General features: G+C 40.1%; 1 protein-coding gene across 4 annotated transcripts; it reads right to left on the bottom strand.

Moving 5' to 3' along the window:
- Nucleotides 1–11,938: 11,938 nt before the first annotated feature.
- Nucleotides 11,939–63,154, bottom strand: Mtdh (metadherin). 4 transcript variants are annotated; one of them, XM_051202609.1, is made up of 13 exons: nt 62,780–63,154; nt 46,165–46,266; nt 36,680–36,764; nt 35,774–35,950; nt 34,309–34,374; nt 32,894–33,130; nt 30,034–30,123; nt 27,638–27,736; nt 20,885–21,009; nt 18,933–19,040; nt 16,116–16,256; nt 14,148–14,304; nt 11,939–13,611 (listed from the first exon to the last, which is right to left on the bottom strand). In XM_051202609.1, the coding sequence occupies exons 1-13, from the start codon at nt 63,152–63,154 to the stop codon at nt 13,541–13,543; spliced, it is 1,833 nt and encodes a 610-aa protein (XP_051058566.1). In that variant the 3' UTR covers nt 11,939–13,540. The 4 variants fall into 4 exon arrangements, with proteins under 4 accessions (XP_051058566.1, XP_051058567.1, XP_051058568.1 ...); XM_051202610.1 differs by lacking the exon at nt 30,034–30,123; XM_051202611.1 differs by lacking the exon at nt 35,774–35,950.
- Between the last annotated feature and the right edge of the window lie 6,935 nt (nt 63,155–70,089).

Below are 70,089 nucleotides of genomic sequence, written 5' to 3'. Positions count from 1 at the left end.
CAAGGCCAGCCTGGTCTACAAATCAAGTTCCAGGACAGCTAGGGCTGTCACACAGAGAAACCCTGTCTCAAAAAACCAAAACAGAGAAAGTATTTTATGATCCACCTATGTGGAGTATAAGTGACAGCTCAGAGACACTACCAAACCAGAGAGAAATATTTACTTATTATTTATTTTGGATCAAACGGCCACAGTCATGGTCATCTCTCAGAGTTGGGGTGGGGGTTGGGAAGAAAAAGAGCAAAATGGAGGAAAAGCACACATTTTATTTGACAGCTAGCAGTGTGGGGAATCTGAGTTGACACTGGCTGCCTGATTGGCCCAGAACTAGGCACCATTAACCTAGGTGTTCTGGCGGAGACTTCGCCGAAGCCCCTGGCATCCACATACCTAAAGGGTCTGGAATGTTCTGGTGTGAGTTCCACCCAAGCCCCCTCCTCCATCTTCCTCCAAATCCTGCCTCATCTCAGCCTGACCAAATGATGGCCCCTCTCCCAGAGATGCTCAAGACCACTCCCTCGGGGTATTTAAACTGTCCCTCAGAAAACAGATTTGTTTTTGTTTTTGTTTTTTTTCCCATTTCTCTTTTCCATCTCATCTCTAGAGAGCCAAAAATCATCCAGGAGTGTTTTGTCCATTAAACGTGGGCTTTTTTTAATTCGGGTTGATTCGGTCTAATTTGGATTGCTGCATCGGTAGAGAGGCTTATCAGGGTGCAGAAACTTTTCACTAGGTAGTTGAATTTAGGGGGGGAAGATTAATGGAGGTTTCTGGAAGATTAAGGTAGCTAATCCAGGAGGCACCTGCCCACTTTAGATCTGCTGTTCTACCAAACAGAGATATTTACGTTACCGAGTAACAACCTTTCTATTCACCAGGCCAAAGCCCTTCTGTTTAGGACAATGTCACCAGCACTACCATTTTGTGTGTATTGGAAGGTGGAAAGTGTTGGACTTAACAAGTACAGAAGCAGGAAGTAGCTGGTCCCAGAGCCAGAGCCTGGAGGGAGGAGCCAGTAGGAAGGATGGAGGGGGTTGGGGGGAAATCATCCCTAGACACAGGGTTCCTGTTTAGAGTGATGTAACTTCAAGTGGATAGTTGAATATGATTGTACAAGTATGTGATTATACTTAATGCCGTTGACTTGTGTATTTAAAATGGCAGAAAGTTCAAAGATGGTGAAACGTAATGTGTGCTCTTGGTTGGGTTTTGGCTGATTTTGGAGACAGGGTCTCACCATGTAACTCAGGCTGGGCTGAAATTTACTACTGTGGGCCGAGCTTGCCTTGAACTCTAGCAGTCCACCTGCTTCGGGTCTCCCTATGAGGGCAGGTTGAGTCACCATGCCCAGCTGTTTTGTGCATTTTTTTTTTACTACGTTGTCACACACCCAAAAGCTGGGAGAGGGAGAAGAGCGGGTCTGGCCACTGTAATGTTACCAGGTGTTGTGGGATACCCACCAAGAAGACTCCTCCACACAGGTTTAAGCAAATAGAAATTCTTTATTAGGCCATCACAGCTATACTGGGTGTTCGGGATCCCAGTGTAGCACGGAACCTTCCTCAGGGTGAGCTTTTAAGCACAAAAACCCTGTTCCAAGTTGACATTCTTTAGTTAACAAGAACAGTTAGCCAGAAGCAGGATTCTAGAAAACAAGGTTAGGACATTTAGAGACTGTCCCAGAACTGTATGGACTTGGATGGATTGGGCCTTTGTTTTAGTTTTCGAAGGCGGTGCTGTCTACATGCAGAGTTTTATGGCCTGAATGGTACTTTGTGAGACCCAAACCAGAACAATATACCTTTCAGGTTAAAAGTTCTGTCTGCAGTGAAGATAGTTAAAAAGGAGTTCCTGTTTGTCCTGTATTAAGTCCTTGCAAAATAAGGGTTCTACTTGTAACTAAATAAGAGGTTCCTGTCTTTAATCCAAGCACCCGGTATAGTGGGGCATGCATTTAATCCCAGAATTTGGGAAGCAGAAGCAGGCCTATCTCTGTTAGTTCGAGGCCAGCCTGGTCTACAAAGGGAGTTCCAGGACAGCCAGGGATACACAGAGAAACCTTGTCTTGAAAAATAAAACAAAAACAAAGAAACAAAAACTAAACTAAAAAAAAAAAAATGTTAGCCAAATGTAGGTAACCTCTTTATAATATGTTCACACACACACACACTATACCATGGCATCTAACAGTGTTTGAAGCCAGGTGCTGCCTGCAGCCATGACCTCGACCACCTGGAGCTTTTGGGAAAGCAAGGAATTGAGGGCTCAGAAGGCTGTGCAGTCTGTACCACACGGTCTCCCTCCTGCTCTCTCAGATGCCCTCAGGAACAGGGACTGCTGTTTGGTTTGTTTTTGTCATCTGAAGCAGGTGCTGTCATTTAAATAGTAGACAGAAACAAAGAACCCATTTAAATCCTGCTTCCTTATTGAAACGGAAGTTTAGGTTTGATTATACTAACCTAAACAAATCCTTGGGAAGTTTTTACAAGGGAATTTTTGTCTAGTATGTCAACCATTTCAGATTGGTAACGCAATGCAATCCCTACGCCACGTCCCTAGCCACGAGGACTTAACACACTCCGGAGAAGAACTTTGACAGAATGACGTCATTTTGTTCATGATGTTTACTTTAGCATCCTTCCCAGTTTTAACCCATGGTTGGGGGTGGGGTAACAAATTGCTCTTTTAAAAACAAACTGTGTTAACATTTGGAGTCCGTTCTGATCTAAACAAATGACTGGAAAAAAATAAAATGAGGAGAAGAGGCAAATCCTCCATTCCAAAAAAAAAAAAAAAAAATCCAAATAGTTTCTGTAGCTTCTTTGCCTAGAGGAGATGGTGCACAATCCCCACACACTTAGCACTTACGTAGCTGCTTTGCCTGGAGGAGGTGGAGGAGGTGGAGGTGGTACACATTCCCACTCATTTCTGTAGATGCTTCTCCATCTTCACTCCCTTCCCTTCTTGACAACACTTTTTGTGAAAACCGAGCAAGCCAAAAGCAATCTCCAACTCTTCATTTAAACCCAATGTCTTTAGTCAGGTGTGGAGTCACACTCCTGTCACCCCAGAACTCACAGGGACAGGTGGATCTCTGCAAGCTCCAGGCATCATGTGCTACAAAGTAAGTTCCTAGTGTTGTGCCAGATTTGCAAAGCCCCAGGCCAACCCAAGGAGCCAGACAATTCCGATGCAAATGCAAAGGTTTCTCTTTATTGTTCAAGCTGGCCAGCTTGGATCTCACTCCATGGTGGGGGGAATGAGATGCCAACCAGCCATAAAGGGAAGCTTTTAAAGGGGAAGACCATGAGGGTGAAGGCCACAAATTCCAGAGTTTCCATGGCTACTTAAGGTCATACAAAGTACAGAGTAAAGCAGTAACTATATATTTTAAACAAGATACATTTGAGTAAGATAACACAAGGCACAGGGTTGCAGAGTTACAGGGTTACAGGGTCTGTCAGTTATCCCCTGGGCTGAGGGATCTTTACTACCATCAGGGGGCCTTTATGACCAGCAATTAGCAGACATGCAAAGATGTTGACATAAGTGGTGGCCAGTCACCTCCTCTTCTCTGAGAGGGGGCTTGGGCACCAGCCATGGCACTCCTAATTTAAGGAGTTAAATTTTCCTTTACCATTAGTGGTTCCCTTTGTATAGATTTAGGGCCCACATTTTTAAACTTTTATTAATTTTAATTTTTGGTCCATCCCTAGCCAGCCTGGGTGACCCAAAGGATTGGTGTCCTGAGTGTGGATAGCACGGCTTACTCTATAGAGATACACTTTATGATGGAACCAGTATCCATGCTATCATGTATTTAGCTACCCCCAAAATATGGTGCTGTAGCTGGGTGGTGGTGGTGCATGCCTTCAATACCAGCACTCCAGAGTCAGAGACAGATGGGTCTCTGTGAGTTCGAGGCCAGTCTGGTGTATAGAGTGAGTTCCATAGGGCTGTTATACACAGAAACCCTGTCTTGAAAAACCAAAATAATAATAATAAAAAGTATTCAATTTTCTAGCCCATTTGCTGATTGGATGATGGGGGTGATTAATTTTTTAAAGACATGTTTATTTTTATATATGTATATTTGTATGCGTATGTATTTGTCTGTCCCATGTAAGAGGACATTCAAGGAGGTCAGAAGAGGGTATTGGGTACCCCAGAGCTATAGTTATGGGTTGTTGGTTGGAAGTCACCTGAAAAGGGTGCAGGGAACTGAACTCTGGTCCTCTGGAAGAGCAGCCGCTCTTCAGTCCCCAATAACTTTTGTATTGCTCTTTACATTTATTTTTTTGTATGTGGATGTTTTTGCCTATATACATGTCTGTGCACCATTTGTTCCTGGTCCCCAGGGAGGTCTGAAGAGAGCACTGGATTCCTTTAATCTAGAGTCATAGGTGGTTGTAAGCTGTAGTGTGATGGGAACCAAACCTGGGTCCTCTAGAAGGAGCCATTGCTCCAGCCCCCAAATCTCTTTATAGAGTCGGGCGGGATTTCAATTCCCTGTAGAATTCTAGACTCCCTTAAGTGAAGCAGGAAGACCGGCTCCAAAGCGAGTGGTACTATATAGAGGCTAGGGTGCTGAACTGGGTAAAAAGGAGAAAACAAGCTGAGTGTCAGCGTGCCCCCCTCTGCCTCCAGACCAGCTGCCCCAAGCTCCTTCAGCCCTGTCTTGTCCATTGTGATGTGAGCCACAGCAAGCGCTTCCCTCCCTCCTTAAACTGCTTTTGTTAGATGTTCTTGTGAAAGCATAGAGACCAATGACGGCCAGGCTCTATCCTGTTCCGAAGAGCGTCTCTTCCTTCAGCTCTCTCTTTCATATAATCCCATCTGTCAGTTCTTGGGATTATTTCCTGCGGTGCTGGGAGTATATTGCTCATTCCTCCAGCGGATTGAGCATTTCAGCTTTTTACATTAAGGCCTTTGATCTTTCTGAGTTGATCTTTCTGCTTGTGAGATGCCAACCGGTCTTATATCTGTGAATATCCGGTTTGCCTAGCACTGTATGTTGAAGGGGCTGTTTCCTCCTGTCCTAGTTGGGGTTACTATTGATGAGATAAAAACACCATAACCAAGAGCAAGTTGGGAGGACAGGGTTCATTTGGCTTACTCTTCCTAAATCATCAATTATTGAAGGAATTCAAACAGGGCAGGAACCTGGAGGCAGGAGCTGATGCAGAGACCATGGAGGGGAGCGGGTTACTGCCTTGCTCCCCATGGCTTGCTCAGTCTGCTTTCTTATAGAACCCAGGACCAGCAGCCCAGGGATGGCCTCACCCACAATAGGCTGGGCCCTCCCCAGTCAATCACTAATTAAGAAAATGCCACACATGCTCACATACAGCCCAATCTTGTGGGGGCATTTTCTCAATTGAAGTTCCCGCCTTTCACAGACTCTATTGGTTCAAGTTGACAAAAAATTACCAGCACAGCCCCCTTCCTCAACATTGTATATAATTGTGATACTCTTGGAAAGGGTTAGTGACAATAATTGTATAAAATCTTTGTTTAACATTCTGTTCCATTCCATTGGTCTGTGTCTTAGAGTTTCAGTTGCTGTGAAGAGATACCCTTGACAGATTTCTGTAGCTTTCTCCACTGATGCAGTAAGCCAGATCAAGTCAAATTAAAAAGTAAAAGACCAGGTTTATTTAAGCAAAGCACTCCCTGGTGAACCTCCACCCCTAGAGATAGAGGCAGGGGAAAGAGGCAGGAGAGAAATTGCATGCCCATTCCAAAGGAGGGGACTTAAATACTCTATAGACACGGGGCGATGACTCATTCTCCACAACTGGGCTTGTGCCCAATTATAAGCTTTGGCGGGGTGGGGACTTGGGGAGCTGGCAGCCTCAGAGGGGGAGCTATGACCACCAGGATTTGTAACTCGACTTTTGGTGTTCTTTCTGAGAGGGTGGAGAGAGAAACTTAACGTTAATTAATTCCAACTTGTATGTCAGAAACTGACATCTAGTGGGACATGGGGAATCATTTAGTGTAATTAAGTGCTAAATGTGTGATGTGAAGGAAGCGTCTGGGACAACAGAGCAGAAGGAGGTTAATAAATGAAGAGATCTTACTGAGACACAATGGACTACACCTCGGAACTGTAAGCCAGCCCCAGTTAGATGCTTTTCTTTATGAGAATTGCTGTGGTCATGGTGTCTCTTCACAGCAACCGAACAACGAAGGTACCATACTGTTATCACCTTTGTTTCTTCTCTTAGGATAATATGTCATTGTCATACTGCACATCCGATATGCCTCGTAACGTGTTCTTTTGCAACAGCCAGTAATCAATTAAAACTGTTAAAGTGATGATACTAATTTTAAAATATAAAGTAAATGAAGAGAGAAGGGAAGTGGAGGAGGATGCCAGGGACGGGGAGCAAATGAGCAAGAGATCAGAAAAACTGAAAAAGAAATCAGGGAGGGAAGGAAAACCTGCTCAACCACAAAACCTGTACTCAAATACAAGAAGGGAAGCAAGCAAAACCATACAAGCCTTTTAAAAATCCAAAACGGTAAAGTCAAAATGCTACTCTTAAAGGCAGTGTGTGAGCTCCCGCACCCACTGGGAACCAGGATGCAGAGACATGCTGGTTTCTTCCTGTCTGAATTTCTTGCTCTGTTTTATTGAACTTTCCAATGTACTATTGCTTGTTTTTTATTTTTGATTTTCAAAGCTCTTTCTCCTTTTCTTTGGGTAAGAGGCTTATTTATTTTTATTTTATTTTATTTTACTCCACCCCCCCCTTATCATTCCTTCACTGCATTACACAGAGGTTCCTTACAGTCTGCCATCTTGCCTGGAAGTTCTCGGTCCTGAGTTATTCTATTGTGGATGTTTTATATTCCTCCTCTCTCTGCATCCCTTGCTGTCCTGTCTAGGGCACACCTTCCCCTGCCCTGCCCTGCCCTGTCCTCCCCAGCCTTACTGCTGGGATTACAGGCATGCCCCACCAAACCCAGCCAGACACAAGCTTTTACACAGAGCTGTGTTTAGAATTCCTGGCAGATCAGACTCTCCTGGGCGCACCTCCCTTTCTCCTTCAGAGCTGTCTGAATTCTGTTCACTTTACAGTAAGTATTCAATAAATCTCAACTGAGCTGCCCATGAAACATGGAGGGCAGAGCGGGAGCTTTTAAAAGTCCTCATTATCATTCCAATTTCCTCTTTTTAAAATGTCACTTGGTCACTCTTACCTTTTAAGTTTTATAGATCCAAAGAAATGAATAATGGAATCATACGCATTGAATATAATTTGAATTATCTTTCCGGGAACATAGCTTAGTTAACATTCTCTAGTATTTCCTTTGAATTTGGAGTAGTGTAGAAATGTATGCAGTAAGATCTTACTCTGTGTTCCAGAATGTGCTGTGTAGGCCAAGCTGGCTGAGAACTCAGTTGTTCTTTCTCTGTCTCTAAAGTGCATTTCAGCCATGAACCACCAAACCTGGCCAAAACACTTCTCTCTCTCTCTCTCTCTCTCTCTCTCTCTCTCTCTCTCTCTCTGTCTCTCTGAGGCAGAGTTCTCTACAGAGCTCTGGCTGTCTTGGAATTGACTATGTAGATCAGGTTAGCCTGGAATTGAATAGATCCACCTGTGTCTACCACTGCAGTGCTGAGATTAAAGATGTGTCCAGCCCAGCCCAATACTGATTTCCTCCCTCCCTCCCTGTTTTTTGTTTTTGTTTTTCCCCCAAGACAGGATTTTTCTGGGTAGCCTTGCTGTTCTTGAGCTTGATCTGTAGCTCAAGCTGACCTTGAACTCTCAAAGATCGTTCTGCCTGCCTCTGCCTCCCAAGTGCTGCTCCACCACCACCTGGTTCCAATACTGATTTCTTAGGATTTATTTTATTCTGTGCACGAGTGATTTGTCTGCATGTCCCTACATGCACTGTGTTCATACACAAAACTGGAGTTAAGGATGGTGGGCTGCCATGTGGCTGTGGACAACAGAACCCTGGTTCTTTTGTAAGAGCAAACAGTGTGCCCTTAATGGCCAAGCCATCTCCTCAGCCCCTTCAATACTGATTTTGATTGTATTGTTTGAAATAATTTAAGGTGTAAACTAAGAAAACTCAACAGCACTAACCATTTCACCAGGAAAAATACTGGTTGCTTTCAAAATAAAAAAGTATCCCAAATAATTGTGGTTGGTTACAGCCTGATGGCTTCCCACACTTTCATCAGCTAAAGATTCCAAAGGCAACGGCTGCTTCCAGACTGTTTCCGACGTGCTCAAGCTTCAGGTGGAACAAGTCCTCTGGCCCCAAGTAGAATCTAATGTTCTAGACCTTTCCTTAAGCATATTCATTTTAATAAAACACTTAATTTTCAATAGTAGTTAGATTTGTTTTCAAGTTGGTCTTATTTTAAGTATCCTGCTTATGCATGTATATATGTATGCATGCATACATGTATGTATGTGTGTATGTATGTATTTTTTGAGACACTGTCTGGTGTATTTATTTATTTATTTTTAAATAATGCATTTCTCACCTCTTCAAATGCAGTAAATAGCCAAGAATGACTTTGAACATATGACCCCACCACCACCTCCACTTCCCAGATGATAGTATTCCCAGATGCTGGGGACAGAGAGACAGCTGGTCATTTGAAAGTGCTTGCTGCTCTTCCAGAGGACCCAAGTTTGGGAAGGCTTCACGTGGGGTGACTGGAAGGTGCCTGTACCTCCAGGAGTTAAATCCTGTGACAGCAGGAGACCTGGTGTCCCCTTCTGGCCTCTGAGTGTACCCATCCAGCTGTGGCACACATGCATACGCATGCATAAAACACGAAGAACTATATTTTGAGTGGGTGTGATGGTTATCATCAGAGAGGGAAAAGAAGGAAGGAAGCTTAACACAAATGTGTGTGGGGGATGATGTCAGAAATTAAGCCAAGAGAAAAACGAAGGCCTATCGGTGGGCTTTAATGTACGCACAGAGCAACCAAAACCCACTTCAGACCACGAGGGGGAAGCTGTAACCAATGGCTCGGCAGGTCGCTTCTCTCTTCAGTCTCTCTCTGTCTGTCTGTCTGTCTGTCTCTGTCTCTCTTTCAGACAGGACCTTATATTGGCCTCCGATTCTCTGTTATGTCAAAGATGATCTTTAACTTATGATCCTGTTTGTAATTCACAAACAGGCTTGAGCCACCCACTCTGGCTTTCAGTTTTCTAAACGTTGTTTTTTAAATCCGGGGCTGCCGAGGTGGCTCCGTGGTTGAGAGCACTTGTTGCTCTGGTGGAGGATCAGGGTTCAGTTCCCAGCAGCTCACAACCTTTTGAAACTCCAGTTCCAGAGCATCTGATGTCCTCTTCTGACCAGGCATGCTCAAGATGGTACACATTCATGTTGCCAAACACTCACACACATAAATGTTTTTATGTGAAGCTACACACATCTTTATTTTCTATTTCGGTGTATGGATAAGCACATGCCATAGCTCCAAGGTAGATAGACATCAAAGAATGATTTTCAGAATGCCATGTGGATTTGGGGTTGGAGTTAAGGCTGTCAGGCTGATGGTGGCTATCTCTCTAGAGCTGTATTTTCCTGTTTTTGTTTTTAAATTTAGTTCACAGTGGATCTATGACCTACTTAAGAGTTTATTCTTTGCATGGGTTGAACAAGCGTTTGGTTTACTATGAACTGGGGCCTCATGAAATGAGCTGCTATAGGGCTGGAATAGACCAGGCTGGCCTCAAGGTCAGACATCTGCCTGCCCCTGCCTCCTGAGTGCTGGGATTAAAGACGTGCACTACTACCACCTGGCCAGCAGTAGTGTTTAATTTTTAATGCTTTTGCATGGCTAGACATTTGCGTGAGTGGTAACTGTTCAGCCTGTCTTGAGAGTTTCAGTCATTTAGTATGGTGGCATGCACACATGGTACAGGTGGGCCAGAGTGGAACATTGGATGTCCTGTTATTTCTTGCCACCTTATTCCCTTGAGACAACTAAGCTGCCTTCAGCAAGCCCCATGATCCTGTGGTATGTAAGTCACCCACAGTCTGGGGTTACAGTTATGTAGCCATGCCCAGCTTTTTTTTTTTTTTTTTTTTTTTTTTAACCAAGGTGCTTTGGACCAGTGCAGTACACTCTCACTTTAGCTAACCCTCTCAAATCTGTCACAGAGTGGCAGAAATTCTTCAGAACCTAAGTAGAAAATTGGGCTGGGTATAGCTGAACAAACAAAACTATTCCTTGTCAATATCATCCCATTCTGTGTGTCTGATGGGATCAAGCAACTTCTGTAAATCAATTCTCCAGTGTAATTCCGATGAACATTCTCCAGGAAATGCTTTTCTACATGTTGCTCAGGTGCCTAAAGAAATGTGCGGTGGAAGCTGCTGTCTCGACCAATTGGAAATAACACAGGTCCCCAACTGCTGTACTGTCACACTAACCCTGGGCTGCTTCCCAGACCCTTTGTGGTTAACACATATTTATGCTGGCACGTGCATGCACGTGTGTATGCCAGACATCAACAATGGGTGTGGCCTTTGATAATTCCATATACTTTTTAAGGCAGGGTCTCTCTAAATCTGGAACTCAACAATTCGGCCCCAATATGTAGCCCTGGCTGTCCTCAAACTCTCAGAGATCCACCTGCCTCTGCTTCCCGAGTGGCGGCTGTAACTACTCATCTCACTCCTTGGTAGCAAAGCCTGAAACCATGGTCTTAACAGAAAGGAAAAACAAAACCCATGAAGAAAAGGCCAGATTTCTTACTAGGCCACAAAATGACAAAGTCCCTTCCCACAGAGAATGTAACAAACAATTTAAACAAAACAAAAATGGTCTGTTTTATTTACAACACTCAGTGCATCTTACACATGACATGTTTTCATTCCCCAAATCTTTTGAAAGCAATTCCAATTCCAGTTTGTGCAATGAGTTTACAGGAAACCCTTAAGCCATTAGACACCTTAGAACCTAAATCCTAAATTTTGATATTTCACACTATATTAATAGAGGACTGTTTTTAATAAAGAAAACTAAACCCTGCAATTAATTACCACCCTCTGGGATCTTTAACTCAAATACAAACTGGATTAGCCTATGAAATAATACCATTAGATTTGGATAAATTATTCCAACCTCCCCATCCCAATAAAATACATGCACAAATTAAACACGGTAAAGTACATTAATGATATTTTATTTCAATACTTTCTTGTTGCACTCTCCCAACTGTTTGTTTCTAATTTAGGGTAGGGGGGGAGGATGCAGTTGGAGAACTCTGGCATCGGAGACCCTCACCCCAGCTAGCACAAAGCAACAGGGCCCTCTTTACTGCCACTAATCACTTAATCACCACTAGCTAGATTTCAGTGTTTTCTGAGTTGATGACAGAAACCAGTTCTTCTGTTCAGTGACAAGAAATCACATGAAGATCTATAAAGAGGTCATGAGCAATAGACACTTTAAATGGAACTCAAATAATTTTCGCTTGTATAGCTGCCTCCTTCTAAAAAACAAAATGGCCTGGCTCATAAGCCAGAGAGAGGGAAGGCACAGAGGCCATCTCCACACTGACCCACCCAGGGTACCACTGTGTTTTGTCTACTCCCATGACACATCTCTCCTCACAAAGACCGTATTGTTTCTACCTGGTGTAGGTGCCACTTCCTACAGGAAGTGACTGAATCCAGAGATACTCAAACAAGAAATAAAGTTTCATGTTTGACTAGCCCAAAGAATTATAAGAAAAAGGAATGGTGAGGTGAGGTAGAGTTGAGAGAGTTTGACTAAACTTCTGAGCACTGGCCTTTTGGCACACTCTGTAATTACAAATTCTCCCTGTGACACAATGTGGCAGAGCCCCTGAGGGTACATGAAGCTCACAGAGCCACCTGAAGGCTCCATTCCTGGCTTATCAGTTATTATTTACCCCAATAGTGAAGGCAAATAAAAACAATGCTATCCATTTCTGAATTTATTTAAACAAGTCAATTAATTTAGAAATGCCATTCAAACAAAACTGACGACATGTAAACACACTGCCATGTTCCTGAAACAGATGTTAACACCTGATAAAAAAGTTGTTAATCGCTGGCGAGGAAAGCTGTCCGTTATAAGGCCAGTCTTCAGCAGGACTAAACCATTTTACATCTTGTAGCTTTCCTAGCTGAAAATACTATTAAACTACAGTCAAATAGAAAGACAGTATTTGATGGATAGATCGGTACCATTGGTTATAGCTTTTAAACAGGTTCATTCCTGGCGCCACATGAAAACAAGCCACTCACATCAATGTCATGGCTTTTTTCTTTATCACAATTCACTAAGTGATGTTAATTATGGTCCTTGGTAAAGGCTATTTACAGGGTACATGGCCAAGCATGCACTATTGACAGATACAGAGCGGCCTGCCAGTTTCTTAGAGATCACACAGTGCCTGAAAATGGTGACAGTTCACACGTCATTTAAATCAACACAATTTCAAGCAGAAAATGTTCCTTTTTTGACCACAATTGCAATAATTACATGAAAATTCTTATAAAAAACATGAATCCCCTTCAAGAAATTGATGCATATTCTACGCACTACAGGTTAAGGCAGTAAAAAAATGTATTCCTGATAACTGGAGGTCTCGACAATGTCAATTAAAGCTGTCTTGACTACTTTTCCATTCTCCATCATATGCTCAAAAGTGGTGAGTTATTTCATTTTTAAAGTGAAAAAATTACTAGCAACTAAGAGTTGACACTGGAAAAAATTGCTAGGAAAAGGAAAAATATTAAGTTGGATTTTGCCTGAAAGTTTTCAAAATCATCAACAAGAGCATTATTTGTTAGTTTCAGTCTTAAACATACCAAACAAATAATATAGTTTACCTTTCTTAATTTAAAATATACTGTTATTTTGAATAATTCAAGTAATGTAAGACTATCAAAAATAACTTTGTAAGCCATACGTTTGTCAATTGCATTTTTCAATGTTTTAATTAAGAACTGTAAACTAAACCAAGACAGTTTAGTTAAACAAATGATAAATGACTTTTTATTTGCACTTGTGATTCTTTTAATACAAATTGCTACAACAAATATGTAAAGATATGGCAGATTACACATTTGATCAAAGCACTTTGATTTAAGCTTAAAACAGATCCAGCAGTCTAAGTTCGTGCATAAGATCCAAGGAGCTGCCCACTGGTTTCTAGGCGGCCTTCTTTCTTCTAATCAGAATCCACTATTCCTCAGCTGCAGATGAGACAGGGCACAATCTGTTGTAAACAGGGAACTGTTGTAAAACCAGGATAATATTCTTCAATTAAGATCATTCTTGTTCAATTGAAAAGACTCTCCCAAGTGTCTTCCAGCACTGTAGTATGTATTCTGTTGACCTCTTAATCTCATAAATTAACTTTCCTTTGATTCCATTTTATGGTGGTTGTGTTCAGTTTTGTTTTAAAAATTGGTTTAAATTTATATAAAACTCTGTACATGTTCACAAATTATTGCATAAACAGCATAATCTTCAAGACAGTGTTTGTAAACACATGTCCAATTCAGGAAAAAAAATTCACGTTTCCCGTCTGGCTTTTTTCTTCTTTTTTATTTGTTTTGGAGATTCCCAGTTAGATTCAGACTTGGCTAAAAGAAAAAAAGAAGGGAGGGTAAGGACAGAAAATTTTAAGGAGAATAGTCAGTATGGATCAATAATATGCTCAAATTTTATGTTTTAAGTTTTCCAGTTTTGGACATTTTCAAGTTAGCTATTATCTTTTCCAAGCTAAGGTATTGACTGTAACTGTTTACACTCAGAGTGTCAACCCACAGAAACTGTTTCTTTTCTTTCTTCTCCTCACTCCCACCTCTCCTTGAGATGGGGCAGTATTATGTTGCCTGACAGCTGGAGAAGAGGGAAAGAGAGTAGCAGGCAGCCCCAGGAATATGTGCAAAGAAAAAGGGCAAGGAGCCAAGAGAGCAGACATGCCAAGCCAGGTTCTCATTATCTCCACTGCTCATGGTATCTTAGGAGCCTGGGCCTCACAACTCAGTTCTGGGAGGTTTCAAGGAACCACCAATTTTCAGAAGGCAGGCTTTGCTCTACTATCCTACCAGACACCTAAGATCAGAACCTTTGCATGACATAAGAAAAAGTGCAGGAAGACAAACAAGGCACTTACTCTGCGAGGGAGGCACACTGTTTTGCTTAGCATTTGACTTGGGTTTGTCTGTGTCTTGTAACATCGGTGGCACTTGGGAAGAGCTCTTGTCAGAGTCACCTTTTGATAAGGTAACAGATGGCTCGGTAGAGACAGCAGGTGGAAGAGTCTTGACAGGCTATTTTGGAATAAAATCACCTCAGAATCTTGTATAAATTCCACACAATATTAAGTATTATAGCAATATCCAGAGACTAGCAGCAAGCAAAATTAAAACGGTTTCGAATTAGTTTCTAGGTAGCACTTTAACTCATTTCTGCCATCTAGTGGCACAAGTAAACAAGGCATCATCTACAACAACTATGAATCTAGTGGCACAAGTAAACAAGGCATCATCTACAACAACTATGAATATACTGAAACAAAACAGATAAATATATACAAGTTAAAATTACCAAGAGCTGATTTTTTTTTTTTGGGGGGGAAGCTTTTAAAAATAACCATTACCAACTTGGGCTACCTGACAGAATGGGTAACAGAATGGAGTATTACTGTCTTGGCTACATGCAGGTGGGGGGCGGGGGTGGAAGAGTTTCTGGCATTGGAGGTGCACACCTTTAATCACAACATTTGGAAGGCAGAGGCAGGCAAATCTCTGTGAGTTTCAGGCCAGCTTAGTCTACAGAGAGTTCCAGAAATAGAGAAATCCTGTCTCAAAAAAACAAAACAAAAAACAAACAAACAAACAAAAAAAAAACAAAAACAACAACAAAACCCAACAAAAGTTAAAATACCTAATGACTCTGTTTCTTTATTAACAGCACTTTAGAAAGTTTAATCAATTTCCACTAACTCTGAACTCATAAAAACTGTTGAAAGATAAAAACAGTGAATTGTTTTTATTTTTTTTTTTTTATCTTTTTTTTTTTTTTTTTTGAGACTCCTAGTCTATTAGCCCAGACTGGCCTAGGCTGATTTGAACATGGACGTCCTTCTTGCTGGTCTGCTCGAATCTCCTTCCTAACAAGCAGATACTGCAAACAACAGCAGCTTGTGTGTTCCACAAGTAGACTGTGGGAAGAAAGGGTCCTACTGATTCAATCTTCACTCTTTAGTAATGAGATTACTCCTTTCATAAACTAGTGTCTTCTGACTCACCAATATCTCCATAAAAAGCAATGTCAGTTACAGAGGCACACACCTAAAACCCCAGCACTTGAAATGTGGAGGCAGGAGGATCAGGAATTTATACCAGTTTGAGGCCAGCCAGAGCTATATGAAACCTTATCTAAAACAGTAACGAAGCAAAACAATAATAACAAAACTTCAAAAAAAATTATACCAAATTTTAAAACAAATGTTGGGAAACGAACTGGTCACACTTTGTATAAATGCAGCTGGTAAAAGCACTTTCTCTTAGATCTAGACTTTCAGAAGGAAAAGCACAGCAATTGGGGGACTCTGATACATTGCTTTCTTCTTTTCAATACCCTGTGTACCTCAGGGATCTCAGCACTCCCCCTGCCACCAACCCCCAACCAGGCTTTCTCTGTGTAGCCCTGACTGCCCTAGAACTCGCTCTGTAGACCAGGCTGGACTCGAACTACTCACAGAGATCTATCTGCCTCTGCCTCCCAGTGCTAGAATCAAAGATGTAGGCCACCAACACCTGGCTTTGTTTTTTTCCAACTCAAAAGTTGGAAATCTTTTCACTGAAAGGAGCAGCACACATATAATTTCTCTTTAATCAGCAACAGACTTGTGTGCTTGGTAGGTACTACTATGTAAAATAAAAAGTTATTGCACACAAGCACCAATGTAGTGTAACAACCAATCTGATAGCACTGATGAGTACCCAGTGACAGACAGAGATGCTTTACCCAACACGGCATTCTATCACACTGCTCAGAATGGTGTACAATTGCATACTACTTCAAAATGTTAATTATTATATAATAAGTCAAGAAACTATTATTCTTTAAAAATCACCTGGCTATTTTTGACTAGTACTTCAGCTGGGTCACTAGTGCTCGTGGTCTTCAGGGAAAAGGCTCTCTCCTGTTTTGGATGGGCTTTGGAGGTATTCATGGGAAGCTCTTCTCTGATGTCCTTTTCTAGGTCTTCTGTGTCCTGTAGAAGAAAGCTGAGATTAAATTTCTTCATCCTTTACTGATTAAAATCCACTCTGTTGTGCTAAAGACATCCTAAGAAAATAAATTCACTTCAAGAGGTGTCTGAGCTAGGCACAGTGAGCTCATCCTGCAATCCCAACACCTGGAGGTCAAAGCAGGACAAATGCTACAATTTCTAGACCAGCCTAGGTTACAAAGTGAAATCCTATCTCAAATCCTATTCCCTTAAATTACACGCGCACACACGCAGGCGCATACACACACCTACCTACCCCAGAATGAGAGTCATTGTAATCAATAGACCTACTCAAAGAGAATAACATTCAATTTACAAGAGGCACACAGTGAAAAGGCTGATAATGAAAACAAGACTTTAAAAATAATTTCACTCAGTGGCTTCTTCCAGGATGTATTCACACATACATATACGCATTATAAAGGATATACAGAGAACTCCAATCTGGTCATGACATGACTCAGCCATGCGATTCTAGGGACAAATCTCTCAGCTTCTCTTTTATTTATTCCCTTAACTGTAAAAGTTTGTCCAGGAAATTTCTAAGATTGTTTTAATGCTACCCATGTTCATTGCTTAGACTTTTAAAGTTTAACTAATCCTAAATCACATTACATGCTTATACATATATAGGAAGTATATGCGCTACAATATTAAGTAGGAGACCAACTAAACTGTATTGTCACTTAAGCACACATGTATAAAAGATGGTAGGTGTTTCCTAACAGAAAAGAACATACAGAATTTACTGAGTGTCAAGGTATGGAATGCCAAACTCTCGTGACTGTTCTAACAACTACCTGAGATGACTGGGAAAGTTCACTTCCTGGCCGAAAGAGGGCTCAGTGGGTAAGGGAGGGCATTTGCTACCAAGCCCAACAAACAATCTGATCCCCAGCACCCACATATCGGAGAGAACTGACTTTCTACAAGTTGGCCTCTGACCTCCACACACATGCTGTGGCACAGGGACAGACAGACAGACACACACACACACCATTTTAAAAGCTCCTTTCCAATATTGTTGTTCTATGGAATGTGGTATGACAGTAATAAGTTTGAATAACAACTTAAAATTCTGACGTGAATTTAAGTTCAGCATGTAGCGAAACCCAAAGCATACCAATTTGGTGACACTGGCTAGAAAATGACCCCGACCCTGTCCTTCCCTCCTGAGGCTGGGGATACAGGCACACACCACCATGTCAGATGTTATGCTTGGATAGCAGGTACTTCATCAAAGGAGACACCTTCCAAGTCCCTGCCTATCTTCTTGACGAACTTGACTATTTCATTTATAAAGAAATGGTTCTCTAGGAATAGTCAGACACTGGGGACTCTTGAAAGTTCTGCTTTCTAGTGTTTTGTAAGATCATGTTGGCTTTACACATTCAGGAATGTGTAACCTTTGCACTTCACAATCAAGTGGCTTGTGAAAAGTAATGCCTTTTGGAGTTTAGAGCTGTAACACACACACACACACACACACACTCACTCACTTTAAGACAGGGTTTCTCTGTGTAATAGTCCTATCTGTCCCGGAACTCCAGTCTGGCCTCAAACTCACAGAGATCCTCCTGCCTCTGCCTCCAGAGTGCTGGGACTAAAGGCGTGCGCCAACCACCGCTCGCACGGCTGCTATATCATCCTTGACCTCACAGTAGCTCAGAAAGCCCGTAGACACAAAGTGACAGGTGCTTGACGGCAGCCTCCATTTTGGTGGACTACTTTCCGAAGACTATGTAAGGTCATGATTAGTTGGCAGTATGAGGGAGCCAAACAGTTGTGCCAGCTGGTTTTAGAGGCAGGACATAGGGAAGATGTTCTTGGGGGATGGTACCACTGGAGAGGAGGATTAGAAGGCAGGTAGAGAGGGAAACGAAATGGACCCTGGTCCATTCCAACCAGATGCTGGTGAAGTTGAAGGCATATGTGCAGAAACTCCAGAATTTGTTCTGTCATGTGTGACCCGGTGTTGCCCTTCCCACCTCACCATTTCATAATAAAAAGTACCCATGGAGTTTGATTTAGTTTTAAAGGTGTAAATCCTTGATAAATTTTTAGGGTAATACAATCCTTAAAAACTTATTTATATTTTATGTATGAGTGCTTGGCATGTACACCTGCATGCCAGAAGAAAGTATCAGATCCTATTATGTAGATGGTTGTGAGCCACCATGTGGGTGCTGGGAATTGAACTCAGCACCTCTGAAGAAAAGTCAGTGCTCTGAAGTGCTAAGCCATCTCTCCAGCTCCGGGGTAATAACATTTTATTATACTAATATTATGTAGCAATTCTCTAACATGGCCAAATTTTCATATGACAACTTTCATATTTTAACTCACTGGAGAAGAGAACTGGCTCAGTGGCCAGGGTCACTTGTTGCTCTTGTAAGGACACGGGGTTTGATGACCGTCATCCACTTGATGGTCCATAAGCACCTATAACATCAGTTCCAGAGGGTCTGACTGCCTCTTCTCACCTCTGTGGGTACTAGGACACACGTGGCACACACACACGTGCAGGCAAGCAACATTTTTACAGATGGTTCAAAGGCTATCATTTATCTCTCTATATTGGAAGTGTCTGTGTATCACCTTTCTGTGCCACCCACAGTGGGTGTATCACAATGAATGCTTACTGTTCAGGAACTTTACCTGTGTGAGAGAGTTATCTTCACCTTGCTTCTTCTTTTTCTTCTTTTTCTTTTTAGATTTTCCAGTTGGAAGAGCTCCCTCTCCTTTTTCTTTATCATCATCTGAAACCTGAAGTTATAAGTGAAATACTGAAAACCCAGCCGGTTAAGCTTATATCAGTCACAACAATCACTCTAAAATGACTTCAGTCACTGTGTTCAGTCTTTATCTTCCACTGCACAGAACCAGGAGGGTCAGGACAGCTTGGGCTGGATGAGTTTGTCTCAAAACTGCCCAGTGGACATTACCAACAACTCTCAAATCCCAGATTCTCTCCCCCAGTCCCCTTTTAAAAAATTTTTTTTGGGTTTTTCAGGACAGGGTTTCTCTATATGTTTGGAGACTGTCTTGGAACTCTCTTTCTCAGAGATTTGCCTGCCTCCCAAGTGCTGCGATTAAAGGTGTGTGCCACCACTGTCCCGATCCCCAGATCCCATTCTTAAAGTACCTGCCTGAAAAGGACCACTGCCTTGAAATTTGCGTCCATTAATTTTGCAGTAATTTAGATAAAGACATACAATTTTATAGAAACATACAGTTATCATTCAGACCTTGCTTACTGTATTTTTGAGCAACTGTTCATATTTAATATAGCTTTAACTCATCCCTTTTCTCTTTTCTTTGCAGTGTTAGGGACTGAATCCAGGGACTGATATCTATACCAGGCTAGAGATCTAACATGGCCTAGCACAAGCATCCCCCTCTCTCAGTAGACTTCAAACTTTATTCTAAACCCTTCTCAGATATATTACAGCACATATTAAAGCAGAGGCTAATAAATTATGATCCACCTCAGGGTCAACTTTCCCCCTTGGTGTGTATGTACACACACGTGTGTGCACATCTGTGTCTGTAGCATGGCACTGGCATGGAGGTCAGAGGGCAACTTCAGGTGTTGGGCTTTGTATCTCAGGACGGAATCTTTTTCTGTTCAATGCCATGTGTGTCGGCTCAGTGTTTCCTGGGTTCTCGTCTCCACCTCCTATCTTGCTACAGGATCACAGGAATTAAAGATCGGTGTTACCTGTGTGGCTTCATGTGAATTCTGGGGATTTAAAACTCAGGTCCTCATGCTTGTATGACCAGCACTTTACCAGCCACGTCCTCAGCACTCTCCACACTAGTGTGTATAAATACCTACTTAGTTCTTCCCTGAAACCCTATTTGCTAGTACTTCTCTTAAAATTTTTTTTTTTTTTAGTCATACATATGTATGAGTGTTATGCCTGTCAGTGCTGGAGATGCTATGTTTGGTGCATGAGGTGTTGGATAACTTGGGACTGGAGTAACAGATAACCATCTGTGAGCCACCATATGGGTGTCAGGAATCAAGAGCAGCCAGTGATTTTATCCCTTGTCCCTTGAGCCACATCTCCAGCCCCTAACATTGACCTTCTAACCACTCAACTTTCTTTTAGGCCAAGATTTTCTTAAATCTTTTTTTTTTTTTTTTTTTGGATGATGAGTATTAAACCCAGGGCATTGTACATACTAAGCACATATTCTCTTACAGAATAACACCCCTAACCCAGATTCCAAAATTTGTAATGAAAATGACCTAAATTCTCAGGAAGTAAATACACTGACACTCTTCAGGCTTAATGACCCTAACAACTCTGCTGCTCAACAATTCCTCCTTCCTGAGATTCAACTGTCTCTGCCTCAGGGCCCTAGAATTCTCATTAGTCTGTCTCTGTCTCTCTCTCTCTCTCTGGGGGAGGGGCAGAGAGGAGGGATGGTGCCTTGACACAGGGTAACAATCTCTGTTGTTCTGTGTAACAGTCCTGGTTTTCTGGAACTCGCTCTATAGACCAGGCTGCCCCTGCCTCCTGAGATTAGAGGCGTATGTCACCACTTCCTGGTAATCTCCAGTCTCTTTAACAAATAATGACCTCCTAGTTCCTTATACTTACTCTTTGATCATTAGGGATTGGTTCCTGGGACTTCAGAAGTGAAGCTCTTTCTTCATCTACCCAGTTCCCCCACTCCTCTGCTGGTGCATTCCAGTCTGAGCTGGGGTCAGCAGACGACAAACCATCTAAAAGTTAACACCATGAATTAGTTAGCTGCCATTCTGCCAGAAGCTGAAATTCAAGCCTAAAAATCCTTTTTGTTGAATTAAGCTGCAATTCTAAACTATTTTTCTTTCCTCTGAGCATATTTTAAGAGTTAGCAAAAAGCAGAAACATAACAGCCTTTTTCCAAACGTTGCTAGGCACAAGATTAACTGGAAGTTTAGACACACAAGACACAGTTATGTTACTCTCCTTTGTCAGTCTTCTAAATCTGCACTTTTCCCTGTCCATCTTTACCCTGGACTAAGGTCTGCTCATATTTTTATAACCACTTTATTTCCTGAGGCACAGAATTAAGCTTTAATCATAGCACCAAAATTATATGCCCTCCTGTCACCTTACAACACACTTCCTCCCATCTTTATAAGCTCTTCAAGATTAGGTTCTTCAAAGTCACCAAATCATGACAAGCTAGGTAAGTGCTTTCTTTCCTCTTCTAATAGTTAACTTGTAGCCTCTTAATGTTTCCCAATGTTATGTGCCTCTATCTGACCACTCTAAAAGGACCTGAGCCACTTGCAGGGCTTTGCATACTCTGGTCTCAAACACTGACATTTTACTTAGGAAGCTAGCACTCACTGGGCAGTGCCAGAGGGGAGCACCAGCCTTCAATTTTCCTTGGCTAACAGTTTCCCAGAGTTAAATCTTCCCTCTCTTTCCTACAAACTATTCACTCCCACATACATTCTTATAGCATCCACTTACAGCCAAGTTTTAAGATGAAAGAGGCTATACCTTACTCCAAATAGTCAGGAAGTCTTCCTAGCAATGTCTAACTAAAATAAGTCCAATAAATTTCCATATTTTTTTAATGTTACTAATACCAAATACTAAGTTTTAAAAATATGCATTTTAATACTTCTGGGATTTCTAATCTGTCCCACTGAACTCTTCCTAGGGTAATGCCAAACATGACTTGAACATACATTTTTAGGATCTAGAAGGCAAATATACATGTTTTATGTTTACTGCTATTTTAATTTTCACAGGTCAACTTCTTACAGGAGAGATTCTCACAAATCTTCACAAAAGTTTTAATACACATTTGAGAAGACCAAGAACGATCTGAGAGGATGCTCATAAGAAAAAACAAAACAAAAAAAAAAAAAAAAAAAAAAAAGCCCAGACAAAACCCTTCTGCATATATGATCCCCAAATGTATGTGAGAAACTCATATTAATAGTAAGCATATCGTCTCAGAATTGAAGGCGTTTATCTGCTCATTAGATAGTTCTTTAAGTAGGTCCAAAAGTTAAAAAATAAGTAGAACTTCTAGTGAGGAAAATGTGCAACAAATGATCACAAGTGTCAAGTATGCTACAAAAAAAGGCAGTCTTTTCCCACCTCAAAATTCATTATCATGCATGTATCACGAGCAGATGGAAATGATATCCAGTCAGTACTTCAGAGCACTAGTACAGAGGTTAAGAATGACATTGTCTAAGAAATGTTCATTAATAACCCTTTATCATTTAATGCGACACAACACTGCTTTAATCCACACACACCCCACTCCAATCTTTCTTTCCTTTTTTTCAAGACAGGGCTTCTCTGTGTATATCTTGGCTGTCCTGGAACTCTGTAGATCAATCAGGCTGGCCTTAAATTCAGATATACCTACTTGTGCCTCCAAGTGCTGGGATAACCACCCAGCCTGCCTGGCTTTTAATTCTTTGTTGAGACAGGGTCTCTATGTAGCCTTGGCTGTCCTGGAAATCGCTATATAGACCAGGCTGCACTGACAGGGATTAAAGGCATACACCACCACACCTGGCTAAATTTATTAATTTTAAAGGGCTCTATGCCAACTTCATGCAGTTCTGACAGGATGATGTAAGATACACTTGTAGCAGCAGTTCATAGCAATATAGTAATCACTCAACAAAAGGCAGCTACTGATTTTACTGTCATTGGTGACATTAAAACCAGTTAAAACAGATAGATTTTTGAGAAATCTCCATGAGATACACTTTTTTTTGTTTTTAATACTAAGGATTCAACTCAGAGCCTTGCCCAAGTGTTCTACAACGAGTTAAACTCCAGCTCTGATATATTTAATACATCTTAAACATAGAAATGTAGTCATGTTTATTTATTGGTTTTTTGAGACAGGGTCTCTCTATATTGTTTTGGAACTTGTCCTGGAACTAGCTCTGTAGATCAGGCTAGCCTCAAAACAGAGATCGGCCTGCCTCTGCCTCCCAAGTGCTGGGATTAAAGGTGTGCACCACCAAGGCCCTACTTTGTAGTCATTTTTTATAAGCACAAATGGATCCAGTAGATGTTTACTGCTCTTTTTTTTTTTTTTTACCAAATATTTGTTAATGATATTGTTAGAGGATTTCAAATGTAAGAGCTTTACTGTGAGAGAAGTCATTGATGGAAAGCTCTGGAAACTTGTCTATTAGCCATGTCTCTGAGCCTGACTTCCAGAAAATAAACAAATACAAAGTTTTAGACAAGTACAAAGAGTTTAGACACTAAATATGCAGCACACTAACACACACCTATTTCCCTAATGAATACTAACTATAGGGTGTGTGGGGAGGGACAACAATCTAGTTTAATACTCGGTGAATTCAAGCCTGGGAAACTACTCTCTGATTCAATTTCCATAAAAACATTAACAGAAGTACAAATCTGTGCTGACTATATAAAAACCTATGCTATTTTTCTCTTTACTGAATGGAAATTAATTTTTTAATTAACTAGGATCAAATAAAAACTACTTAATAATTTAGTAACCCAAACCTAAGCATTACTATCCAGAGATTTTCCAATGAGCAATTCTTAAGATTCATAGATTTAATGTGCTAATAAACTATGTAGTGTTTCTGTTTTAGTAGTGATGGTATTTGAACATGGCTTTGTGTGTGCTAGGTAAGCTCTTTACTAATGAGTTATATCCCCAGCCCTAATGAACTTCTTAAACATAATTTTCATGCTAGGTGATGATGGCGTATGCCTTAAGTCCCAGTACTTGGGAGGCAAAGGCAGGAAGATCTCTTTGAATTTGAGGCCAGCCTGGTCTACAGAGCAAGTTTCCAGGACAGCCAGAACTGTTGTTACACAGAGAAACCCTACCTTGAAAAAAACAAAACCAAAAGCATAATTTTCTTGAGAATGACTCACAGTGTATTCTATTCATTGATTAAACAGAATAATTTATGAGTCTGTCAATGCCTTTTAATACAGAGCTGTATTTATTTATGTAGTTATATTATAAGGGCAATCTGCTTATGGAATAATGTATGTAGGTTCAAGAATAGCATTGCTAGTCTCAACCTGGAGATCAGCTATTTCTTTTTTCTTTTTGAGACAGGTTTCTTTCTCTGTGAGTAGTGTTGGCTGTCCCGGAATTCACTCTGTAGACCAGGCTGGACTCAAACTCTCAGAGATCTGCCTTTCTGTCTCCTGAGTGCTGGGGTTAAAGGTGATGGCCACTATGCCTGCCTGACAAGGGATCAGTTGTTTCTATCAGAAAACGTCCAAACAGTGAAGTCACTCTCCAGTGTTAAGACACAGATTCAATCCTCCACTGAGTAGCCTTTTGCTCACTTGCCTCCCTCTTGCCACCAAGTTAATGTGCCCCTTGCTGCTGCTGCTGCTTCTGTCCTTTCACTTGTAGCAGATGGTTATGGATTAGAGACCAGCGGCTCTCCAAGGACATTCCACGCAGCAGACTGGGGCTATTGGAGCACCCTGCCAAATGGACTGAGTAACCACCAGGTTTGCCCCACCATGAAAGACACTATTAAGGGGTTGTTGATCCTAATCTGTGAAAAACTGATATTAAAGCAATCACAAAATATTATACAGTACATCCTATGCATTCAGGAGTGATAGTTAAATTCAACAAGTATAATATCCCCAAAACAAACAAAGCAAAAAATTCCAAACCAAGACCACATTAAAGATGATACACATATATACAAAAATAAAATTCAGACAAAATGTATTAAAAATAAATTTTGGATATAGAAGGCTATCATTATGGCATAGCAAACTTAAAGATGGTATTCTTGGTATTTGTTCTGTTCTGTTTTCTGACACAGGGTTTCTCTGTGTAGTCCTGAAACTCATTTTATAGACCAGGCTGGCCTCGAACTCAAGAGATCCACCTTCCTCTGCCTCCCAAATGCTGGGATTAAAAGTTTGTGCAACCATTTTTTCTATATTTTAATTTTATGTGATGTGTGCTTATCTGCACTGCATATAACTTTGTGCGTCATGCCCATGGAGGCCAGAAAAGACTATTAAATTCCTTGGAACTGAAGGTACAGATGGGTTGGATGCCATCATGAGGGTGCCAGAACTGAACCCAGTTCTATACGAGCAGCAAGTGTTCTTAATACCTGAGCAATCTCTAGGCCCACCAGGACCACCCCCAATAAGATTAACACTTACCTATTCACTTTGTGTGTCTATATGTGTGTACATTTATGTAGTCATGAAAGGACAACAGTAAGAACCAGTTCTCTGCTATCATGTAGGTTTTAGGGATCAAACTCAGGTGGTAAGGAAGGCTTGGAGGCAAGTGCCCTTGTCCAGTAAGACATCTTGCCAGAACACATCTGGCTTTAAGCATCTAGAATCTCACCAACACACTTTTATATATGTAATTTTTCTTTCTTTAGGAGCCAACATGGTTTTCATGTTAGAAAGCCCGCATACAGGTGAGGTAAAATGTCTAGTGGATGGCCTGCAGCTGCTGGTCAGTGGTCTTAGCTCTCAGCAGCCCAGGCCCTTCACTGCTGCTTTTTGAGTTCTGCACTGCAGAGATGATTATTTTTCCCAAAAGCAGAATTTTTTCTTTAATATACATCTTGATACATTATAATCTGTAGAGCATTCTAAGACAGAATGGATTCTGTTCTATTTTACAGTTCAATATAGATTTCAAAACAAATGATAACACTCAAAACATATGAAATACTGTATTCTAGACCCAGGACTAAAACTAAACCTTCCAAATAAGTACCCTTAGTTGGGCATGGTGGCACACACTTGTAATCTGAGAACTCAGGATTGAGAGTTCTCAATCCTGCAGCCAACTGGGCTGCAAATTGAGACCATGTCTAAAAATACACCAACACAACACAGAACAAAATCAGTCTTAACTCCATCTTCTTAATCTTCAGACATGGGCCTGTCTAATTACCTTTCTAACCTGACCCCTCTCACCCTGTCAGGACTCTGCTTCAGTCTCTGTTGTAAGCTTGCCTCCCTGACCACCAGAGTCACTGTGACTGGACCACACCAAGAGAACAAGTGGAGCAAGACTAGCAAGGTTTGACTCCCATCCTCTTCCACTTAACTAGCTGGATCTGCACAATGAGTGAGAGACTTCTTTCTGCTTCAATTTCTTTTTCTGAAAAGTGTGAGGGACAATAGCATCTATTTAATACACTGTTTTAAGTATTAAGTGAGGTGCCCAGTCCTGGGCAGACAGTCTGAGTTTACTTTTATCACATTTACCCTCACCCTCACACCAAACACTGTAAAGGCATGCAATAGCAGGGTTGATGGTGCATGCCTTCAACCCCAGTGCTCGGGGAAGCACAAGAGGTGGGTCACTGTCAACTCTAGGCTAGCCAGGTCATTTAGTCATAATCCAGCCCCCCCTCCCCCGCTCCCCAAAGGGGTACTTCACATATAAAAATAATCGAGTTTCTCTTTCAGGAGGCTTTAACTCAAACAAAAAAAATTATTAAAAAAAATTTCAGAAGATAATTTCAAAAATAAAAAACTACACAAGAACATTAAATCTCATACTTTCTTTTCTAAAACAAAGATCAAAATAATGGAATATATACAATGTAGGAAAGAATGTGACATAAAATTCAGAGGAAAGAATTCTGAAAAGTGGATTTATGGGAGGGGGCCTTAGAGGTTTTTAATTTTAAATGAAGATGGTGAGCTTTTTCAATATGAAGACTATTTTCTTTTTCCTTATCTTACTTTTATTTTTTTAGGCAGGGTCTTACATGTGGCCCTGTCTGGCTGGAATTTCAGCACAGAACAGATTGGCTGGAACTCACAGAGCCTCTGCCTCCTGACAGAATGCTGGTGTCACAAGGCCCAGCTTTATTTTATCTTTTCTTCTTTTTTAATGAAAGGGTTTCTCTGTGTAGCCCTGGCTGTCCTGAACTCAGAGATCCGCCTGCTTCTGCCTCCCGAGTACTGAGATTAAAGGTGTGAGCCCCCACTGAGATGATTCTTTCTTATAAACTTATGTCTCTGTTGGAAATTGGGCTATGAAAGTGGTTGTCTAGTAGTACAAAATGTGCACACAAGACAATAATTCAAAGTCACTGCTGTAGAGTCTATTCTTTTAAAATAAAACCAAAGAAATAGAATTATTCACTTAAAACAGAAAAAAATAAAAATTAGACCTATAGAACTGTGAGAAAACTGAAACTGCCTCAGTCATAATGGAGTTAGTTTAATTCCATAGATATTTAGAATCAAGTTCCAAGTAGTACAGCTAGTGTTCAATTATATTACTATGACAAAGACATAAAGCATGAATTCAGGATGCTAGAAAGAAAATTCTGAGGAAAGTAACTGAAAAAATTTAAAAGGACATACTTAACCCAGACCATTCATCATCGATATAGGGTTGGTTACGGCTAACATCCCACTGATAATCAGAAGTGGTAGACTGAGAAACTGGCTCAGCAGTAGACCCTTAAATGAAAAACGAATGCAAAAAAATTAAAAATGGAATTTCCTAAGGATGCTTCATAACAACAGTTCTATACTTTGCACATGGACTTTATTTCTCCTAAAAAGAAAAATTTAGAAACAGCAGAAGGAAAAATAAAATTGAGGGCAATTTTAAATTAAGTATGACAATAAATGTTCTAATTCAACACCACCACTCATACCAATCAGAGCCTGACTTTCGTTATCTGCAAATGTCAATGTTGGAAAAAAGCTCCATTTTTCTTCTTAAAGGTAAAGTAGTAAAACAAAATCTTAATGCTAGATGCTTCAGGGTATCCTGAGAACTTGGAAAAATGATTAGAAAATGTTTGAGTTAGCTCAACTTTTAGGCCATAGAGAGAGTTAAAGAAATAGGATTAACCAGAGAGGTGAGACAGAAAAATCAAGAGAGAAGAGTTGTTCAAAGCTGAGAGAGTTAAGTTCAGGCACATTTAAAAGAGTAGAATCTTATTCTAAGTGTGGCTGCTGTTTTCTTAGAGGGAGCGTGAGAAGGAACAGGAGCTGTGAGAGGTGGGGTTCCAAGGTCTCTAAGGAACCAGACGAAAGCAGCACTGGCCCAATGTCCAGAACTTTATGTAAAAATCCGGATATATTTTGGGGCATAATAGTCCATGGAAGTAAAGTCAAACTCACTGTCCCATTAGCTGAGAATACAAAAGAAAGCATCCTACTATCAGGTATACAGAGACACATACACAGAAGACCTTAGGTGACTCTCATACTCACTTTGGATTCAGAGCCACTGATAGGAAAAAATGGTAAAAAAGCATAGGTCTCTGTTAGTATAAATAAAACTAACGATCACTTCTTTCCCTTAGTCTTCACCAATCTATAAATTTCTTCTTGCTTATAGATAAGCTTGCATTTCACTAATGATTACTCTCATTATATACTCAAAATAGTAATATATTTTAATGTAAAATTTAGCAGAGTAGACACTCAGCTACATAACCATAAATGTATCTGCACTAACTCCTGACTGCTTTCTCTGAATGGATGTATATGTTGTACAGTCATCAAATGGAGGAAGCAATTAACTTGCACTCCTGGAAAAGAAATGTGGTTGATACCTCCAAGAGTTAGCAAACTACATCTTGTGGGCCAAGTCCAACCACTGCTTTTGATTGGCCCATGAACTAAGAAAAATTTCATATATATTTGGTTTTATCCCTTGAGACAGGGTTTCTCTAACCTTCTCTGTCACAAACTTAAATTCTGTAGACCATGTTGGCCTTGAACTCACAGAGATCAGCCTGCCTTTGCTTCCTGAGAGCTGGTATGTGCCAACATTATCTAGCCAGAATTTTTAAGTGGTTGAAAAAAAAAAATCAAATGAATAGTGTTTTGAAGGCAGAAGCACTCATTTGTCTATTATCTCTGGTTGCTTTTTTGTTATCACAGCACAGTTGAGAGCAGTAACAGATAGTTTGGCCCATAAAGCCTCAACTACTTACTACTGCTTTTTGAGGAAGAAGTCTGCTGGCCCCCATTCTAGACTAGTGTTCCAAATATCACGAAATAACATCATTAGTGAATGAAGTCCATGGGAAGCTATGTGAACCAAGTAGTATAAAAGAAGGTGTCCCCCTCCCACTTACATAATAATTTGTTTAACATAGGTAGCCTTTGCTGATTAACAAAAGAGCTAATCATTTAAGAGATGTGGGGTTAGTACTACCAATAATAGTGGATGCTATCAGTCACCAGGTCCTAAGACATTATTGTGTATGTGTGTCCACACTATCGGACAGGCTTATAAATTCATGAGGAAGAATGAATAGGAATATGGCAAATTCAACCACAAGTTTGGTAGAGTGTCCAGTAACAAGAGCATGGTCCTAACCACATGGTTTTCAACCTGTGAGTTGTGACCCCTTGATTTTACATTATGATTCATAATAGTAGTAAAATTTAGTTATGAAGTAGCAACGAAACTAACTTTATGGTTGGGGACACCACATCATGAGAACTGTATTAAAAGGGTCCCAACATTAGGGAGGCTAAGAATCACTATTCTAACCTAAAGGCAAAGGCCTTCTAGGAGTATTATTTATGAAAATAAACTCCAGAGGTAGGCCACAGAATTTAAGTCATTGGCACGTAAGGGCTTGGCTGTCCCCTTCAACGTAAAGACCTTTGCTACTTCATATATTAACTATGTTGATAGTAATATTTGATGCTAATCAATTTTTCAAATAACAAATGCTAAAAGTAAACAAATGTTTTGTTTAACTAAATGAAAGACTGTTTTCACATACCAGAGACAGCAGAGTTAAGTGTGAGAGATGCAAAAGAAGCAGAGTTCTGTTGAGAGGCACTCATCCCCCTAGCCACACTAGACCAAGCAGCTGGCAAAATAAAGAACGTCACTTGCAACCTTCAATTTGCAATGAAACTCCATAGATGTACAGATTTAAAACTATGACAGCAACATTTAAAGCTTATCTTAAAAAACGAGAACCAATAATATAGCAATAGCTATTATTTTACTAAGTGTCTACTACGTGTGTGGCTCTCTTTATAATTCTAATCCTTCCGCCAACCCTGATAGGCTGTTTTAGAGCTAGCAAAAGATTTGCCAATACTTAGAAAACTACTTAGCTATCACAGGAACTTAAAGTCACTTTATAAGCCTACTCTTTCCACTATACAAACCATGTCATTATCTATCAAAATTAAGCAACTACTTTAGATGAGGCACCAAACTTGGTAGCTGACATTCATTACAATCAATCATCACAATTACTTAAATATGAGGTACATCTTAGTTACATAACTAAATGTTCATTAATTCCAAATAGGTCTGTCCAAACAAGCCTATACTCATTCTAACTTCGCCATGCTACCTTTTTATTATTTTCAAGATATTTCTCTGAAAACAGAACTCTTAGGTCAATTAACAGGCTACATACATTTGTGGCCCTAAAAGACTTTCTCACCTAGTGACATTCTAGGTGTTTAAGTACACGTCTACACAATGACAAATCAACTAGCATGCATTCTTACTCGACATGACTGTATTCTCAGCACACATACCTCCTCATGTGATCAGTCATACCTGCTTTTCCTCAATAAGCTTAATTTAATGCAGTTCTCTTTCAATTAAAACAAAAGTCTTGAATCCAATCCATCTAATTGGCTGCTTAACTTTATCTCTAACAACACTAGGCAAACATCACCTAATCTACATTCTAACAGTAAAACTACATAGCTCTGTAAGTAAACTAGAAATATATTACAAGGTCAGTCAGTGTTCCCAACATGATTACATAAAACCTGACCTTTTGCTAAGCATGAGATGATACTTTCAGTATAGTAATTTGTTCTCCTTTCTCTGTTGAAAATGGTATAAATTTAGGAATATCTCTGTAAACAGATTTGGAATTTCTGCAGTTTTTGGACATCAAAGGTGGGAGAGGAGAGCAAATTCGGAACAGTATTAGAGAATGAACTGCAGTTTGCTTCTTGAGGGCATCGGTCTTTAAAAAGGGCTGGAAAGCTGAAAGTAAAACAAGAGGTTGTGTTTTTTCTTGCAAGCTGCGAACTTTAATAATCCCCAAATAAAACTAAATTGTCTAAAATACCTGCCATAAGTAAAACAAAAAACTCCATGTCCAAGTGGGGCATGGTGGCTCACAATTGTGTTTCCAAAACTTACTTAGGAGGCAGAGGTAGGAGAATTGCCTAAAAGTTCTAGGCTAGCCTTGTCAACACACAGTTCTCTAGGCTTGCTACAGCTATACAGTGAGACTCTGACAAAACCAAAACCAAAGCCCCAAAGGGAAAGAAAAAATTGAATTACTATGTGAGGAATTATAACTCAGTTTTAAAAAGTCAACAAAACAGCATAGGGCCATTGGACAAATGGCAAAGAATACAGATAATGGGTAAAAGAAACATAAATGATCAATTAAATTACGGAAAATTTTCCAATTGCATCAGTAGTTTAAAAGTCAACCAAATATTTATGCATTTTTTGCTTATCAAATCAGAAAATACTTAAAAAAAAAAAAAAAAGTTCAGCCTCAGTAAGCAATATGATCAATGGGCACACAGAGGATGAAGTATGAGAGTCTAACAATACGATGACCACATTCATGTTTGCTTTCAACACAAATCATTCTTAAAAAAATCTATCTATCCTAAACAAATACACTAAATGAAACATTACCTAAAATAGTTTTTAAAAAGTCAGTCTCCAATAATATGGAAATAGCTAAATAAACTATGTTACATTTAAATAACGCAGCACACGAGGCCATTAAGTAAACTTGCTCATAAAAGCAAGTAAAACTTTCCTTATAAGTCTGGGGATGGGGAAAAGGAACACAAAAATGCACATTCAATTCAGTTATCTAAAAACCAATAACTACACCCAGTAGGAAAAAAACCATAAATTCAAAGACTGATTACAGCTGCCAACTGGATGGTGTGATAATAATTTCCCCTTACCTATTTGCAATTTTCCATACTTAATAAAAATTTGTTTTCCTATAACATACATGTTGCTTAAAACACATCGTCTCTCAATAGGAGAACTAATTTCTGCCATTAAAACCCAGGGAAAAAATAACTTAATACACTTTCTACAGACTATAAAACAGATGCTATAAACCTGTCTAGTACTTGTATTTACTATTTTTATTTACACTCAATAAAACTATTAAAATCTATCACATCTACTCATATATTAACAACTAAGTTACCCATCCTAAGGAATGAATGTGACAGAGAACATGGAAATACTATATAGAAAGCAAATGAAGTCAACTGTGTTGGTTTCCACTTGCTCTGTTCCATGGAAAAGACTAAGGTCACTTAATCATTCCTATTACTTCTGCACGGCAGGACTAGTATTTCTTCTTTTTTTTGTGTGTTGGCAAGACAGGTTCGCATGTAGCCCAGGCTATCCTCTAACTCATTATGCAGCTGAAGCTGACTTCCTGGTCCTCCAGCCTCTACCTTCTAAGTGCTGGGATCACAGGCATGCATTATTATGACCAGCTTAGGAATGTTTTTAATTGATAGTTTGCTTTCTATCACCAATCCTGAAAAATCCAAGATGTGTTAGATTACCAATTTTAAGTGAATTACATTTTTTCCCCTATGAGTTCTTACCAATGCCAGAAAATATTGAGCGATCACTCCAGTTCCTTCCCCAGTCTTTCCCATTGGCATTAGCATCAGCAGTGTCTTGAGTCCAAGCAGGTGGTTCTGTTTTCCTCTTGCCTGCAGAAGCAGGAGGAACAGAGTTCCACTTCTCCTCACCTGCACTCATCTGTGAGGACAGTTTTACAGACTTTTCATTCCAACCTCCTCCATTGACAGTAAGATTTTCATTCAATCCTGAAGAAACTTAAGAAAGAAAGTAAAGATTAAAAACAGATACATAATTTGTTAAAAATGGGGCATTTTCAAGTTTCTATGATAACTCGGCTTATGCTTAATCCACTCTTCCTTCTTACTGTCCTTTCAGTAGGTTAAGTATAAAAAATAAATTATACAGTTATGACATTATTACCAAAGATCCCTTCTAAAGTTTGTTTCTGAGATAGGGTCGCACTTTAGCTCACTTTTGTCTCATGGTTCTCCTACCTCTGCTTCTACAGTGTTGGGATTACAAGTATGCACCACAATACCTGACTAATAGATCACTTTTTGATTTAAAGTCAACAGAAGGTTAAAAGGGAACATGCATACTAGTGATGTTCTCAATGTGAAAATGACAGACTGAAAAAAATACTCTAGTTCATCATGAATACTCGCCCACTATGAAGACTTTTTAGTTACAAGTTCTTTCTTTAAATATACTTTTGTATATTATAGTATGTTTAATGACTACACATCACAATCAACTAAGAAATTTAAACAGACTCTATGGCATTGGCCCACCCAATTAAAATGAGGACCTTAAGGACAGAGTCTTTTTTTTTTCCCCCCTTCCTAAACGTGTAGCCAGGATTGAGATGCTTGGGTATTAAGGAGTGTTACTAAGCTTCATATGAGAAGGTGTTTTTCTTTTTCTGTGACACTTCTGCTTTAGGCTGGCATACTGCTCCAGAAATGAGAAATGAGTGAATTAGATTAATTTATTTATGAAGCACTCAATAACTTTAAACTATCACAAAATATTTGATACCATTAAAGAAATAGCCAAAAATTTACAAGAGCTATATTTTCTTAAGATACAGACTAAAGTCTCTTTATCCCAAATATGCCTGTATTACACTAATGTCCAACAAAGATCCTTCTATATTGGTTTAAATGATGCGAGCAAGACCAGAAATTGCACATAAATTCTTACTGAATGTTTTTATATACAGGAAGGGAAGGAGCTAGAACCAGACAGAGTGCAAGAGAGCTTCCATTCCCATTTTTCAAAATCTCTGCGCTATGACCACATTAATGTAGAAATTAAAAGCCACTTTAACCCCCTTTCTTTCCTGCCACGTCATTCATGTGTGGAAAGAGACATGCATGCAAGTTTCTATTTTGGCGGGCCTTCAGTTTAAGTTACATGTAATTTCTCTCACCCTGAAGTGCAGAATCTCCTTTTCCAGACTTAAAGTTGCTAACTTGAACATTTAGATGAGAATCACCTGGGTTGAAATAGAAATAAAATTCATTTAATACTAAACAGGCCACTATGCACATTAAATGAGGAAGAACATACAACTGTTATCTATAATAAATTGCTCCTTCAAGTGCCAGTTTTGACATTGAAAACAATGACTTTACAACTTATTTCACATGTCCACAGGAAACTGAGTCTCTAGTTACCACATTTTTAGTCAGTTAAAATGTTGGTTCCTGGAAAACTGCCCCATTATAAGTTATTATAAGCACTGTCTGTTACTCTGCAATGCTTGTAAATTCTGAAGGTTCTTTTAGTAGGAACTGGAGAATCAAGCTCTGAAATTGGATTCAACTTTTCCTCATCTCAACATGAGCTGCCTTTTCAATAATCCCAGAAGCAAGCACATAATTTAAGAAGAGCACTGCCAGATTTGGGATTATAACAGGAAATATGACAAAAAATGAAAATTATATGTTCTAACATAAAACTCCAACTCGCTGGCACAAAATAAGCATAATTATTACAATATACCAAAAACAAACAAAACTAACTCAATATACCTATGAAACATGAGGTACGAACAAGGTGGGCATGCCCAAATCAGAATAAAGATCACCAACAAAAAATACTAAAACTATTGATATCATTTGACAGCAGAATGGATAAGGAGAACTCATTGCTGTACTATGGCAGTAAATTTCAGTAAGTTAGTAAGCAAATAATAACAACAACAAAAAACCAAGGTAAGAAGGTGATCTGCTAACCACCAGGGGTAGAAAACAGAGAGGTCACTAAAGAGAAAGGAAATAAACCAGTGCTTTGCAGCTAGTGAGCAGCATCACTTTGCAAAATGTTAGCAGCACAAAGTGACTCCGCAATCAATATTGGATAGTCTGCACAGCTGAGTTCTTGGTAGGAAAGGACATTGGCTTAATTATCTTTGAAGTTTTGGTCTATCTTTATGAATACTTAAAAATGCCAAAAACCAAATCAAAACTAAAAAAAACTGGGGCGGACAGACAGAACCTGCACTGACCACAACATGCTTATTTCATGTTGGAATGAAAGTGCCCAACATGCAGAATGGTGATAAATATTCCATTTAATCAATGTCTTACTCACTGTAAGAAATGGAGATGTAAGAGGACAGGGGCAAAGCAACACACACGAGGGAAGGAAGCAACAACATTTTCTAATGTGACTCAAGGCAGAAAGGCAAATTTTAATTTAATAAGCCATTCATTAGGCAATATTAACAACACTGCTGTTATGAGGTAAACCAGGATGCGGTTCACAATACTCTCATGAAGAAGGGTATATCAGTACAATGTGAGCAGATGAAAATAGATTGTGACATATTTTGTACATCTGACTTAAAGGAGTTTGATTTGATGCACCACTCTTATGTTCCACTAATATACCTTTATTCTTCTTGGAACCAACAGGAAATGATGCAGTTGTAAGTTGCTCGGTGGTAACTGTGATGGTATTTTCTATCCCAGGGATAGTTGAATCCAATGAACCAGAATCAGTCAGCACTTTATCACGTTTACGTTGTTGTCGTTTCTCTCTGTGACTAATTTTAGTTTCCCAGGCTCCTGACATAGCCCGAGAAAAAAAATGTTATTCAGTAAGGGGAAAACAAAAAAGTTGTAGTTTTGAGGGAAAAAAAAAATATGGGATGGGACAGATATAATAAATTTAGATATTAAGCTAAAAACCAAAGAGTGCTGATTATATTAATTCGCCCTAAGAATTTATTCTAACCTCATGTTAGGCAAAAAAAAAAAAAAAAAAAAAAAAAAAAAAAACCACCAAAACCTATTGTTGTTATAGTTTTGTTGTTTAGTAAAATTTTGAGTAAGGTTTAGAAAAAGTGACAGAAAGGAATTGTCTCTTTATCTTTTTGTCCTGTTGGGCAGAAGTGACAGGAGAGTGTTATATCTGCTACTAATGCATGAGTTTAGGGTGTGATGATAATAAATGGCTTATTCAAGAATTTTGCACACAGCCTTTTAGAAATGGCAAATTTAAGATAAAATGGGAAACTCCAAACCATATCTTTAGGAAACAAAGACAAGATGAATGGCCTCTCAACTGTCAGAATATTGAGCAAACATAAATTTTAAGGATAAGCACCATTGGATGCTTCAATGATTTAGATAACTAAAGTGTTTCTTAACAACATCCCAGATCTTTATGTTAAAATTTATGGCAATTAAAAAGAGCTACATACAAGATTAAGTGAAACAAACGCAGCTTGCATCCCATACACCTCAATTCAAAAAATTAAATATTTTCTATAGGCCTTTCCCTTTCTCAAATACCTTCATCAACTTCCTTCCCATCATGGCGTGAACTGTTTTGCACTGCTTTAGCATCTGATTTTGATTTCTTCTTATTTTTCTTTGACTGAAATAGTAAAATAGAATGTTATTTATTATTTTGTTATGTTTTTGAAAAGGTACGAGTCAGTAAAGATACATAATGAAATGTATGATGCTGAAAACTAAAAAATTTAAATTTGATTTAAAAACCAGCATATTAAGTGGTAATAAGAGGTTATCATTTATTGAGTGTTTACTTTGTGCTAATTACAGTCATTTTCTTATTTATTTTCTAAAAATACAGAAGCTATTACCCCATTTTAGGGATGAGAAAACAGAGGTAGAAATATTAATTAAACATTACACAGGCTCTACTGGGTCATATTAAATCAGTAAATGAAGTTAAAATTCAAGGTCTGTTTGGCTCCAGAACTACACACAATGTGTCCTACATTATAGTATAAACAAAATACTGTAATATGCTGTTCTAGGAGCAATAAAATTAAAACCCACTGCCGTTTTCAGAAGAAAAATTATGTACTAAATAATGGTTTGATTGCACAAGGTACATTGCTGATACACCCTATGCACAACAAATCAACATATCAATTGTATAAAGCATAGTATTTATTTGGTCAGTTTCAAAGCAACATGAAAAAAAAAATCAGACTGTGTATGCTTAACAATTCAAATAAAGATAAAAATACCAACGCAAGATACAAATTCTGGAATAGTCTTCCAATTCCTTCCTGCTAATTTATATTGTCCTTTCAAAAGCTTGCCAAAAACTCCACATGATTTCTGTATTTAGACAGGTGTTTCCAGAAAAGAAACAACATTAACAACATAGTAGGGTTTTGGTGTTTTGTTTTATTGAGATAAGATCACCTTTAACCTCCCCACAATCCCCTCCCCTAGGCTGACCTCAAACTCACAGCCTCCAGAATACTGGGATTACAGCACAGACACACATGGGTAACAGTTGTGCACTACCACATCTAGCCTTAAACGTCTGCTTAAACATACTCTGTAGTCACTCATTTGGGTACCTATGAGATTAGCTATTCACTCATTACTGCACAACATCTTTAAGTTATAGGCTGTATTTTAATAATAAGGTATTTATATTATGAATAAATGGTAAGTATGGTTTGAATGAACTGAATTGATGGTATCTTTGTGCTTTTCCTACCTAAGAGCAACTTACAAATAGAGTCTGACTTATGTGAGTCTATGGCTTCAACTAATTTCATTTTGAAAATACACAAGGGAATAAAATGTAGACATTGGTATCTGCATGGGGTCCAGGTGGCAGTACCAGACAGAGATCGAGGGACAACTGTATTCTTAAATGGTATGAATTTTGAAATGTAGTAAAAACTGTTTATGAGAGTAAATTAAAAAAAATATTTTTAATTTATTATGTAGTGTTCTGCCTAAATGTATGCCTGAACGCCAGAAAAGGGCACCAGATCTCATCATAGATGGTTGTGAGCCACCGTGTGGTTGCTGAGAATTGAACTTAGGTCTTAACCCCTGAGCCATCTCTCCAGCCTGAGTATATATATATTTTTAATCACCGTATTTTTTAAAAGCTGTTTTATTCTCTTCATAACTGATCTGCATTTGGCTTTTTGAGTGTTCTCATTACCATGTTTCATGTTTAATATAGTACTTCATTATATTTACCTGGTTGTTCATATCTACTTTTTAAAAGAATCCAAATTTTAAAAGAATTCAGTGGCTTTTGTATGTCCAAATACTAGTAAAATTATTATCATAATTCTTTAGCCTTACATAGAAATCTTGAATCCATTAGCTCATATTCCCCATCTCCCTCTCCTCATTCCAACTACTTCTTTCTTTCTGTCACAACTATTCCAAAGAAAAGATAACACATTGAATACATGTTACAGTGTAGGGCAGGAACAGCAGATTTACTTAGTCCGTGAGAGCCCAGAGAATCAGTGTTTTAGGCTTTAAAGGCCTGGTAGCTTTGTGACAACACAATTTTTTTAGCATGAAAGCAGGCTTATATGACATAAAAAAGAACTGATGGACTGCTCCAATAAAACTTTATTCAAGCTATCTTAACATTTTATAAGGCTAGACAACTACTACAATATAGCTAAAATACTATCACCTCAATGGTAACCTATAATTTTAAAATGTATTTTAATGACTTAATGACATAGTATGAAAAGCAGGGTAATCTAAGTCTTTGATATCTGGTGTAATCATGGCTAATCTTGTCTGAAACAGAGTATGTGTTATACTTAACCTCAATTCTGATTAGTCACATTTTGAGTATTCAACATGCACATGTGGCAATGGTTGCTATGACAGACAGTCTGTGCCTCCAGAACCTGTAGTAGGCATCCCCCCTTTAAAGATAAGGAAACTGGGGTCATAAGGAGAATAAAGTCCAGTTCTAGCCCCAGACTCCACACTTACAAATAACCTACTATTCCAACTAATTTAACTGCAAAAGCACATTTAATAATAATAAACAAAATTATTTATGAAAGCAGATTAGTGAGTGCCACTATAGCTCTGGTCAGTGGTTACTTCAGAGACTGAAATGCTCAGCTCTACATGGAGCACCTGTGTCACTCTTTCCAGGGCTCAGTGAACACTAAGAGGAGTGGAAATATGTAAGAGCCAGAAGAAGGGGTGGATTGCTGCTTTCCAGGCACAATATGACTATTACATTCTTTAACTCTTTAACACTACTAACTCTTTAACAGTATCTACATTAGACCTACACAAGATTCCATCATGAAGTAACGAGGTACTTAATAGGTTCTGTCCTTCTCTGAGTTATTATGTGCAGTTAATTATGTAAGCATTATAAGCAATTAATGGTTTCTGATGGCGAAAGAGAGACATTTTTTCAGTAGTCTAGCCCTGGATACCATGCTTCTGTAATAAACCTTTATCCATGCCCTTCTATGCTTAAATTCACTGGTATACACATACTCCCCTCCCACCACTCCCTCAAAGGATAGAATTATACTCACTCAAGTATACTAAGATTTGTTAGTATCACTGTGGACTAGACTTAAATATGCCTTAACTTTACCACTATTTGTCTTTTTTAAATCAAAATGTACATCCAGATTAGACTGAATATGCACATAAAGCTTTACGATAAAGACTTCCTTTGTGTACACAGTGAATTCATGCTGTGTAAGAACTCTGCCCCTGAACTGCTTCTTCTAGTGATTTTCCTGCCTTAGCCTCACAGGCCAGTGCCCCTAAGGTCACAATTACTGCCTTATACTTTAAAGGAGCTCAACTATAGCTAATACCTCCAGAGGATAGTTTAGCTTTCTTGTTACTATACTCCCACCTATTTTACTGACACATTCGACCATGGAATCAGGTACATTATTAAATCTTGTCCAAACAACAGAACAGTAAAAATCCCCCCCAAAAAATGTATTTAAAAACAGACAATCTAAACAGATATTTCTGAAAAGAAGACATACGGGCAATAAATATATGGAGAAATGAGCAACACTCCAATCATCAGGGAACTGAAAAAAGCTGGTGGGTTGGCTCGGCAGGTAAAAGTGCTTATAATGCAAGCCCAATGATCCGATTTTGATCCAGAACTTGCAGGACCCTTGTAATGTAGTGGCATATATCTGTAATCCCAGAACTCCTCTGGGAAACAAGGAGATAGAGACAGATTGGAGTATGCAGGCCAGTAGAAGCAAGAGACTCCACTCCAATTGGGTATGAGAATCAACTCCCAAATGCTATCACATGGCTGCCTGCACACATATACATGATGATGAGCTGTAAAACAAAGGGGATTGTTGATGGGAATGTAGACTGATATAGCCAAAACCAAAAACATTATGGAGGGTCCTCAAAAAGTGAAAATAGATCTATTATATAATCTAGCAACTCTCTGATTAGATATACATCCAAGGTCTATCAAAGAGACACTACATGCTTTCACTCAACTGTGAAATGTTAAGAGTTGGTAACATGGAAATATAAAAGAGATTAAAGGTTAGTTCTAGGAAGAGCAAGGAAAGATGACAGAGGGTGAATGGCAGACACACAGAATTGGGGGAAATAGTTCTAATGTTCTCCGTATAGAAGGGTAACTACATATTACAATAATTAATTATATATTTTGAAACAATACTGGAAAAAATTGAAGGTACTCACTGGAAGGAAGCTAACTGGAAGGAAGCTAATATAAAAAGAAGATACTGATTACTGTGATTTGACAATTACAAGTGTACTGGATCATATCATTCAAGTCCAAAATATTTTTTGCTATGTCAATAAAAACAACAACAAACAAAACCAGCCAGACTGTGGTGGTACACACCTTTAATCCCAGCACTGGGAAGACAGAGGCAGGCAGGCAGATCTCTGTGAGTTAGAGGCAAGTCTGGTCTACAGAGTGAGTTCCAGGACAGCCAGGGCTATACAGAGAAACCCTGTCTCAGAGAAAACAAAAACAAACAAAAAACACACCCAAACCAGCCTTTTCTTGAATGGTCTCCACACAACCAAGACTTACAAGCTATTTGCTACATGTCACATGTTATTTTAGAAGCTTCATGAACTGTGGACATTAGCTGTGCCAAAATCTAATAGGAGAGATAAACAAGTAAACAGGCACTAGGAAAATTCTCATGTTGAAGACCTACCTTCTTTTCTTTTCCCCCTTTTATTGAAAATACAATATATTGAGATTGGTTTCCCCTCCTTTTCTCATACAATATGTCTAGATTGGTGAGGCAGAGGTAGGCGGGTCTGAGTTCAAAGTGAGCCTGATCTACTGAACTTGTTCCAGAATAGCTAGGGCTGTTACACAGAGAAATCCTGTCTCAAAAACAAAGGGAGAAAAAAAGGGAGAGAGAAGGAAAGAACAAGGGATATGCCCTGGGCAAGTCAGGCAGAAGCCAGCCAGCCAGGCACAGAACAGCAGTGAAAGTAAGGTATTCTGAAGAAAAGTAATAAGCCCCAAGGCAAAACGTAGAGAAAAAGAAACAGATTAATTTTAAAAAGCCAGCTGAGAAACACGGCTTCAAACAAAAGTCTCTGAGTCATAATTGGGGAGCTGGTTGATAGCCTAAAAGAAAAAAAAGCCTGGTATAGCCATCTGTCATTAACCCCCCACCCCCAGATTTCCAATACTGCTTTAAGTTTCTGTGTGCAAGTAGTCAGTTTTCCTAGCAACACATTTTTTTTGTTTTGTTTTTTTTTTTTGTTTTTGAGGCAGGGCTTCTCTGTCTTGGCTGTCCGCCCTTTTGAACTCGGGTCACAGAGACCCACCTGCCTCTGCCTCTCAAGGACTGGCATTAAAGGTGTGCACCACCACTGCCTGGCCTCAACACAACTTCTTAAAGACAAGAGAACAGGAGGTGTTCCACTGGCAACACTGACATACTCGATGAAGAAATGCGCACTTGAAGAACTCAGCCTAACAGCAGAGATAAACAGAGGTTCAGAGGGTAAATGCACCAAACATTCCCAACAGTGTCTGAAACAGACACGTAGTTGTCAGATGCATTCTAAAAATCAATATGCCAACCAAGCATTTTCTTAGTCTCCTACTTAAATTTTCTGTGGTTTTATTTCATATACACAAAACAGATATAAAAAATGTAGACTATATTCGTAGCATTGAAAGAAATGTGTCCATATTATGTTAAATGTGTCCACATAAATACATACATTATACATGCTCTATCACTCCCAAGAGAATGGATTAAATGAACGACAGACATGTAAACAATAGCTTTTCGATAGCTTATGTCTTGATATTTCTTTTTCTGGAACTCACAGACATCTGTCTGCCTCTACAGTGCTGAGATTAAAGTTTACACCACCATACCTGGCCTACACATGACTTTGTAATCTAAGTGCTGGTTAACTATAAAATACTGGTTTGCTATGTCACTCAAATTTTGTTTAATATTAAGGTATTTCATTATAGTTTTTTTTTTTTTTTTTGGGGGGGACACAGGGTCTCATGCAGCCTAACCTGGTCAAATTGAAGTGGTTATTTAACTCAGTTGAAGCTGACCTTGAATTCTTGATTATCCTGCTTCCAATTCCTAAATTCTGGGATGAAAAACATGTCCCACCGTCTTAGTTAGGGTTCCTATTGTTGTGAAGAGACACCATGACCATGGTAATTCATACAAAGGAAAACATTTAAATGGGGCTAGCTTACAGTTCAGAGACAGATATGGTGCTGGAAAAGGAGCTGAGAGGTCTATATCTTGATTACCAGGCAACAGGAAGTGAACTGTGTAGTTTGAGCATATGAGACCTCAAAGACCACCCCCACGACACACTTCTTCCAATAAGGCCACTTCCTATGAACCTATGGGGCCCATTACATTCAAACCACAACACCTACCATTTTGGACTCTGTTTAAAAGTCATATTTACAATGCTACAAGTGATGTCATCAGAAATTCTTTAACGTTATGACAGTAAATCTAAATCTTCAAAATTTGTCATTTTTATTTGACAAGTCCATTCATCATTGGAATAAACACTTTTCCTTGAAAAGTAAAATATTTTCCTTGCTGTGATGGGATCACTTTGTTTATTCCTGAGAAAATGCCTGTAGATACCCAATTCTGATAAGCCAACGCTTTGTATCAATCATTATTTCAAAGAGGAACAGGAAAACGTGTACAGCTCACTGTACAAGTATAGTTCGCCACGCAGAATAGTTAAAATCAAGTACTTTAAGATTTAGGACAGGCAAGATGGCTCATCAGGTAAAGGTACTTGCCGTCAAGTCTGACAACCTGAGTTCAATCCCCAGAACCCACAAGGCAGAGCAAAAGAACAGATTCCTCCCTGATCACATGTGTGTCCACATAAGCATATACACAAAATAAATGTGGCAATACAGAGTCAAGGGGCTGGAGAGATGGCTCAGAGGTTAAGAGCATTAGCAGCTCTACAGAGGTCCTAAGTTCTATTCCCAGCAACCATGGTGGCTCACAACCACCTGTAATGAGATCTGGTACTCTCTTCTGGTGTGTTGACATATATGCAGGCAGGATATTGTATGTATGTGTGTGTGTGTGTGTGTGTGTGTGTGTGTGTGTGTGTGTGTGTGTGTGTATATATATATATATATCCCACAAATACAGAGTAAGAATTAAGATTAACAATTATTCCCACTGAATCCTTGATAAACCATTCTTAAATGAAACTAGCAAACTTCTTCCAGAACGGAGTTGACAGCAGTAAGGACAAAGAGCCAAAGAGCAGCCAGCAGTTCAGTGCTGTTGCCCAGAATCATGGTAAAGAGTCAGTAATTCACCCACCACTTTGGCACCATGAGTGCAAATATCAACACAGTAAAAAACAGGCAAATGCTTTTATCACTGTACAAACAGTATACAAAGGGTCTCCAGGGCTCCTTCCTCAGGATTCACTACCAAATTTTGAGAAATGCTGCCTTAGAGAAACTGAAGAAGTTTTATTTACCAGGTATTAAAAATAAATAAAAACACCCCTCACTGTTGCTTGATAGGATGAAGTGATGTGAAAATATTTTGCTCATTGAATAGTATTCGTTCTTATAATGGTATTAGAATTTCAGTAGAAATCATTATTAACTTCATCTCTTAACAATCTAATAGTAACCAACCTTTATACATTTAAAAAAAAAAATCAGCATTTTCAAGTTCTCCCTTTTAGTTTAAATCTTTATAATCCTAGATGCAAAATGGATTCATTAATCATAAATGCTGCTGACACATGAATTTACCTGGTTTAAATAAGAAAAATCATATGCCCTTCCAATCTTGATCACCCAGACTTAAGGCTTTTTCCCCTAAGTATGTCTGAATATGTTCATTTATTTCATTTTAATAACACCCACGTTCATTTTATTCTCTCTGTCTAAAACTGGCTTCCTCCTTCTAATTACTGAAATACCATTCATCTTTAATTAAGTCAGTTTTCTCCCTCCTCCCCCTCTCCAGAGTCTCACTCACTATGTAACCCTGGCTGGTCTGGAACTCACAGAGATCTATCTACCTCTGCCTCCAGAGTGCTGGATTAAAGGTATGCACTACCATGACCAGCATATCAATCTGTTCTGGCTACCCAAGTAGGAATCCCTTTCTCCACTGAATACTTAGCACCAAAAACCCTATTTTTACCAGCTTCGGTTTGCCTTTCCTTACCTAAACCATAATCTTTCTGAGGGTAAAACATTATTATTTCTCTACCCCTTCAATAATTATTAGCACAGTGCCTGGCTAATAGCCCTACATGATCTCTATTAGAAACGTATCAGTGGGGCACTGACTGGCTTCTATATCAAAATAAAGACCTAAAAAACTACTAGATGTAGTAGCATTATGAAGGTAGAGGCAGGAGCATCATAAATTTTTAGTTAATCTGGGCTATAAAAAGAGACATTAAATGTATTAAAAAACAAACAAACAAACAAAAAAGCAAACAACCTAAAAAACTATGGCAGGTAGTTTAATCTGCTTTATACACCTAAGCTCACTCTAGCTCTTCCTATATATAAAATATGTGTGTGATTTTTCCTTTCTAGACCAAATTTTACCTATAAGGCTTACTCAATTGGCAAGAAATGTAGCCAATATATATTACAACCTGTGAAACAATTACTCTCTGTACAAAAACCATGCTTCTTAGGGTTGGAGACAGCTCAGTGATTAAGAACAACAGTTACTCTTCAAGAGTACCTACGTTCAGTTCCAAGCACAAACAAGGGGCAAGTGACAACCCTTTGTAAGTAACTCCAGTTCCAATGCCCTTTTCTGGTCTACATATAAGTGTGTGTGTGTGTGTGCGCGCGCGTGCGTGCGCAGACACACACAGACACACACACACAAACCTATGGAAGTCAGAGAACAATTTGGAGTCATCATTTTTTCCTATTAACATGGTTTCTGGGGATGGAACTTAGGTCTTCAGTCTTCAGGCTTGGTGACAAATGGCTTTCTTTACCTGTTGAGCCATGTTGCCAGCCCTTTTAAATAATGATTTCAGCATAGAATTATTTTGTTAAATAAAGTTAACTGCTTAATAGGTAGATGATTCCGTTTCCCCAACAAGGGAAACCTATGTAAACAATACCATTTAACAGTTTTGCTAAGCATTTTTTTAATATTACAAGGTACAATGTCAATATTAGTAACATGATTCTCTATTTGTATAAGAAATAATCTATAAAGCCAGAACCTCACTCAAACAAAAAAATTCTCAAGTAATAAATTACTTTTGGCATATGAACATTTACTAACACCACCATAATATTTTAAAATGTTTGGTGACATAGTCTTCCTTTAAAACACCTTCTTTTAACCACCTATCCAATATGATTATTTTAGATTTTGGAGTTTCCTTAAATGGAAGATACACAACCCTATCAAACACAAAAGCATGATTTTTTTTATGTCACTTTATTAAAAACTGCATACAACATATGTTCCCAAGCTTACCTTTTCATTTTTCTTGTCTGTCTCTAGTGGCTGCTTTGCTGTTGTACTGCGGGGAGTTCTAACAATTTCATCCTCAGGTACTTCAATAGTCCGACCATTTGGCTGCACAGGTAACAAGAAAACACCATATCATCAAACTGGCTGGCTGGCCAAACCAAAGATTTATACCTGGGAAATGACACATATAACAATCAAAATTTTCCCTGACCCAAATTAACAAGGTTGCTTCTGTATGGCTATATCACCTAACTCTCAATGGACATAAGAGTGTTTGTGATATAAAAAAAAAAAAATGGATTAATTTTTAAAGTTTTGTATCTTTATTTACTTTTATTGTATGAGTGTTTTGCCTTGCATGTTGGCCGTGTGTGTCTGGTCTCTGGGGGGGGGGGGGGTCAGGAGCCATACATGGCTGTGAGCCACTTTGTGGGTGCTGAGAATTGAATACGGGTCCTCTCCAAGTTCTTAACCACTGAGCCATCTCTCCAGCCTCCCTATAATGAACTCACAACAAAATTCTACACCACAAATTTTCTGATCACATACAGGTAATAATAACAATAAAAGCAACAGAACAGAGGTAGTGTCAAGGGGTTGTTGGCTCTGAAATGTATTTACACTGTGATCATCATTAGCTGAGTAATCTCAGAGTATCTTACTATCTCTGCATTTTATTTCTGCACCTTATGAGAAGATTTTGGCCAGGCACTGGTGGCGCACGCCTTTAATCCCAGCACTCAGGAGGCAGAGGCAAGTGAATCTCTGAGTTCCAGCCAGCCTGGTCTAGAGCATGAGTTCCAGGACAGCCAGGACTACACAGAGAAACCCTGTCTAGAAAGAAGAAGAAGGAAAAAAAAAAAAAAAAAGAAGAAGAAGAAGAAAATAAGATGCGTTTGGCTCTATTCAAGAGTTAGTAAACTTTGAAAAGTTTTTTAAATTCTCTGTGTGTGAATGTGCACGTGAGTGTGGGGGCCAGAAGAGGATGACAGATCTTCTGGAGCTTGAGTTACAGCTGGCTGCAACCTGTTCAATGTGGACGCTAGGAACCAAATTCAGGTCCTCTGCAAGAGTGGTACATGTTCTCAACCAGGGACCTGTTTGTCTAATCATCTCAACAAACCTTCCATATCAGACCAGATAGAAAATATTTTAGGATTTATGGACCATAGACATAGCAGCAAAATAAGCAGCCAAAGATGATATACAAATCAATGTTGTTAGAAGACCCTAATGTTGCTTTTAATTATACAACCCACTGCCACAATCACAAATAAACAAAACCATTACCTCAGCTTTCCTGACATTTCTAAAATGAGAGACCACACTTAGGTATTTATGGGCAGAATCAAGTCTGTAACCCAAATCCACTTTTTAATCAGGACCATTCTTACTGTTCTCTCCTCTTTTAAATAATTCTGAGCCCCAGTAACAGAAATGGATAGACTGGGGAGTTTCATAAAAAGGGGCCCATGATATCCATATCGTCTTTATGAATCTTATCAGAAAGAATCCTATCACTTATACATTCCTCCCATATTTGACACATTAAAGTCAGTAAATTAATGTACTAGTTTCTAAACCTTTGTCTCTAATATTTGCAGAATAGACTTTTATCAAACTGCCCATTATGGTATAGCTATGTATAGAATGTTGAAACTCTATGTTTCTTTGTCCCTCCCCCCCTTTGGTTTAGTTCTATTCTGATATGCTTAGATTTTACCTTTTTAACTTTTTTCTTCTTCATTTCTTAAAAGATGCCTTTTTATATTCTAATGAGAAAGAGGAGGGAGGGAAGTGTGGATTTAGGTTGCTGGGTAAGAGAATGTGTTGTGTGTATGTGGAGTCTTGGAGGAGGGGAAATTAGAATATATTATACAAAAAAACAAAACAAAACAAAACAAAACAAAACAAAAAACCTCTATTTTAAAGCTTAAAAGTGTCGCCAGGTAGTTGTAGCTCATGCCTTTAATCCCAACATCTGGGAGGCTGAGGCAGGTGGATCTCTGTGAGTTCGAGGCCACCCTGGTCTACAGAGTGAGCTCCAGGGCAGCCATGGTTACACAGAGAAACCCTGTCTTCAAAAATCAAACAGGAGCTGGCTGAAGAGATAGCTCTATAATTAAGAGCACAAGCTGGTCTTGCAGAGGGAACTGAGGTTTGGTTCTCATCACCTACTTAGTGGCTCACAACCATAACTCCAATTCCAGGGGATCCGATATCCTTCTCTGTCCTCTCCAGGCACAGACAGACAGACACACACACACACTCATAAAAATAAACCTTTAAAAATATCAGGTAAGCCAGGGGTTGGTGGCCCATGCCTTTAATTACAGCACTCGGGAGGCTGAAGCAGATGGATCTCTGTGAGTTTGAGGCCACCCTGGTCTACAGAGCCAGTTCCAGGACAGGCTCCAAAGCAACACTGAGAAACCCTGTCTCAAAAAGCCAAAGTCAGGCAAATGAGTCTGGGAAAAGAGGCAATTTACATTTTAAAACTCAATTTGTAAGTTTTCCAAAGAGTTGTGGCAGGAAGTCAAAACAAAAGCTGTTTTCTTAGCCGAATAAATGTCTAATTAATCAACATTTAATCTGTTGGATATTAAGCAACCTGTTAAAACAGGCCAGTGAAAGCCAAAACCTGGTTTCCTAACTCTTGGTCTGGTTTTCTTTCTTCTGCACTATTTTGACTGCTCTTTGGTTAAGTTCATGGAAAGGTAAGAAACCTCAGAAGGCAAAGCAGACTTAGGGACTTCAAAATCAGGTACTTAGGACCAGCTAGTTCTACTTTGCAACCTCAGTCTTACTTGCTATTCTCATATGCTAGGCCTTCTTTTAATTCTTGCCCAGGCTAGCCTCAAACTCACTATCTTTACCACCCATTTTTTGAGGTGTAGTGTCTGCAGTGTATGCTACCAGTTTGACCTCCTTTCTTTCTTTTCTTCTTCTTCTTCTTTTTTTTTTTTTTTTTTTTTTTTTTTGATACAGGGTTTCTCTGTGTATAGCCCTGCCCGTCCTGGAACTTGATCTGTTCTGGCCTTAAACTCACAGAAATCAGCTTGCTTCTGCATTCAAGTGTTGGGATTAAAGGTGTGTGCCACAACCAGATCCTCCCCCCCCCCTTTTCATTTAAAATAAAAACAATTATCTCACCGAGTTGTTCAAACTGACCTCTAACTCTTGGGTTTAAGCAAACTTCCTGCTTCAGCCTCACAAGAAACTAAGCCTATATGGAAAAGTCACTATACTCAACTATCACACACCATTTTTTCAGTTCATGTTAACTGACTTCCTGTGGTTGACCTCTCCTTCCTTTCTCCACTATTTCCTCCTCCCCCAAGACAGGGTCTCATTGTGTTACTCTTGCGACTCTTTCTATATAGATCAGGCTGGACTTTGCTGGAGTGCTGTGATTAAAGACCAGGAGCCACTGCACCTAGCCTGTCCTACTTTCCTATGTAACTGAAAAATCTTCATCATGTCTGCCTGCAAGCCACTATCCCACCATGATGATAATGGACTAAACCTCTGAATTGTAAGCCACCCCAATTAAATGTTTCCTTTTTAAGAGTTGCCATGAAAAAAAAAAAAATGTTGCCATGGTCATGGTGTCTCTTCACAGCAATAGAAACCCTAACTAGGACAAGATGCAACAGCTACAGTTAATCCCTGTGATTTAAAAATACTTTTTTTCATGTGTGTGCCATCCAGTGCATGAGGAAGTTAGAAGACAACTTTTGTTGTCTTATATGTAGGTTCTGGGAACCAAACTCGGCTTACTGGGTGAGCAGTGAGCACCTTTACCCACTGAGCTGTCTAGTTAGCTCTAATCACTGTGGTTTTTAAGCATTTTTCTTGATCTCGCCCTAAAGTCCTGATTTCTAAGTATGTGAAACCATGTACCCATCTTCTATGGGTCTTGCTAAAATATTTCAAATGGGAGCACATGGAAACACACCCGTTCAAGGAAATTTCTTCACTTCTAATGCCCTTTCCTCTCCAAAAGCATGATACCCATGTGCCCTAATCTCATATTCAAGTACTTATGGCAATTTTTATACTAGCAATCTCAAAATAAATTAAGACCTGGTAGTCAAAAGGTCCTGGACATGCATCCAACAGACCCAATGCTCCAGACATTAATTCTCTCAGGAAGTCAATAAATTACAACTAATAGGTAAACACATTTTCCCCAGGGTTAAAAATTGTATAAGCTTTCTTCAAGAGATAATATTCTTATATTATCTTTCTTTAAAACAAACAAAAATTACTGGCCCAGTGCATACCTTTAATCCCAGCACTCATGAGACAGAGCTGGATTCAAATTCAAGGCTAGCCTGGCTACCTAGTGAATTCCAGACCAACCAGTGTTACTCAATGAGGCCCCACCACTAAGAAAATCATGTGGCATTCACTTGTGTTCACTTAACCAACATCCAGTAAGCAAACACAACAGAGTGATTGACTTGCAGACCCCTGAAACCTTGAAACAAAGAAAAGCACCATCCCGGCTTCCAAGAAGTTTGTAAACACCGGAGTGAGATAGCAGCACATGTTGGTAATTCTAACTCTTGGGAGGCAGAGGCAGGATTGAGGCCAGCAGTATAACAAGCAAATTCTAGGCCAACATGGGCTGTATAGTGAGACTCGATTCAAAAACCATAAAAGCACAATACAGCAATGACAAAAAGAATAAAACCTAGCACAAGGAGTCAACTACACAATGGCACACACCAAAATAAAAAGGGAATAGTATTCTTCTTCTCTCCCCACCCCCTTTGGAGTCTGTCCTGGAACTAGCTCTTGTGGACCAGGCTGGTCTCGAACTCACAGAGACCCTGCCTGCCTCTGACTCCCGAGTACTGGGCTTAAAGGCATGGGCCAGCAATGCCAGACTTTTGATTGTGAAAAATCTGATACAAATTCCAGCTAACTTCTTAGGAATTTAAAAAACAAAGACTTCTATTTCCCCAGCCCAACAAATGTTGGGTTCTTTATTAACCACACACATTGCAGCCCAAGACATAGTGATTTACCTATTTATTTTAAAATTCAAGTCCAATTTTAAAGACTCTTCACAACCAATAGAACATTATCATAAATATGATCTATAGTACAATTAGTGAAGAAGATCCCAGTCAAAGCCCAACTCTTTAGGGATTCCAAACTATCTCCTGATTAACTATATCATGGATGCTAAAGATTATGTTTATAGGATAGGAAGACAATGACTGTCACATGGCAAAATTATACTATGGATGATTTCTGAAAACTGAAATACAGGGACCATTTATGGTCTGACATCCAATGAGAACTGAAATAAGGAACACAATTGACACAGCAGATACCTATGTCCATGTACTTCTTGTCCAGATCCTGATGATGTGTGGTCTAGAAGTTTAGCATTCTGTGCATCAGTTTAAATTATTAGTAGAGTTGGACAGAAAACAGGAAATGTAAAAAAACAAATAAACAAAAACAAAAAACCTCTCCAGATAACACACCAAACTTAGATTTTCCTATTTTGCTTGAACATTAACTTAAACATATTTCCAACGCATTCTTACACTCAAGAAGTAGAACACTGATCAATACTATTAAAATAGAACCAACAAATTTTAGAGGGTTTATTTGTTCTTGGTTATCTAAGAACATGGCTATTGACAGTCTTTTTATCCTAGGCCTCTGGCAATATGAAGTAAAAAGATGAAAAAAGTCTTGTCCTATAATCAAGTAAATGGAACCAAAATTCTGGAGCCTTTTTGTGGTGATTTGAGGAGGAATGGCTCCCACAGACTCATGTATTTGAATACTTGGTCTATAGGGAGAGGCATGTTAGGAGGTGTGGCCTTGTTGGAGGAAGTGTGTCTCAATTCACTTCCTGCTGTCTAAGGGTCAAGATGTAGAACTCTTAGCTCCTTCTCCAGCAGCATGTCTGCCTGCAGCCACCCACTACAGACTAAACTTCTGAACCATAAGCCACCCCCAATTAAATGTTTTCCTACATAAGAGTTGCTGTGGTCATGCTGTCGCTTCACAGCAATAAAAACCGTATTAACTAAGATACCTTTAAAAATTACTTTTTAGTAGAAATTCTAATTCTAAAACTATAGCAATAAAGAAGTTGGGTTTGTTCTATGAATGCAATTTAATACCCTGGAAGATGCCATAGAAATCAGAAAAGTATAGTAGAAACAATATGACCTTCTTAGCCTGCAAATTAGGACACTGTTTTGCTTGCGAAAACTCCTCTGATATATGACCTCAAGTATGTCAATTAATTACAAGGCTCTTCCATGAAATCACACACACCACTTAAAAGTTTCTTAATCCATTATTCTTTTAGAAAGATTTTATCTTTTAAAATGTTTGTGTACGGGCATGTGTAAGCATGTGGAGGTACCCATGGAGACCTGAGGCTTCTGATACTATGGAACTGGACAGTATGTGCTGGGTCCGATTTTTAACTAAGTCATTTTTTCAGCCCCATATTACTAGTCTTTTAATAATTAAAGCTAGAGGAATAGAGGCTTCAAACAGAGAGAAAGCTATAACTTTAGAGGTAGAGCACTTCCCTAGTATATGACACTTGGGCTCAATCCTTAGTATGTATCAAAAAAAAAAAAAAAAAAAAAAAAAGTAGAAATTCTGTGTCAAATGATAAAATATATTTATTTTTAAAAATTATGTGTATGTATAAGTCTGTGCGCACACAGAAGCCTTTGGAGGCCAGAAGAGGGAATCAGATCCCCTGGACCTGGAGTTATGAATGGTTGTGAGCTGCCAAGTGGGTGTTGGACATACTGAATCTAGCCCTATCCAAATTTACTTAACAGTACTAGCAAACCATTAACAAAATAAAACAAACCAAGAACAATCATAGTTCTACTTGGACTACATTAAAAGATATATTTATTTAGTTCACTATCAAGTTACCCAAACAAACTACAAAGTGTTATTTTAGGCACTTCATTCAGCAACCATCAGCAAAGCCTCTCATGTCAGGCAGGGTTTGTTGCCACCTCGAACTCTAGTAGGTGAGTCTAATCTTGGAAAAGACCCTTGAAAACTAAGTGAGCAGGACACATTCTGGTGACCTTTAAAGGATACAATCAGTTTTAAGACAGAATACTGAAGAGGATAATGATTTCAAATATAGCGACCAGAAAAGAACTTTCTGATGTGATTTTTATTTTTTGATACATGTCAACTCAACTGGCTTTAAAGTTGTTGTGGAGCCAAGACCAGCCTTGAACTACTAATCCTCCTGCTTCTACTACCTAAATGTTGGGAATACAGGCATAAGCTACCATGACTGCCTTTCTAAGGTGATTTTTAAGGTAAGTTCTACAGACTGATAAGACTAAAGGAGAAAGACTGTTCTAGAAGCTTTAACATTTGTTCATGTAAAGAAAATGAACTATGAAACCATTTGTGAAGAACCAAAGCAAACATCACCACCATCACTGCAGTTTAAAGTACAAATAAGAGAAAGGGAACACTGTCTTTGAAAATAAAGCAGGTGCTGGGTGATATAGGCCATGGAAAGAGGTGTTGGTTCTGAGCACAAAAACTACAAAGTGCTGGTTTTAGGCAGGACTGCCATTTATTATTTCAAAAAGACTCCTTACAAGCTAAGCGTGGTGGCATATGCCTGCAATTACAGCACTCCGGAGTCAGAACACCCAATACCGCACTGACACTCAGACAGGAGGTTCCTGAGTTAGAGGTGAGCTGAGTCACCAAGTGAGAAAGCCATCTCAAAAAAAAAAAAAAAAAAAAAAAAAAAAAAAAAAGGGGGGACGACTGGAGAGATGGTTCAGCAGTTAAGACAATGGTTCTCAACCTTTAACACAGTACCTCACGTTGTGGTGACCCTCAATCATGAAATTATTTTCATTGCTACTTCATAACTACAACTTTGCTACTTTTATAATCATAATGTAAGGATCTGTGTTTGCCAATGGTCTTAGGTGGAAGTGTTGTTCAACCCTCTAAGGGTTGCAACCCACAGAGCTAATAGCATTTACTGTTCTTGTAGAGGATCAGGGTTCAATTCCCAGCATCCACATGGTAGTTCACAATTATTCACAACTCCAATTCCAGGGGGTTCGACTCCCTCTTCTTATCTCCCTGGGCACCAAACACATATGTGGTACACAGCCATACATGCAAAACACTCACACATAAATTAATAACAATAAACCTAAAAACAAACAAACAAAAACTCAGACTGGTTACTATAGTGTTGAGAAATTAGTGGAAGCAGCCAATGGGAGAGTACTGCAGCAACTGGTGAGCTTAAAGGTTGCAGTCCCAAAAGACAGGGTAAAACTTTTTGTGGATAAAACTGATGACCCTTTGCTGATGGATTAGATACTGGGTTTGGATGGTTTTGTTTGTTTTCTTCAGGCAAAGTATCAGAAAATACAGACTGGTCCCAAACTTCTGAGTCTCTAGCCACCACCTCCCAAAGGATTAGAATGCCCAGATTTTAAGGATAATTGCCAAGACTTATTTGAATAACTAAATGAATGGTGATTTATCTTTTACAGAAGTAGAGAAAGCTAGGAGAGGGCAAGAGGTTTCAATAGGACAAAGTAGAGTTTGACACAAAGTTGATCCTTAGCATTCACAAATCCTACACTGGAGGTCTCTTACCTACTCACAAGAACTACAGCCACACAATCAGCACCTGAGGCACTTCAGCAGTCATGCAGTCAGAGGGCATGCATGATCTGCAAAAGATATGAGTTGCTCTTGAGGCACATTCTTAGCCAAGGTCAATGCAATATACTGCCTTGTATTTTAGTTTGAATCATTAGAAACAAGTACACCCTCCCTTTTTTCCTCCCCATTGAGACAGGGTTTCTCTGTATTGCTTTGGAGACCAGGCTGGCCTTGAACTCACTGAGATCCACCTGCCTCTGCCTCCCGAGGGCTGGGACTAAAGGTGCATGCCACTAATGCCCTCACAAGTATCCCTTTTTAAGGTCTATTCTGAACCACTATTTTGTACTTTTGTGCTTTTGGTTAGTGACTTCACTGTTTAAAGTGGACCCCAACCATGGAGCTGAAGTGCTGTCTAGCATTCACAAGTAAGTACAAAAGTCTGAAATTGAACTTTGAATATTTATATATATATTCATTCAGATATAAATTCCAGTACCATCAGTTATGAGTTCAATGTTAATAAGTTAATTATATTAAATAAAGCATTTTAATATAATACACATAAAACAAAATGATGGAGACTAAAGGGTGAAAATATTTTGATCAGAGGCTTACTGGAACCTAGACTTGCATTTTCCCAAGAAGCGAGGCTTTAAAGGATAGCTAAAACCAACATAAAGAAGCTAAGCATAGTGATGCAAACCTGTGATGCCAGCATACAAAGGCAATACAGTAAGACATGGTCTTAGCGAAGGCAGAATTAGATCACCAAGAGGCTTTAGTGCCAAATCATGGACCACCATGTGTTATGTAAAACCTACAGAAAGATGTGAAGATTAAAGTCACATGATCACAACTGGCTTCAAAAGATTCAACTAGCATGAGCAGGTAGGAAAACAGCTATTCACCTGGTATGAAGAATAAAAATAAGTTGTATAAAGACTTTATCTTACTGGGGCATCTTTACTGAATTATGTGTTCAATATTGTTATTTTAAGTGCCAAGCACTGTGCAAGATTATGCAAGTTGAAACACTACTGTTTATTCATTTAGCAATACTCAAAATTACACTATAGCAAATCTTTATGAACATTTCTACCATAATACATATAAATAACATATTCACTAAAATGAGTTTTCTTATTAATTCTTATGTGCTTCTAACTGAAACTCAAAGCAACAACTGTTAAAGACCATTCACCTAAGATCCCACATCCTCCTAAATCATTACTTAGATTAAAAGATCAAATTTAAACCAGAACTGACTTGGAACATCACGGAAAACAAATGGAAGAATGATTCTTTTAAATGCCAACAGAAGAGAAAAAGAATGAAGGAAAGAAAAAACAAAGCAAAACAAAAAAACAAAAACAGCTATCAAGTGAAAAGTGGCCCCTCCTCTCAGTTTTAGAGACAGGACCTGCAATTCACACCTAAAAGCAAATGTTATTATAGGATAAAATCAAACTGATTAAGAATATATAGGTTGAAAAATATATTTAAAAGGCTCAATATAGCCATTCTACAAATAAAATGAAGGTTTAAAAATAAATCTTGGGCCAGGCAGATCTCTGAGAATTCGAGACGAGCCTGGTCTATAAGAGCTAGTTCCAGGATAGGATCTAAAACTACACAGGGAAACCCTGTCTCTAAAAACCAAACCAATCAATTAATCTTGGAGTACTGGGGTGACAACCCAATTGTTAAAGCACCAGACGTGAGGACCTGAGTTCAGCTCCCTAGCACCCACATGAAGGCTCCTTGTATCTGTAACTCCTACACCGAGGCATGGACAGGCCAACTAGTCTAGCCAACTGATATGATAAGCTCCATTTCTGTGAAAGACCCTGTTTCAAAAAACAAGGTGGAACACTGGTTGCAGAGCATGGAAAAGTCAGATGAGATCAGATACATTCACCGTGTATGTCCATACACAGTTGTAAAGAAGACAATCTGGAACTGACTGACTTGTCCTAGTGTGGAAGGTGCTGTGTAGCCCCTGGGAAAGACATGGATGATCTTACCTAGCAAGGCACCCTTCATGCTACAATCAATATGTTCCAATTGGTGCCCCAGTGGAATGAGTGTTATGGGGTAACAACTGGGGGAGAATTCATGTAAACCTGGTCCCAAGTCCAAGACTGGAGAGTGATCACATTCCTTGTCCTTTCCTCCCCGCCCACCTCAAGTTCTCACTGTTAAAGATAAAACAACAAAGAAAATCAAAGCATAAAGCCAGTAAGCCAAATGTATTCAACACCTTGGCAGCAGTGGGCGCTGGGGGCTGGCTGCCACTGTTGCTGTGCTTAAATGAACATAACATCACAACAGTCTTTTTAAAAGTTTATGCCGACAGACTAGTGCTGCTCTCAACCCTGGCCAGAGGGGTCCGCAGTGGGCAGTAGTTAAAGTGACTCAATCAATTAAAATGAGGGGAATGTTCAGCTCCAAATGGGACATCTATCTCACTCCCTCAAGGCTCAGAGACCACTGGGAAAGATGGGAGGAGAGAATGTAAGAGCTGGAGATGAATGATGGGAAATGACATCTTTTGGACACAATATGGCTACTTCACTCGTGAACCAACAAGAACTGCCTTACCTGCCCAACAGCTGCCAAGATCAAGCCAGTCAAAAGTCCCTCATGAGCTCACAAGTAATCAATCTTAGCCAAGGACAGCTGCTGGGAGAGGAGTCATTTTCTCTGAGGTGTGACTACTGTGATAGGTTGCCTAAATTAAGGTGGATGGGATGCCTCCAAAGCCTCATACCTTAGTGCATAAAAGTAGCACTAACTAGACTCAGTGGATCACTGAAAGAGAGAATATGTGAAGTTGGAGACATCTTAGAGGGGGTGATGGGAGTTTCAGAGGAGTGTGTATGGGCATAATCAAAATACACTGTAAACGTATATGGAATTTTCAAAGTATAAGCAAAAAATAATATATTAAAAAATAAAGGTTTTCTCCAATGGAGTGTTACCAGGTCTATCAACCACATTCCACAAGACCCACACCTAGGAGTAGTTGGCCAGCACAAAACAGATTCGTTGTTTTTTGTGCACTTTTTGTTTTGGGGTGTGTGTGTGTGTGTGTGTGGTTTTGCTTTGTTCTATGTTTTGAGACAGGGTTTCTCTGTATAGACCTGAGTGTCCTGGAACTCTTACTCTGTAGACCTGGCTGTCCTCAAACTCAAGAGATTAAGAGATCTGCCTGTCTCTGCCTCCCAAGTGCTGTAATGAATAAAGGCATGTGCCACCACCATCTGGCTTATTTTGCTTTTGAGAGCACAGAGAAAGAAAGAATATGAATTTGGGTGAGTAGGGTTGTGAATATGATCTGAAAGGTTGGAGAGGACAAGGACTGTGATCAAAATAAAATTTATTAAGGAAAGAAAGAAAGAAAGAAAGAAAGAAAGAAAGAAAGAAAGAAAGAAAGAAAGAGGGACAGAGGGAGGGAAGGAAGGAAGAAAGAGGAGCATTTTAGAGTGCTTGCTACACTTCTAGTGGGGTTGAATTCCCAGTACCCAAGACGGAGGCTCACAGTCACCTGTAATTCCAGTTCCAAGGGATCCACCACCCTCTTCTGGCTTTCATGGGCACCAGGCATGCATGTGCACACACATGCAGACAAAACACTCAAACACATAATAAAATATTTAAGACAAAAAGAAAGAAGATTGATTGAGGAAGATATCCAACATTGATTTCAGCTTCTACAATCACATATGTTCACATGAATAGATATAGATATATAGATATCACAAACAATTAATTTTGAAAATAGGGGGATGCATGATTTAAGAGAAAACTAAATAATGAGATGAAGCAATAAAAGTAAAATTTTATGTAGACACAATATCCTGGAATACAGAATGCTCATTTATAGAAACTAGTAGTTTCTATCACAGAGTTCACCTGAGTACATGACTCAACTAAAACGTTTTTGAACAATCTGGCTATATAGCTGAGGCTGGCCTCAAATTCAAGATCCTCGTGCCTTTGCTTGCATCCCAGGATTAAAGGTGCACTACCGCTGCCTGGTGAGAAAGATCTTTATTGTTTCTGTGTCACACCACAGCCCAAAATGACCTGGACTCCAGTATGCAGCCCAGGCTAGCCTTAACCTCACAGTTAATTATTCAGGCTTAGTGTTGACATTACAAATATGTGCCACTCTTAACTAGCTTGGAAGGCACACTTTTAATTCCAGCTCTCCAGAAGGAGAGGCAGGTGGACCTCTGAATTTGGGTCAGGACAACCAAAGCTACATAGTAAGACCTCGTCTCTTAAACAAGTAAACAGTCAAAAAGAGAAATAAAGGGTCTTACAGTATAAACTTTATAGCTCTATTCAGTGAGTGACTTTCAATCCATCCGTTTGTTATGAATAGAAATTTAAAAAGCCAGGCAGTGGGGACACCTGCCCAGGAGTTCCAAGTTCAGGTGCAAGAAAGCAGATCCACTCTATCTAGTTCTAAAGCTTCAACTTTAAAAAGTCTGAGATCCTGGTCAGGAACCCACAAGTTGTCAGGAGTACTCAAACTGACCCTATTGCAAATTCCAGGGAGGGAGACCCCTTCAGGGTTTTAGCTAAGATCTTCAATTTAGACACACAATTTAGTCAAACAGATTTGGTTAAACACTTTACTCAAATTTAGGGCTGACAGACTGTTTTCCTCGGGCTTTTGCCATCTCTCAGGCTTTTCCACTAATTTGATTCAACTTCTAAAAGCAATCACTGTGACCAAGCATTTGGTGCTCCCTGGAACCACAGTGGGGCTGTATTTATTAATGTTTTGATAAAGTTCCTCAGTATCCATTGGGGAGGGATTCCAGAACTCTCAAGAATATCAAAATGTACAGATGCCAAATAACTCATAAAATAAAATAAAGTATTGGTATGTCACCCACATACATCCCCACATACTTCAAATCATCTTTAGATTAATTATACTTAGCCCAAAGTAAATGTTATGTATAAAGTTATTACGCAGTATAGATTAGGGAATAGTGACAAGGAAAAAGTCTGTACAGGTGCAGTTTTAAAAAAACATTGCTTTTTTTTTCTTGGGGGGGGGGTCCTCTCATGTATCACAGGGTGGCCTCAAGCTCCTTAAATTGTAGTATTTGACCTTGAAAGTCTAATTCTCCTATCAATACTCCAAATGTTGGGATTGTAGCCATATGCCAAGATCCCAGTTTATTCAGTGCTGGCCATCGAACCCAGGGATTCATGCATGTCAAGTGAGCACTCTACCAACTTAGCAACATCACCAGCCCCTAAAAATAAAGTTTTGATCTTTGGTTAGGTTAATCCATAAAGGCAGAGCACATATGAGGAGTAGTTCCCACAACAAGCATAAAGCTCCCCGAGGAGACACTGAGCTTTGGGTCCCATTCAGAGTAAGACACAAAACACTCATTTTACCTGCTTTCAACTAGGTCCTGGTTTTTTTTTTTTTTTTTTTTCTTTCTTTTTTTCCCTCTCCTAAATAAAAACATAGCACAATACAAGAATATAACGAGCAAGAAATAATGAAGTTATTAGCATTGAAAAGCAGTATTTTTCTAATGGGTGAGGGGGGAGGGTTAGCAGGCCATATAATCAAAGAAGAAGCCAATTTTGTGGGCCACAAACTAAAGAAAAGTAAGTTTATGCCTGTGCTGGAATGTAAAATACTATTTCTGAGTTTAAGGGCATAACTTCTTTATTACATTTTTATTATTTGGCAGATAAAGTTGCCCATTTCACCCAATTCACATCCATCCAATGATCCCGTCTCAATTCCAGGTCCCCCGAAGATCCATTTCCCCTTCCTAACATAAATGAAAAGGAGGATGGGCCAGATCTTAAGTACGATTTCCATTTTTCACAGTGGAGGGTGTCCCTCCTTCAGATGAGTCATCTGTCGTCATGATGCACTTCAAATGGACTCTTGGAGCACCTGTCTCTCCACTCAAGTCCATCTGAAATTCTAAACGTTCTCAAGAGGCTTTGAAACTTTCACAACCTGCCACAATCCACACAGACCTGAGGACGAATGTATGTGGTTTGTTTCAAGATCACCTTTACTCTGAAGCCAAATGTTCTACTTTAATCAGATCTTCACTTAACCCTTGATGCTGTCTACAGAACTTTTAACTATGCATATTCTATGTGGGCTGTTTTCTCTTCTCTGAGCTTAAGGAAGTATTACATTGATACTTTCCTATCCTGTCTTTCTACTCTTCAAGCAAAACACAAATGCTTATGATGAGCTGTCAGCCCTCTTCTTTGTATTGTTACTATTATTTTTTAAAGTGAAACCCAGCTTCCTTAAATAACTTTCATAAATTTCTCAACCTGGAGTTAGTCTCCAAATCACACCAACATGTGTTCACACCTCTATTTAGCAACTATGGGTCCATGAATGCACTATTTATGAATCTGTCTCCCACAACAGCCACCATGATTGACTCTAACTCCTATGTGCACACATCCAATCATCCATCAAACATAATAGAGCACATCTCTACATAGTAAGAACCTGGTACTGGCTTACTGAATTATTGTAAAAAAGCTAAGAGTTACATTCAGATGATACAAAAATTGCAGGTATTTAGTTCGTTCTTTCTTTTTTTGGACACAGGGTTTCTTTATGTGGCTCTGGCTGTCCTGGAACTCACTATGTAAATCAGGCTGGCCTCAAACTCACATAAATCCTCCTACCCCTGCCCTTCCTTGCCCAGGGATTAAACGCATGGGGCACTACATGGGCTAATAGGTGTTTCTTATGTTGCACATCTTTTATATTCCTAACTGTAAAGTATATTTAAAATATGTAAAACCAGCCAGACGTGGTGGAGCACGTCTTTAATCCCAGCACAGAGGTGGGTGAAGGCCAGCAGATCTCTGTGAGTTCAAGCCAGCCTGGTCTACAAAAGGAGTTCCAGGACAGTCGGAGCTGTTGTACAGAAAAATCCTGTCTCGACACCAGTAAAACAGGCTAGTAAAACAGTTGAGCGGATAAAGGCATTTGCCACAAAGTCTGACAAGTTCAGTGCCCTGGACCCACGTGGTGGAAGGAGAGAACCAATTCCAACAAGTTCTCCTCTGACTTCCGCATGCGTGCCATGGCACAAGATCTCCCCCGATAAATATAGAAACTATACGTATTATGGAGAAACGGCAACACAGAAGTAAAACACCAAGGCCTGTTAAAAATGGGATGCCTTTTGCATTTCCACACGTGGTCCAGCAAACTGGGGCTTGAAACCCTCTCTCAACTTCGGCTTTCTAACCTGTCACCCCTTTTACCTTATTTAAAATAAACCCCACGCTGTGGACTGGCAGTACTACAGACTTTTCTGAACTTGCCTTAGCTTTTGCTGAGGGGGCCGTATATCTCAATGGAATATTAGTTAGCCAGCTCCCTCGTGCCAGCTCCCCCCCCCCCCCACTAAATTGACCACATTCATCAGGCCAAGACAGGGCAACCATTTCCCTGTAACACTTCCAACTAAGATGGAAGAATGTCTCGATCTGGACATTTTTAATCCTCTTTAAGCCAGAGTTTTTAGGTCACCGTAGGTACGGTTTCAGGTCTCAACGTGACGTAGAGATAGACATCTCCCTCTCCCAAGGCAGTCTTTCCAGAACTTCCCAACGTCACCGTAAGGTCCCATTACCGTCCACAAGCAGCCTACTTGGCCTCTAGGAAGGGTATGCGTTTAGAGCCAAGGATCCCCGATGGTGGCTTTAAGTTGGGGCACTTTGATTCCCACCCCTAGAGTTAGTTTCCATGCAGGAAACTCGACTTTCCCATCGGCTCTTAACACTTTCCGGACTATTCCCCTACCCCTCAAGGACCGTGTTCACCCCCCATCACTTCGTCCTCAGCTCTCGCTTAACCGGTTGCTCTGGCCTCTCCCCCCACTGCCCACCGGGCTTCCTCGCCCCTACTCACTTTGGGCTTTTCTGGCAGTTTCTTCCGGTTCTTCTTCTTTTGCTCGTCGCTTCTGAGATTCTTCAGCTGGGCCGGGTCTTCGGGGGCCGGGGCCGCCGCCGCCTCCTCCCGCTTGCGGGGCGGGCTCCTCCGCTTCTTGCGGGCGCCGGCGCAAGCCGCGGCCCAGCCGTAGCCTAGCAGGAAGAGCAGCAGCAGTCCGAGCGCGCCGGTGCCCACCAGGATCACCCAGCCCGGGTACCGCTTCGGCTCCAGCCCCAGGTCGAGGCCCAGTTCGGTGCGCAGGAAACCTAGGCCGGCCGAGAGCAACTCCCGCAGCCGGGCAGAGCCCTCCTCGGCCTGCTGGGCCAGCTCGTCCTGCCAGCTCCGTGCAGCCATCTTCCCTGCCGTCAGAGACACTCGCGGGATGACGCCGGGGCGCACGGACGCCGCTGCAAGAGTCGTGGGAGGCGACGGGGGCCGCGACACCTCAGGCCGAGCGCATCGCGGCCGCCCCTCACGCCGGAGCCGGGGATTGGCAGCCGCCGCCGCCGCCGCCGCCGCCGCCGCGGGGCTCCCAGTCCCCGCAGCCGACCTCACGCCTCACGCCGCCGCCGCCAGGAGGACAGGGGGCGGCGGGGACAGAGTGTCTCCAGAGGCGGCCGCTAAGCGGCGTCGGGGCGCCAGCGCCAGGCCCCGCTGTCCTCCCCCGGCGGAACAATGGCGGCTCCGGCCGCGATACACGCCGCGCGCGGAGGCCGGCGGGCGACGGGGTCACGTGGGCGCGGTGGGCGGGGACCAGCCGGTCACGTGGCGCCCGGTGGGCGGGGCCGGCCGGTGTCTGGTCTCCGGGGTTCCCTTGCGCAGGCCGCGTGCGACGCTGGGAGCGGGGAGGGCAGTCGGGTGTGAGTGCGGCAGAGGCGTGCGGGCGACGTGGTCGAACCCATCCGGAGCGTGAGCGGGCTGTCCCCGCGCTTTTCCTGCAGGGATGGTGCGGCGGAGCGGTTGTTTGTCCCTAAGGTCGCGGGGTCGGTTGGGTGCCTCCTTTTAAAGGGGGCGACTGAGGCCGCGCGCCCCACGTGCAAGTTCACAAATGGGAGTGTTTTCCTTCGCCGCGGACTGGCTTTATTTAACATTTGCCAGCATGTCAAGCGTCCGTTCCTCATTCACTCCCACTGCCTGTTGTCAGACTCCAGATTTAAAAAAGCCAGAGAGCCCGTGGGCGGCCCTATTATTTCCCTACTAATTTGTAGCCTTAATAGGAAATATTGAGGCGAAGCGCATTAGGTAGTATTTATATGCAGGGGGAGCTTCCTTGTGGCACATTATTTTAAGCTTTCATACAACACAGAAAGAGTTGCCTGTGTTGCCCGACAGTTGAATGTAGCATTAGAAGGAAACTAGGTGGGCTGGGCATGGAGCACAGTGTCTGTGCCTGCTTGCTGAGCATATGCAAGGCTCTGGCTTCGATCCCCGGCTCCAAAAATAAACGAATGAGGTGCTTCTTCGGTTCCTAATTATAAAAATGCTCGGGGGGTTACCTTAGGATTTAAATTTTGATTTTGCTACAAGGAAACAGTGTCTGTCATTAAATGATAATTAGCCCGTAAGCAGCTGGTGTAAATACAAACTAAAAAATCTATTAATGTATTTTGACCTACATCAGTGTTGTAATGAGTATTGTGATTAATGGTTGGAATCGAGTTTTGCAAGAAACTACTCTAGCTAAGCTTTATGCGGACGTATAATTACTGACTAAATTATAAAGGCCAGAACCTTAGAGTGGGATCTGTATGAACTCTAAAAATGAACAAATTCCCTTCCTAATTTTGGGATAAGGCCTATAATCCCACATATTTGTGTTGGTTCCAGACACAAGGACTCATGGTTTTCCCAAGAAGTTCTACTGACCATTCTAATTATCACCTGTAATTTTATAAATTAAATGATTACAGCAGTTGATGGTGAGCATGCTAGTCCCTTTGGCAGTCTAGAATGATGGGAGATGTCATTCTGTATATATTTCTCATACTGGTTAATAAATAAAGCACTGTTGGCCAATAGGAAAGGAAGATAGGAGGGACTAGGAGACAAGGAGGAAGAGGAAGTAGGAAGGAGGAGTCAGGATGGAGAGCCTGGAGAGAACAGAACCGCCATTCCTCCGCTCTCGGTAAGAAGACCACATGGAAATACATAGATTAACACAAATGGGTTAATACTTAAGACAGAGCTAGCCGATAAGAAAGTAGTAACTGGCCAACAGTGTAATATCTAATACAGAGTCTCTGTGTATTATTTGGGGCTGGCGCGGCAGCGGGACAAGACTGGCGGCAGGAGGAAAAACCCATACTCCTTACACTAGAAAGTAAATTTGATTAATAAGATCGGATTGTCTTGTTTTTCTCCGTTCACTGTATTTGGTATCAGGGACATACTATTATCTCTCCCTCTCTCCCTCCTTCTCTTTGAGTTTGCACATGTATGTCTATGTACTTTGTTGTGGTGTTGCTGGAGACTGAACCCAAAACCTTAAGCAGGGCAGCCCAGACTCCGCTACTGAACTATATATATGTCCCACCACGCATTTATGTAGGACGAATTCTAGTTGGTCTTAATAATAAAAACCCAGACACAGACACTGGGGTTAAAGCTGAAGATCAGAAAAGCAAAGCAGCCAGAGAGCTCTCACCTCTACCAAGACTAAGACCAAAGAGGGACGAGCCTGTCCTTGGAGTGACTGCAGACTGCAATGAGCTCCTGCCTTACATTTCTCTCCAGTGCTGGGATTAAAGGTGTGTCATCCCAAATGCTGGGGTCACCTTTGTATGAGCTCTGTTTCTCTTTTAGACGGATTTACTCTCAAGTAGCTCAGGGTGGCCTTGAACTCACAGAGATCCATCTGTCTCTGTCCCCCCGAGTGCTGGGATTAAAGGTATGGCCACCACTGTCTGTCCTCTATGGCTGACTAGTGGCTTAGTGTGCATGTGGCTTAGTGGCTTAGTTCTTAACTAGGTGTGTGGCTAACTAATGGCTTAGCTCTTAACTAGGTGTGTGGCTAACTAGTGGCTTAGCTCTGTACTGGCAAGCTTTGTTAGAATACAGACAAAATATCACTACACATTTATATTTTAAAAACAAAAAAGTGGAGTCACATGCTACTGGTTTGCAATCAGTATAGCTCTGAGCATTTATGACAGTTAAAACTTGTAAGAATATAAGTGTAAGAATATGTTAGGTTTATTAATTGCAACAGCACAAAGATTAGATTAACATTTAAATGAAGCAGCACTTTGAAAGAGTCAAAGTAAAACAGAGGTTCCTGTAATGGAATGCTACCTATGTCTGAGTACACAGAGTCCTAATTCCTTGTGAATGACAGAGATAAAGTGTAAAGTGTGCTTGAAACCCTTTATGTGAAGTTCTGGGTTGGAAATTAGTGCTTTTTTTTTTTTTTTTTTTTTTTTTCAGAGAGTGACCTGTTCAAGGGCCTGTCCCTCATAAATAAAAAAGGATGAACTATAAACTCACACACCAGCATGAATGCATCTGTTAATGCTGAATGAAAAGAGCCAGACAAGAAGTACATAGCATGTAATTCCATTTAGGTATAATTAGAAAATGAAAACTGATCTACAGTGACAGCACATCACTGGTTACTTAGGGACATGCAATAGGAACAAAGAAGTGTGAGGAAGGTATTAAAAAAGATGCTAAAGAAACTTGGGAGAGGCAAATATGTTCTAGATTGTGGTGATACTTTCATAGGTGTATATGTTTTCCAAAACTTTAAATTATATACTTTAAATTGTTTGGTTTAGGACTTGTCAACTACTTAAAAAACAAAAAACAAAACAAAACAAAAAATACCAAAACAACAACAAAAAAAGGGCTATTCAAACCATTTTAAAAAGTCACTCATCCCTGGATGTGTGATGCTTACTTGTGAACCCACTAGTCAGGTGGCTGGGGTAGGAGGATTCAGAGGTTCAGGTTAGTCTCGCCTTCATAGCCAAGCCCCATTTCAAACCAACAAAAATAAACAATAAAACATTTTTATTGCTGTGATAATATACTATGTGATAAAATATGACCAAAAGCACACTGTGGAAGAATGTATTTGGCTTCCAGTTGTGGAGGGCTGGGGTCTATGATGATCAGAGCCATAACAACAGGGAGCTGAGAGATCACAGCTCAGCCATAAGCAAGAAGCACAGAGCGGTAACTAGAAATGGGAGGCTATAATCCTCAACACCTGCCTTCAGTGGCTTGCTTCCTCCAACAAAGCTGCACAACCTAGAGTTCCAAACCTCCCTAAATAGCATCACCAAGTGTTAAAATACATGTACGTGGGCTGGAGAGATGAGATGATTCAGAGGTTAAGAGCACTGGCTGCTCTTCAGAGGTCCTCAGTTCAATTCCCAGCAACCACATGGCGGCTCACAACCATCTGCAATGAGATCTGGTGCCCTCTTCTGGCCTGCAGGCATCCATGCAGGCAGAATACTGTATACATAATAAATCTTAAAAAAAAAAAAAATGTACGTAATGGGGGACATTTCTCATTTAACCCCCTCCCAAACCAAGCAAAAACTCATAGCTTGGGCCCTACAAAAATAGGATTCCAAGCAAAGTCTTTTTCCCACCCATGATTTTCAAGAACCACATTTCTCAACACTATACCATTGTTTATTATGGAGACAGTATTTGATAAGATTATATAGTAAATATTCACATGCAATTTTATCATCACATAAAGCAAACATGCACATAAAATTTATCAATTTTAACAGCAAAATATCTTTTGTTTTTCGACACAGGATTTCCTCATGTAGCTTTGGAGCCTGTCCTGGAACTCGCTCTGTAGACCAGGATGGCCTCGAACTCACAGAGTTCTACCTGTCTCTGCCTTCCGAGTGCTGGGATTAAGGCATGTACCACCACTGCCAAGCTAGCAAGATATTTTTAATTAAAATTTATTAAGAATTTCATACGTATATACAATGAAATATGATCATAATCCATTCCCCAGTTCCCTCTAACTCCTCTCCCACAGCCTCTCAACATGTACCCCCAACTTCATATATATATACATATATATGTATATATATGCACATAAATAAAATAAGTAATTAAAAAAGGCTGAGAAGCAACCAGCTGACCTTCCCCTTCAGCCAGTGACTCACTCAGCAAGAGGACAGAACTGCCACCCCAAACCAAAACAACCCCCACACTCAAGTCCCTCCCTCCTACCTCCTGTGCATCTCTTTCCGCTTTCAGTCCTCCAACCTTCCTCTCTCTGACTCTCCCTGATTACTTCCTGTCAGCTGGCTGCTGGCTCCACCTCCTGACCCAAGGTTGATCTTATTTAATTAATGCAGACCCAGGTTTGATGGCTAGCAGCTGCTGCCTGGTTTCTTGCCGAAAGCATCTCTTTCCTTCTTTCCTCCTCCTTTTTTTTTTGTTCATCTTTCTCTTCTCTTTTTCTTCTAGTTAGTCTTCCCTACCTGACAGCCCCACCTGTCTTTTCTCCTGCCTAGCCATTGGCTGTTCCGCTCTTTTAGACCAATCAGGTGCCTTGGGCAGTTGAGGTGAAACAGATGCCACACATCTGTACACAATCAAACACACGTCCTTACATTGTTACAAATGCAGCATAAACGAAAGTAACACACCTTTACCCAGTTAAAGCAATATTCTTCGGTATAGGCAAATGTAATACATCTTTGCCTAGTTAAAATAATATTCCACAGCACAGGGATGTGTGGCTATCCACTGAAACACAGGAAAACTACCAGTGGGAACAACCTCAAAAAAGAATTATTTTCTTATGGTCTCCAGATGTCAACTGAATCACAAGAAGTTATATTGCTCATCTCTACTGTGATTTTTTTTTAAAGGATTTTTTTTTTTTTCATTTTATGTGTATTTCATTGCTGTTTTATACCTTAGTTCCTCTGGCCAAGCTCTCTCTACCCACAGTCACCTGACAATCAGCAAAGCCCCCCAGCCTAGCCAAGAACTTTCCAGCTGGCCCAGAAGACCCAGAATTCTCAACCAGGAGGCTCAGCTTCATCCCCAGGGAAAGCATAGCATGACCACCAACCTGCAGTCCAGTTCTGTTTTGCCTGCAAGTATGTAGGTACACCACGTGCATGCAGTGCCAACAGAGGCCAGAAGAGGGCACCAGGTTCCCCAGGGCCTAGAGTTGTAGCTGGGTGGTTGTGAGCCACTTATATCAGTGCTGGGAACCAAACCAAGGTCCTCTGTAACAGCAGCCTGTGCTCTTAACTGCTGTGCCATCTCTAGCACCTTCTACTGTGATTGTATATACTCTGTTGTTGGACAGATTACTTGTTGATTTTGTGTTGCCATCAAATATAATTGTCAGAACATGCTTGCAACTAAATCTTCATAAATGTCCATCATTACTTCCCTGAGGATAGAATTCCTGGCAGTGTAATGCTTAAGCGGAAAGCTTTTAGTTTGAATGTTGTCTTTCAATGTTTGTTTGTTTCAAGGAGCTTGAAGAAGGATTCTTTGAAGCCAGTAATTGTTTTGTTTGTTTTGTTTCTGAGACAGGGTTTCTCAGTGTAGCCCTGTCTGTCCTGGGACTCACTTTGTAGGCCATGCTGGCCTTGAACTCACAGAGATCCTCCTGCCTCTGCTGGGATTAAGGGCTTGAGTGACCATCACCTGGAAAAGCCAGTAATTTTATAGTGAGAGGGTTAAGTGTTACCCAGGGTTAATGCGACCGAGTTCAGGGCCTCTGGTTACGTCTTTTCCAGTATACTGTGTGGCCATTTCTTGGATTTGGTGCATGTATGAATTGGCTGCAGTTGACATGTACTGTATTGACTGCTTTTGCAGTATTATTGCTATGACAAGATACCTGATAAAAGCAACCCAATGAAGGACAGGATTGTTTTGACTTACAGTTTGAAGGTATCGTCCATCATATAGCGACGTCACAGGTAGGAATGTTAGGCAGTTGGTCACATGACACCCAAAGGCAACAAACAGAGATTAACTCCATCTCTCAGCTTCACTTTCTCCTTTTTATTCATCCTGAGACCCCAGGCTATGTGTGGGATGATGTCACCCTCAATTAGGCTGAGCGTTTTGTCGGTTAAACCCTTCTGGAAACACTCTCACCGATACACTCAGAGTTATGTTTCCATGGTGATTCTAAATCCAGTCAAGTTGACAGTGAAGATTAATCATCTCTTAGAAATGTGTTTTCTCATGGTTCTGGAAGCTCTACAGTAATTCATGCATTCTCATCAGAGCTCAGTGACATTCAAGGGGGTGAAAATGACTGATTCTTGAAGAGAACA

Source organism: Phodopus roborovskii, unplaced genomic scaffold (genome assembly GCF_943737965.1).
Source record: "Phodopus roborovskii unplaced genomic scaffold, PHOROB, whole genome shotgun sequence".
NCBI lineage: Eukaryota > Metazoa > Chordata > Mammalia > Rodentia > Cricetidae > Phodopus > Phodopus roborovskii.
The sequence above is the reverse complement of the archived record's forward strand: the minus strand, read 5'-3'. Positions and strand labels throughout refer to the sequence as shown.

Coding starts and splice junctions, on each gene's coding strand:
- Mtdh (XM_051202609.1), bottom strand. CDS start 63,154: ATGGCTGCACGGAGCTGGCAGGACGAGCTGGCCCAGCAGGCCGAGGAG. Junction 33,131..34,308: donor AGGAGATTCTGCACTTCAGG/GTGAGAGAAATT, acceptor TTCTTTCTTAAG/TTTCTTCAGGATTGAATGAA. Junction 13,612..14,147: donor CAGTGTGCCTCCCTCGCAGA/GTAAGTGCCTTG, acceptor TTTTTCTTTTAG/CCAAGTCTGAATCTAACTGG.